Genomic DNA, 72089 nt, shown 5'->3' with positions numbered 1-72089 from the left:
GGTAGCCGTCTACTTTCCTCAAGAAGGATGTGTGGAATATTTCGATTCGTACGGATTGCCCCCTTTGGAAGACGATATCATTGACTTTATGAGAAGAAATGCTCAGACCACCCGATTCAATAATGTGAAATTACAAGGCACAGATTCCTTGGTGTGTGGACAGTACTGTGTGTATTTTCTGCATCATCGCAGCCTGGGCTATTCCTTAGAACATTTAGTGACTCATTTTGATCCTCGTACTTCTTCTAGAAATGATGTGAAAGTAGATCGATGGTTTTGTGACCATTATGCTTATCTTTTGTCTCAAGCTAGGAAACGTAGTGTCCATCAATGGCCTAATGATTTCCAACAGTGGAAATCACAATTTCATTCACAACGTTGTCAGCCCTGTTTAAAGTAGACTGTATTTGAAGAAAAATGTTTGATGTTATAATGTTGGATTATTGTTTAAAATATGTTAGAGTTGTTGTTGGTTAGTGTTAAGTGATTTTTGAATAAAAAATGTTGTGTTTTGAAAAAAATGCCTTTGTGGTTTGTTTAGCTATAAGAATGTTTGATTGATGCTCTTTCATTTCTTACTATCCCTCTCATGACACTCATTGAACGTTGCGACTCGAAAACCGTGAAGGGGATGTTTTCCTTCACGTCCGCGCTTTGACTTTAAGAACCGGGTTGTTTCCAGTCTAACCATCCATTGTCGACTCATCCTCCTACGAAGATGTGCTCCAAACTAGCTAAGCTCAACGAAGCCTACGTGAATTTGCATAGGGTCAGACATAGTCTGATACCGAAGCCAGAAGAAATAGAGAATGTGAGAATGCTAAAAGTCACTGAAGACCTGACAGAAGAGCTCTTCAGAGAAGAAATGAACAGGGAAAAAGAAGAATGGACAGAGAAGTACAGACTTCAGAGACAGCAGCAGCAACAGCAGCAGCAACAACAACAACAACAACAACAGCAACAGCAGCAGCAACCTGAACCTGACAGAGGCTTTGTCGATTGTCGTATCGACACCAAAGAGTTCTTCTTCTCTTTCCGAAGAAGCAGACCTATCGCCAGAAAGTCCATCCTCAGAGGACATCGCATTCTTAGAAACTAAAAAAGATTGCCATAGCAAAAAAAAAAAAACAGCCCTTTTCAGGGCTACCCCAATACTCTAGAAAAGAAATAACGATCCATTTGCCAATGTGTTTAGGTAGAGTAGTGTGAATATAAACACTAACTCTTTTTTAAATAGTGTGAGGGTATGTGTTTGTGTGTTTGTGTGTTTGTAAGTGCTCACGTACGTTGGTATGGATAGTAGATTAAGATGATGTTTGTTTTTTTTGGCTGTTTGAGGTGTGGGGAGAGTAGATTTGGAGGGTTTGATTGGATTGCTTTGCGTATGTGAATAGTATATTGGAGTGATTAATGAAAAAATTTTTTAGAATAGGAATGGGTAGTATAAAAAAGTGAGCGAGTGTTTCTTTTAGGTCCGCGCGTTGTTTTTTGGTCATGATCTAGGTAAGATCAATTTTATGTTTTTTAGGGGGATGTTTTCCTTCACGTCCGCAGTTTTAGTATAAATTGAAACTCGTTCGGCAGTCCAGCTACCCTTGTTGATTGATCAACACCAGAATGAACACGAGACTGGCGAAACTGTTGGAACTTCATGTGCATCTGGAATATGCCAGGCGCCTGTTGAACGAACTGGCCGCGGAGGCCATTGTGGAAGAAGGAAGGATGAGAGAGGACGAGGAAAGAAGAAATAAAGAAGAGGAGGAGAGAAGATACAAAGAAGAGGAGGAAAGAAGATACAAAGAAGAGGAGGAGAGAAGATACAAAGAAGAGGAGGAGGAAAAGGAGAAAAGAAGAAGAAATTTCAGAATCCCAGAAACCGAAAATTGGGATTCTGAAGCCACATATCCTGCCTCTGCTCTCTCCCCCAAAAAAGTAAAAAGCAACTGGGGAACAAGATGTGCATGTGGCGCCAGGCCTGGAAAGTGCCACAATTAACCAGGTGTCCATGAAGTTCCAAAAAAAAAAACAGCCCTTTTCAGGGCTACCCAATACTCTAGAAAAGAAATAACCATCAATTTGCCAATGTGTGTGTGTGTGTGTGTGTGTGTGTGTGTCTGTGTGTGTGTGTGTGTGTGTGTGTAGGTAGAGTAGTGTGAATATAAACACTAACTCTGTTTTCATAGTGCGAGTGTATGTGTTTGTGTGTTTGTGTTTGTAACTGCTCACGTAAGTTTGTGTGAATGGTAGATTATGGGTTTCTTTATTGTTTCTTAGCGTATGTGGAGAGTATAGTTTGGGTTTTGTAACCGCTCACGTACGATTGTGTGGATAGTAGATTATGGATTTTGTTTATTGTTTCTTAGCGTATGTGGAGAGTATAGTTAGGGTTTTGTAACAGCTCACGTACGATTGTGTGGATAGTAGATTTGGGTTTGTTTTAATGATTTGCGTGTGTAAATAGTAGATATGGGGTTAGTTTATTGTTGCTTCACTTATGTGGATAGTATATTACATGAAATGAGAAAAGTAGGGGGATGTTTTCTTTCACGTCCGCGCGATGTTAGGTCATGATCTAGGTAAGATCTATTTTATGTTTTTAGGGGGATGTTTTCCATCACGTCCGCGCTTTCACTATAAGAACCCAAAAAGTTTGATGTTGGAACCATTCTAAGGAATAACTGAGACAAAATGACTCAAGTATCAGTTCTATTTAATCTATTGAGAGACATCTATTTCTGGATAATGGATGTAGAATATGTTGTAGGAAGAATAGAAGAGGAATGGAGGCATGGAGATATGAAAGACTTTGTAACCAGTCAAGTTCAAGGCCTAAAGACAGCAAGAGATATCATAGCAGGGATGATTGAAGAAGAAGTCAATAAGTCAAGAGGCTTCATTAACCCACCTTACTTCAGAGTGGGAAGTTTGAAGGAAACACTGGATAATGTCATCAAAGTCCGGTGCTTCCTAGAAAAAATATTGTACTGGACAGAGTGGAGGAATGTAAAATGGGGATTAGAAAAGGTGAAGAAAGGGGAAGATCTGATGAGAAAAGTAATGGAGGAAGAAGTAGAGAAGATTAAAGAGAAATGGAGGGAAGAAAGAAAAGATGTGGAAAACAAAAAGAAACAGGCAGAGTTTGAGAGGTTGAATCAGAATTGGATAAAAGTTCAGGAAAAGTTTAGAGTTCTAGGTCATCCTGACTGGATGCCAGAAAAGGAGAAAAAGAAGACAGGAATAGTGACAAAAGTGAGAAGATGGTTGAAGAAGTGGAAGTGTTAGAAGAAGAAGAAGAAACCCAAAGGCCCTTTTCAGGGCCACCCACATTTCTCGAAAAGAGATAGCCTTTCGATTGCCTACCCCTTTATAAAAAATTTAAAAAAAAAAAATCCCATGTTCAATTCCCCTTGTCCCTAAAGTAGTCTTTTTTTTCTAACATGTTCAATTCCCCTTTGTCCCTAGACAAACCCAAACTCTATTCCCATGTTCAATTCCCCTTGTCCCTAGACAGACCCAAACTCTATTCCCCATGTTCAATTGCCTTTGTCCCTAGAATCGATATTTTTTTTTTCCATTGTTCGAATGCCTTTGACGCTAATCTCAATATTTCCTTTTGTTTCCTTTCTCCAATGTTAAATTCCATTGACGCTAATCTTACCCAGGGTTTTTTGCCCATGTTAAATTTCCATTGACGCTAATCTCGCCCAGGGTGGTTAATGTTAAATTTCCATTGACGCTAATCTCGCCCAGGGGGTGTTTTTAATGCTAATTCCCATTGACGCTAATCTCACCCCTTTCACTACTATTACCTATTAAAATTGAAAACAAAGCAGGTGGCTCCTAGTTATTTGAAGGATATGAGATCAAAAATGCATTAAATGAATTTACCGTAGCTCAGTTACTCAAGTGCCTAAGTACAATTATAGACGTTTATGTCTGTTTATCACTATCACGACAGATGTATCGAGTTCTATTGTGTTTCATTTGATTATTTTACAAAGGACCTATTTCACTTTGTACGCTGAAGTTGAATGTGCTGTAAAAACCAATCTTATTAAAGATATAATGTCAACATATAATTCTTATTCTAGAACTAACTTTGCTGTTACAACCGATCAGTCGATTTTGTTAACTAAGAGCTTACGATGATTATGAAAGAATTACAGCAAAAACTGAAACTAATTTGTTTTAGTTTCAGGAGTCAGTGTGTCCTTGGTAAATGAGTGTTTGAACAGCTTTTATCAATAACAACGAAACTTTCGACTGCTACGAGTCCATGCTCTTAAAATATGTAAAAGAAAAGAGTAAAGACAACAAGCTATGTACAAATTTAACAAATAATGTATTTTCCTAGACTACAAAGTAGAAAAGAATAAAACAGAACTTACCGATTACAAATTAAATTCAAACTGTAATCCAATAATTTAAACACAAGTCGCATAAATGAAACGTTTTAAATTAATCACTGTTCAAATCCCAATGAAAATCCAAAATGGAAGGAGATGACGTATGCAATAGTTAGCGTTGTACTGATGAGTCAACAGTCTCTTGTTGAATCACATAAATATTATTCCAGTTTTTGAAGTCCGAATAAATTCAAATATCTTTTTCCAGGAATGTTCAGAGCATCTTTGTATTTCATGAGATTTGAAGAAATTGAAAATTCAACCCTAATCTAGTCACAACATAAAAGAACTTTACGTCTCAAATGTTAAGGCACGACTGATATAAATTTATCATAACATCATATATAAGACTCACTGAAACGCAAAACAGATTCACGGATGGGGTCAAGATTCTAGAAACAATATACGTTTAACGAATTAACACGTGCTTCACGTCACGTAGTCAAGGTATGGCCTTGACTCATGGTATGGCCTTGACTGAACTCAATGACTCTTACTCTGTGACCGATAAAGAAATGGTTGTCTACCAACACTGTCACTGATTATTGAAGAAGGTCAGCAACAAGATACAATGTTTTAATTGTGGACAATATAGCATCACGTAAACAATGTTACATTATTATAGCATGTAACGGAATAAAAAATATTTTAAAACTACCAGACAAATAAATAATTAAATATACATAAAAACACTTAACGAAGCAAGAAAGTGATAACTATGGACGTAAATAAATGCACATGATTACGGTTAATATTACTGAGAAACAACTCCACCATTAATATTAGAAGGGGAGGTCAGAAACAGAATATGTCTTACTACATGATATTCCGATATATCCTGAAATGCAATATGATGATCTGTTTATAATGTTCAGTGTAGAAAATGCAATAAAACTCCTTGATAACGTGAAACTAATATTTGAGCTCTTTCAATGCAACTTCAGCACTTCCTACAACCAAACACGCATTGTTGATTCATTTTGTGATTTATAACGGATAGCACAAACTTGCCTAGATTTCATTCAGATGTTTAGAAATGATACGCATAATATATGTATCATTCTTGTTACCTCACAGAGGTTTATCGAGGGTATTGGCGAATGGTGCAGAATATTGTTTCTGAAGGTTCTGCGTATATGTAGACAAACGTCACATGATGTACACTACAGTGTGAACTGTTTCACCCTAATGTCGTTATGACCAGCTTAGTAATTTCCTTAAATATTATATATAGAGTACAAGTGCTACATATGTTTCTCACATACATTTTGAAAGAAGTGAGTATTTACTTTTACAGAGATGAATTTTAGCCAAAGTAATTGAATTAAACAAATAAATCATAGGATAATTCTAACCAATCTCTGTCGTAAATATTTAAAATGTTAAATTTGGGTTTATATATCTATAACCCCTAAGCTAATGAAAATTTGAGCTCAGATTAACATTATCCGGGTCACATATATAAAGTATTGTAAAAGTCAGCCTGATATATGTACAATAATAAAAGGTCACAACTTTCCGAACAGCCTCCGCTGTCAGCCGATCAATATGCAAAGGAAACATATGCTATGTTCGCCCATTGTCAATTTTTAATATATGCATCAGTAATTGTAAGTTTGTTAACTGACATTTCCATGCTGCCTCATTTACATAGATACAACTGAAACAATTTCATGAAATTCGGAGATTAATTCCGGGTAAGAGCTTTGAATTTTGGGACAATTTGATCTGGAATGACCTTAAGTGATGATTAAGACATATTTGTCTTCAATTCATTTTGAAATGTTTTTCTTCTGATTTTAATGTAAAATTGCAAAAATGATTTTAAAATGATTTTATTTGTAACTCAGGGTTAAAGAACATTGTACCAAACTTACGTCATCTGAATGAAGTTCAAGGTGAAGCTGTACGTGGGACTCAAGTTTGAGACTAAATATAAAAATTCCGCGCTTAAACGAGGAGGTGTGATCCGGTGGCCAGTTACCGAAATTATCGAGTTTGTATATAATCATGATAAATATATTTGCTGCCATTATTTCAGAGTTCACACATAACTTAGTGATTTCACCCCCAAACTATTTTGTGTTTCTCCCTGCTGTCCCAAGCTAGCTCGAATGCTGAACAACATAAGCATATGTTCAACACGACTTGTGGAAACAGTTTCTGCAAATGTTTGCAAATTATTAGGTTCATTTAACGTTGAATATCTGGCCTGTTTCGCATAATATCAATATAAATATTTAAAGAAAGAGAGAGAGAGAGAGAGAGAGAGAGAGAGAGAGAGAGAACATACTCTAATTGACTTATATATCAATCGCGAAATAAGCCTTCCTCTGAAATCGAAAAAACTCTAATTGACTTACTCTCAAATGGCAAAAATATACCTTCCTGAAAATCGCCAAAAAAGATTAAGGCGGTGACTGGGGGTGAGAGACAACACTCTCGCTGCTGCTGTTAATTTAATACAATTATATCAAATAATGGGACCAGCGCTAGAATCTCATACAACTGGATTAGCTCGAGAGCGACTAGAATCAATTAAGAAATATCTTCCGTTGAGAGATGCTGTTAAAGAAAAGTTACAAGCGCGACAGGAATCACAAGCTGAATTTGCAGAAGGTACTGAACAATTAGTTAAGGCTATCACAAAGAATACTGCAGAAATAGTAAGGGCTACAGAAGAGCTTCTTCTGCCAGTAAAAGAAACTGCTGAACAAACCGAAAAAATAGCGGCGAGAACAGAAAAAACAAAATGGATTCTACGAAAACTTCCAACTGATATAGCTGCCACACTATTTCAACCACCTTCTCAACTTGAAGAAGAAGAAACACCTGAAAGGGCTGTTGAAGAACCAAAAAAGAGAAACATTGTAGGTGAAAACTTTAATCAAGGAATTATTGATGAAATCAAATCATTAGACGATATTGAATTAGCTAAATTTGGGATATATTATTATCATTACAGAAAAAAACTTAAAACCCGGTTTTGACACAGATACAAAAAATGGGAAAGATGGGTATATTGAGTGTATAAAGGTAGTAACCAGGCTAGAGATAATTATCCTGAATTTATGAAATAGCAAGTTGATATGGATAAACTTCAAGAAAATATGAATAAATATTCAGTGGAAAAACCAAACCAAATGGCGGTTGAGTTTTAAGTAAATGTTATTACCACCCAGGTCCTTTTAGGAGATTATTTAAACCTGAAGTAATTGAGGAACTTGAAAACCACACTAAATTAATATATATAGCTGCATATGGATATAATGAAAAAGAAAAGTATATAAATCCTCAAAATCTTCAAAGACGAAAACCGGAAAAATGGTTTGGCGAGGTATATACAGCTGCACGCGATTCAGATGAGATTGATTGGAACAACTAGTACAATTTCAAAAATTAGTAAAAGATTATAAAGAAAGGAGAGAAGAACAACGACGACAACAATCAGAAGAGGAATATATTTTTTTTCACTGAATCGATGGAAGAACCTCCAAAAGCCGGAAGTGGTCTTGTTACTTCATGCCCTAATAATCTTCTCAATGACGTGCAACGACTAGAAGTTCTCATAGGAGGAAAACGAGCCGATATTAATTCTCCGGAAATAATCAACGAATCAACTGATATTTGTCGAAGGTTAGTCAAAGGTGGTATCATGGATATTGACATTGACCAGGAACATATCGATGAACTCGTTGATGATTACAGTGATTAGATAAATGAATAACAAATACGATGATCATACACGGTCACTGCAGACCCGTGATGGTCAGAGTAGTAAACTCACTATTACTTGTTTACAGAATGTATTACGGAGATGGATTCGGTAATGTTATTCAGGGATTATTTATAAGGATGGCTCTCAAAGCAAAGCAGCACCAATCGCAAAACAATTATCATGAAAGCCATCGACGTTATTCGTGAAAAACCTCCTCGTGCACTCAACGACGTTGCTGGTAAAGCATTACCGGCAATCAAAAACAGAATAGCACGAATAATACGCCGACCGCAAGTGGTCCGACCACATCCACCAGTAAAATTATCCAGCACCGAAGTTATGCCCGTAAATCAGGCCTCATTCCAAAAACTAAAAGAATTGGCTGGTGACCTTCCGCTAAAGAAATAGAAAATAATATACCTGCTAGTGTGATAGTAGGAAGTGATCTTCGTCTTAGACGATAACAACTATAATAAAAATGTTCAAGTGCATATCCGACATAGCATTGACGTAGATGCACCAGTTCTCAAAGACGAGTGTGTACGTGATTATCAGTATTATTCTTATGATGCACCCATACGAAACGCAAGGGAAGAATTGAATTACAAGTTCAGGACACAGGCAGATATTTACTACCTTCTGAAGCATTTATCGAAGTTGAAGGCAGACTTACAAAAGCAGATGTAAATAATACAGCATACGGAATTGGTGATCGAGTCTGTTTTGTTAATAATGTCATAATGGCGTTACTTAACAGAGCTACATATTCTGTTGATGGAAAGGATATTGAATCGTGTCTTGAAAATGTCGATGTTGCCACGACAATACTTGGTCTTGTTAGAAACTCAGATGATTACACACAAGATCGGCTGTTTCAACAATGAGGTTTGTAAAAGACACAAATGATCATCCAGAAAACAGAATGAATGCAGCTGGAACCGAATTTGCATCAATGAATGAAGATAACAATCTGGATTTTGCTACACGCCGAGGAATGTTAAGCGACAATGAAGAGTTTTCATGCACGATTCCACTGACCCAGATTTTTGGATTTTGCAGAGCTGTTAGAAAGGTTATATTTTGCACCAAGCACACAGTAGTACTTGTTAGAAACCCTACTGAACATGATGCAATATGGCATTCTGCTGGAGTTGATGATGGCAAAGTAACACTAACAAAACTGTCACTTTGGATGCCAGTAATGACTCCATCGATTACTGAGGAACAGCGATTGCTTTCTTTCATGAACACAGGCGGTAAATCGTTGATGTCATGGCATACAATGTCCACAGATAATACCTCCGTTAACGCCGCTGGTTTGTTCACGTGACACAAACATCACAACAGGGAGTGTCAGCACCACGACATATATTTGCTACGCTTCAGGCAAACCACAGAGTAAACAGACAAGAAGAAAATCCAATGGCATTTGACCCATTTGGAGTTTCTGAAGTTGCATTGAGGATAAACGGACATCAAGAACCATCTGAAGAAATATTGTTGGATTTTGAACACAATCATGTTGCACATGCATATCATCGATTAATGTTGTATATGGGATGTGTTCAAAACGTAGACAATGGTTTACAGATATCTCAGCGCGATTTTACAACACTGTATCCGATTTATTACTTCTCGTTGGAACATCTTGATTTATTCAGGCAATCTGTCGTTGATATACACTTTTGAGCTAGCATAGCTCGAGTACTACCAGGAGCAGCTGGTCCACCGGTTATTCCTGCTGCTGTTAGAGCCGTCGAGGTTACACTCAGCGACAAGGCAATGCTGCCTGAAGGTGTTGGTGGTCGAATGAGACTCATTGATGCACCAGTAGAAAATATATGTCATAAAAATACGAGTATTTGATAAATGTCATCATATCATCATGTTAGTGTCAGTCTGACTCCTGGTCAGATTAAAAAACAAACTGCAATCCGTATCAGCAAATAAATGTGGGACATCGATAACGTAAAGCACAATCAAATTACAGGCGGTGAAAACAAACTGTCGTTGACAGAACGCCAGCGTAAACATTTTAATCAAGCCAAACAATCTAAAACTGGAATACAACTTGAACGTTCCGCCGGAGCCATCAAAGATACTACTAAGACAAGTGGTATATTTCCAGCGCTGATATCTGCTGCAGCTCCAGCCGTTGAAAAAGCGGCCACGTTAGAACTGCTGACACTGCTGCTGGAATGACATTACAAAAAGCAACGGGAAATGGTTTAAGACTACCAGGAAAACATCGAGGAAAGGGTCTGAGACTTCCAGGAAGGCCTTGTTTAAAATCAGCATCTTACGCTCATGTCAAATTTTGATGTACTTGATGCTGCTAAGCAATTAAAAATAAAAAAAAAAAACTTTAGAGATGTTTGTATGCGAGATCAATTACCACAATGACCAAACAATATTGAAACTGGTATTGTTAATCTCGATAACAGCACTGGACCTGGAACTCGTTGGGTAGCATACGCAATTGACCCCCTTGAATTATTTACTTCGATTCGTATGGGCTAGCTCCACCGCAGGAATTTATGCACTATGTCAAGCAGTCAAGAATCCAGGCTTGGTACTCAACGATGCCAACACAAACATTAACCAATCTGTCGATATGCGGCCGTGAGGTAATTGCTATACTCGATGCTATATCAAAGACACCATTGTTGTCACCGCACTATGTCGTGCACAATTATACATGTGGAAGTTATAATGAATAATGGTAGATATTTACCTGTGATCCAGCGGTGATAACACTGCGAGTGTAAAAAAATCCAACATAGATCTGTCAAATTACGCGACAATGGATGAACTCGCTGTTATTATGAACCTCTCTGGAGTTGACCGAGATGAAGTTGTTGTTTTTCAGCATAAATACGGCGTTTTAAAACAAGTAACATCAAATGGAATGATATAACTCGTAGATCTCTCGGTGATACCGCGGATAACATTCCAATATTTACTGACGGGGGTATAATCAGATATTCAAATATATCGTTTACAACCATTAGAGATGAAATTACAAGAAGCGCTGATAATCGTTTGAAGAATACTGGCGACACAATGACAGGTGAACTCAGCATGAACGGAAATAAAATAGTCGTGCTAAGAGATTCAACATCCGACGAAGATGCGGCAACAAAAATATATGTAGACGTTAGCTACAGCGCCGTAGATGGTAGATTATCCATGATAATGACGTTCAGGTAAATATGTTCATGAACACACGTAGAAATTGTAGAAAACGTAATGAAATGGCAGAGGAATTCTTTATCACTCTGCTGACTATTGACGTGAAACTCTCTAATATTAACACAAATATTGAAACGATTAGCAAAAAAACTAGAAGATGTCATTTTTTTTATTTTTTTTTTTAGCAAAAAAACTAGAAGATGTCATGGGCCCCGAGTGGCCGAGTGGTCTAAAGCGCTCTCCGTTACGGATCACTGCCATCTCACCTCTGTCTGCGGCGGTTCGAGTCTAGGATTCAGCCAATGTGGGTATGTGAGAAAGCTTGCCAGTAGCTTCTCGTGGGTCGGTGGTTCTTTCAGGGGTTTTCCCGGGTTCTTCCTCCACCATTAATACTGGCCGCCATGTATAGCCTATCGTGTGCTGAAAAATGGCGTTAAGCCCCAAAACAACAACAACAACAACAGAAGATGTCATAAGTGAGATTCATGAGATCGTTAAAAAATTTCATCTGATTAAAATTCCTCACAAGCAGATAACCAATATTAGTATACACAGTGTCATCGGGATTCTCGACCTGGTCACAGCAAAATAATACTATCAAACATATCGCAGAAGTCACTGGTGTATACAGGTTGTCTGTGTTCAGCGCTGAAAAATTTAGTATATACAGTACATATCCCTGGCATCATTCAACCGATAAGTTTTCCGGAGTCGTGTCTGTTGTGTTAAATAGCGGAGATGAAGAAACGTGTATACTCAATCAATTATCCACGTTGCGGGCCGATTATGACGTTTATGTAAATATGTTCACGAATCTTCGTAGACATTTTAGAAATATTAATGAAACCGCAGATGAATTCTTTGGCACTCCGTTGACTGTTGACGCGAAACTCTCTGATATCAAGGAGAGTATTGCTACAATTAACAAAATACAAGAAGATTTCGTAAGTGGAATTCCTGATAACGTTAAAAATGGTCACATCAAAATAATACTATCAAACATACCTCGGAGGTCGCTGGTGTGTTCAGATTGTCTGTGTTCAGCACTGCAAAATTTAATATATACACTACATATCCCTGGCGGCATTCAACCGATGAGTTTTCCGGGGTTGTGTCTATTGTGCTAAATAGCGGAGACAAAGAAACATTTATATTGGAAGCAGCTGATAAGAAACTAACCGCAACATCTTACTGGTGATGTTTGGAATTTGTTGCTGAAACACCTCAATTGGTTACTGCGTAGAGTATAAAGGCCTTAACATAGTTAAGCATTCAAAAAATTAGATATGATCAAGTACGTGATTGCCAAATAACTTTGAATACTATTATTGATAAATATACAACGAAAGTTAAAAATGTATCAGAGGCGTGCAGTTCTCATTGATGTTATTGTGCATTCGGTATCACATCCACACTTGTTTCATCCACCGGTGTGGTATTATCAGTGCTACCACCAGTGACAACAGTAGTAGCAGTGACAATATGTGTTTCCTCATCGGCGACCATCGCTGAAGTTTTTGATATTATCGCAGAAAAGATATCCACGTGCCCGAGCACAAAAGTGCATGATTATAATGTAAAATAACACACGGTAACAGCAGCATATTCTAATTTGTAGTCGCTGATATCATTAATGCTTAACGATACTACGATATCAGATTCTGAACTTGATGTGATGCTCAGGATATACAATGAAGTCATCGATTTGGAAAATGGAAATTTAAATAATGACATAACTACTTCAGCAGATAGTCTCAAATACAACCCCGATGATTGTGCAAGAACCAATTAACCCGGTCTATCTACGATGTCATAATCCGCTATTGTCAAGAATAAATTTCAAACTAACTGACCAGTCTGGAAACTTGCTTGACCTACGAAATAAAATGCTGAGGCTGAATTTATATGCGAAATCGTAGAGTATTGTCTCCCCTTACAAGGACAAAAAGAAAAACACATTCTTTAAAAATACCACTGACGCGTGATACACTGTATAAACAATTCTCCTCCTTGATTTTATCCTTGACTCTGTGGATATTTTTTTACTGACAAATGGACTAAAATCAGAAAAAGACTAAAATCTGAATCACACTTTCACTTTCATTTCCATGAATGATTCTAACTTCCATTTCTACTAACAGTTGCTGACATTATTCTTCTTAATTGTCTTATGCGAGTATTGATTGTCTTTTTGCCTCATATTCACGAGACGGTTCTGTTCTAATTTTTTTTTCTAATGCGAGTGAGAGAGAGAGAGAGAGAGAGAGAGAGGATTTCCCTCACTTCATTTTCTTTTACTGTGGACAGCGATTGAAACATCGCCGTTTGAATTGTTTTTACGAATCTGTATTCTGATGGTACCGTGTATACCCCCTCCTCCTTACGTTCTTGAATGTTTCAAAATCAGACATAATTTTTTTCAGGATTTATTTCATCAGATATATTTATGCCATCTTTGTCTAATTTTTGAATTGCAGAAATAATATCATTGATATTTTCGTAATTCATTATATACTACATATACATTTAAAAGAAAATATTGTACAACTTATGTGAACGCCAAGATTGCCATATGATATTCTAGCAAGTCAAGAAGGGTGTTCTTTTTACACCGATGATGACAAAACCCCCTGTGAAACCCTAGCTTGGCATATGACAGTGAAGCAGGCTGGAGGGGGGGACGAAACACAACCTCCCATATGAGGCTCTAGATTGTCAAACAACAGTCTAGCAGGCTCAGGAGGGCGTGTTTAGTGGAGGACGGTACAGTACATAAATCTTAATTCTAAATCTTAATTCTAACGACGACACAACCCCCATGTGAATCCCTAGATTGTCAGACAACAGTCTAGCAGGCTCAGGAGGGTGTGTTTCCAGTAAGGAGATGACACACTCTCCATGTGAAATTCCTAGATTGCCATATGACAGTCTAGCAGGCTCATGAAGATATATTTACAGTAAACATTAATTCTAAGGACGGCACAGTACATACCTTTTAATTCTAAGGACGGCACAATCTCCATGTGAAAACCCCAGATTGCCATATGACAGTCTAGCAGGCTCAGGAAGATGTATTTACAGTAAACCTTAATTCTAAGGACGACACAGTATGTATAGTATTTACAGTATTTACAGTAAGGACGGTACAATACATGTAGTATTTACAGTATTTTCAGTAACGACTGCACAGTACATATAGTATTTACAATACATTAATGACGGTACAACATACACGGAGGCCATTCTCTACGCTCAATATATTTTTGCACACCCTACCCCAAAATCGACACCGGGAGAGTGAAAAAGGGCACCCACCACGTGGTGACATGGTGGGATGATGTGTTTTCTATTGAGTTTCGAGCAATCGGGAGAGAACCCCAATAATAAAACGGGTTCTATGACATAGAAACTAACTGATACTCAGAAATACAACAGAAGCTCACGCGATGGGCGTGGCTTTTTGTTGTTTCTATTCTCGGTTTTTTCTTAATTATAATCGCAAAAATATAGATGAAACAGGAAATCCGATGGATTCAGTAAAACGAGAATATTGTTCCTGAAAATAAAACATTATTTATCCTTAATAAAAGGTTACACATGCCAGGTAGTCCTTGATATAAATCAACGGATATAACTGATACTTCCCTGAAATACAATGCCGACCATGCTCTTAAGATTGTAGTCATTTACTTCCGTGTTTGTCGAATTAACATTATAGTAATGGGTTTGTCTTTTATGTAGAAACAATTCCTTCAAAAATCGATTTGATTTTTTCTAACCATTACTTTCTATGACCTTCAGGAAAACATGACCCCCAAGAAACGCCCGAAGATAGAATTAACCAAAAACGATATTTATTTACAAGTCAATATTATTGTGCAATCTATCCCCGTTGATTTTTTCAAGAGACAACGTCAAGGGGGGGTAACCCTTTCAAAGGCGTTACATGTCCGCGGCAGAGTTAAATCCGTCGATTTTTATCAAAGATGTTGTCCGTATCTAATTCGATTGGGATATAACAAAATGAAATTCATTGTTCATACTTGTGTGAAAAAGCTGATTTGGTTATTTTTTCTGCTACACGTTGTAACCCCCGTGGACTGATACCGAAATACTTACCAGCCGCGGTCATTGACTGAAATATTATTTCTTCACCAGTAGCAATATTTATAGATTTGACGGCTCTCTTTGCAATAGTCTTACATCTTCTGGCATTTCCACGTGCATATTTTTCGCTCCGTTTGATAGCTTGCAGGTTGTGTAAAGAGTTATATTTTGGGATCTGAGTCAATAAGATCAATCACAAGATCGTCTTTCAGGACCCCAAAATAACACTCGAATATTATGAACCTGTGACAGTAATAATTTTTCCGCCTTCGTTGAATCTAAGATAACCGGCAGTATCAACAGTGCCAACTGTTGTTTTTAGTCGACAGTGTCTGATTACACCATCACGAGATATTCATAATTCTTGATGATAGGATGTCTGAAAAATTCTTTTTGCCCCATATATATATATATATATATATATATATATATATATATATATATATATATATATATATATATATATATATAACATTATTCGTCTAAAAATTATAATTTGTCTTTAGAAATCTAGATATATAATTTCAGGGTTTCTTATAACCTTACCAAGAACAGAATAGTTGAGAGCGTCGCGGGTGTTATTTTTTAATAATATCGTTTTAGTTCTCTATATCTTTTACCACCATATTACACACACATCACCACACCGTAAACAAGGCGTTGGACCTAGACTCCCCGTTCTCACGCTTTGCAAATGTTGACCGCAGAATTAATTTATACAAGATTTGCTAGTAGGAGTTGAAGACCCTATCATCAACCACCTGCATTGATTCCTTACTGTATATGAAATATTTTTTATTTAAATACTTGTCTGAAATATAATATGGAAGAGTTTGAGAGATTATATACAATCGAGCCCTGGAAATCATCGTCTCCTAATCCAGATTCGATCTTGACACTTGACAGAATAATTCCTGACTTGCAGAGGCGAGCTTTGGTTGATCAGACAAATAATATTATTAATAATATTCGGAATGCTAAAAAAGAATTTCATGATGATGGGGCATCTCACGTATGGTCGACATACGAGGTCATACTTGATAAAGTCATCGATGCTAGAATGAACGATGAGCGGGCGAAAGAGAATATTGATATTTTTTTTTCAGAATAAAGTTTATTGTCCTAGCAGAAACAGATCCCGCTGAGTGGATTATTCATGACAAACGTGATCCTGTTTTTCATAATAAATAACCGCGTTGCTAAGTAAAAATTCCAAGCCAGGAATGTTGGCTGGTATTGATAAACCATATTACGAAAGAGCGTATCCTATAACCGCGATTATTTATGGAATTTATCAGCTAAATGATAAACCCAACATTAATGATCTTGCGCCAATGAGATTTTCAAAGCTGAATTGTGTAGTCGAACGAGTAATCGAACACTTTACAAATATGATGCGTGAAAATGGGTTAACGGATCTACGACGTGAAAAAATAAACAAATGGGCTGAATTAGTTAAGGTTATCGGAGCTACAATAATTGATGTCGGCTTCTCAGGAAGTAAATTATAATTTCCAATACAACCAAATACGATAACCGAAGAGATTTCATATGTTTCAAAGAATAAGTCGAAGGGAGCTCCAACTGAAATTATTGATCATAATGATCACGCTTGGACCAGCGCAGTGAAATATTTCCACGAGATCGAACCGTAAGATTTTATCGCGGAGACATGTTTGATTTTATTCACGAAATGGCTATTAAAGAGTTCCGATGATGAAAAATATGATCAATTTGTACGACCTAACGGAGAAATATATCGTAAAGAATCTCTCCACGAAGAAATGAAAAATCTTGTGCAGATATTTTCAACATAGAATATTAAGCAATTACTAAATAATTGTTTTACATTTCCATCTTTTCTGCTCACTTTGCAAGAGAAAAAAATTCGCAGAAGCCAACACGAGTTGAATTCTTGAAGACGTGCAGCTTAGCTGCTGTGAGTACGGACATGGTGGATTGTGGAATACCAAGTATTGACCACAACGACGATATCTCGGTTGATATGGTCGCGTGTTATCTGGGAATTTTTCTTGGTTACGGAGAGTGTTTTGAATATTTTAGAAGATTTAGACACCCCACAAACGAGATGACTAGAGTATCAATAAACGGACCCCTACCTGATTTTACTCTGATCGGATTAACTCATATTGTATCATTCGAGTTTGCTAAAGGTCTTCATCCAATCTGTTATGTTTGGTTTGGTAGGCACTTTTCAGAAAAACGTTGGGCATCAATAGTCTTATTACGATATATGCTTGATTGTAAAATATTAATATCGTTGATTGTAAGTGAGACAATTATATTATACAGTCCTCAGACCGAAGTTTGGTTACCACCACCTAATGAAAATAAAACTGTAAAAGATCTCGGTAGAAGAATAATCGGTAAATTTACTCAAGGCGGGCATATGATCATAATCGACATTATGCACGATTAATTATGGACGATGTTGAATATGATTTTATAATCGCCGATGCAACAAGGAGAGATATATTTTTAAGTCGAGAAAACGCTTACTTATCTAACGGAACACGATTAGGTGCAATTGTTGATTATATTGATGGTGAGTCACCCCAGTTTCCGCATTTAAGATCCCCAAGGATCATCAAGGATCGTAAGAACAAATTACGTAATTGTGGCAAGTAGAAAGATAGTTGGTGATACACTTCAACAGCGGTTTTTTGAAAACCATAAAGAAAAGTTTTCAGATCTACGTGTACCATTGTGATATAGACCAGCTGATACACGACGACATAATATAGACGTTGATATACCAGGACAGACTGAGAAACATAATCTCGTATTAAATGATGTGGTCGCAGTTGATGTCCGTGTATTTGAGAATGTGCTGAGCGCGGATAAATCCCCGTGGAAACTGGGATACGCAATGACAATTCACTCATCTCAAGTGTTAACCATCACTGATACTCGAGTTTGAATTGTCGATGATCGTGTCGAATGGTCAAATTTAGTTTATCTCGCAGTGTCTCGAGTCAGAATAATATCACAGCTGCGGAGAATTACCATAAATGATGTCCTCGATGATAGTGATATAGTAAGTCATAAATTAGCTGGCTATAAACAAAGTGACAAAAAAAGAGACTTTGATCTCGATGTTGAATTTGTCATACCGCTAAAACAGCAGCAGAACAAGCATTGTGCAAGTTGTAATTGTATAATGATGTGACCGTATTCGAATAAACACACAAAACAACTTATCGTGGATAGAAAAGATAGCAGTCTTGGTCATACACCCGAAAATATGATGCAAACCTGTCTTGAGTGTAATCGACTTAGAGGTGCTAGTTAAATGATCGCGGTGGTAATTGTCTGTCTTCGGGAATTACTTGTAATTGTTCACTTGTAAATCCACGTTGAGGAGCAGTTTAATCTAATCTGTAGATTGTAGGTCTACCCGTGGATTCTTACCAGGCTTGAAATTTTGTGTGTGGTAATACTCCGGATAGGATCAGTCGCTCTTTTTACCACCTTCAAGTTCACCAGGTTCATAAAAATATCTTACAGTAACACTACCTAATATTGGTTAATTTGAAAAATCACGTCGTTGTTTTGGCATATGTTTTGTGTGATCGCCCTAATATGTTTCCTGGCAGTTGTTCGAGCAATTTCGTTATTTAATGCAGCTATCACACTTGGTAATCCACTTGGTAATCTTGCAACCCACTCGCGAGATCTTTTGTCTTGAATTATTTCCTTCGCGTATTGGTATCTAAATAACCGCTCAGCAAGCATTCGATTAAATCATTCAACAATTGCCTGATCACAATGAATTGCAGTATGTCCTCGTCTGATTTTGACGTTATGTCGCTTCATCAACGATGATACTACACCTTGAAATTCTTTGCCAGGATCAACTTGTAACAGCTGTGGCCATTGCAAGGGTCCACGTTGATAAATTCGTTCAAACGCAGAATCTACTTCAGTTGCTGTCTTTGTTGATAACGGCTCTGCTTCCTTGCATTTACTCGTAACATCAACGACAGTTAGCGCGTATTTGTATGTTAATTGACGTCTTCCTATTTTAATAGTATCATGTGGTAAAAATAAAATAGCAGGGACACTAACATCAAAATGTGCATACTGAATTGTTTTAGGCGGTGGTAGTTAATTTTCAATATTGCCTGTCGTGCTAACCATTTTTCAGCAGTAGAGCGTACGACACCTGCTGCTTCCACACGTTTACTAATCGTTGCTTTACCCCTTCAGTATCCTCTTGCTCTATAATAAATCGACTCCATTATAATAATAATCGGTGATTAATTACCGGCTCCTATTGCTAGTTTACCCTTCATTGCAGCTAATGATTCTTTGAAAGATTTTTTTATGGAATTTAACGCATGAATTAATTTTACATCTGCAATATGTCTATCTTGCAGTTTTTTACTTTTATAAGATGCATCATGAGCGTGACACTCTTTATCAATAGCGTTTATTGGATACTCAACGGGTTTTGGTTGATCTTGGTTACCAAGTCGGATATCAAGTCGAGTACCAGGACCGCAATATTTATATCCTGGATGATGTTTTTCTCTTGGGTAGTTAGCCCATGTTGTTCCTGGGAGTTTTGCTACCCGAGCGGCAACATCACCTTTTTTTTATATGGTTTGGATTATAAATAAATTTAAATTTATTTGTACCACATTGTTCACACTTACCTGTAACTGCGGATCTGTTATGTTTTATTGTAATAGTTGTTAATCTACATGTGGGAGTACGCGCCCTGCATTTCGCACAATATAAATCCATATTATTTATTATATTTCTACATCATGGATGTAATTGATTTTTCGGCGACAAAAAAGCGAGAACCGGTCAAGCATAATAAAGCATTACAAAATTCTATCCGAATGAGTATAATTGGGCCATCTGGGTCTGGTAAAACGCAACAATTTATTGATGAGATGGCTCAAGTGGGACAATCTGTATTTAGTAGCTCCGTCTGTTGATGACGAGATATGTTACAAAGTGTTGAAAGACATTAATAAAAACGCAAAATTGTTAAACGAAGACGTTATTGAATTTATTACTGATATTAATGAAGCGCCATCTGTAGATGATATTGATGGATTTATTAATAATTTAGTTGTGTACGATGATGTAATGCTGGAAAAACAATCAAATCCTTCTGGAATATTTTCACAGATGTAATTTATGTAACCCAGCGGTATACACAAATACCCAAAGTAATTAGGGATAACTGTAATATGTTAGCTGTATTTAATGGTGTTGATACGCACACATTGCGAAATATTCATCAGACTTGGTGTAGCAGAGATATAGATATAATTAAGTTTAAAAATGTATTTAGCCTGGCGCAGTCAACCCCGCATGGATTTATAACAATAAACTTACATGACCTACGGTCGAGATACCGGGTCGGTCTTGACACAATATTTGGATAGTAGCAACAACGATGGTGGTGTCTCTCACCCCCCCACCCTCCTTTTTTGCGATTTCAGAGGAAGGCTTATTTTGCGACTGACAGATAAGTCAATTCGAGTCTGCCCACCCTCTGTCTCTTTCTCTCTCTGGCATTATTTGTTATAATTTTATTTAACTATAGCAGCAGAGAGGGTGAATGCCTCAGATGTGTCATGGTGCCGCCGCAAACCCTTTTTGCGATGTTTTTGGGACAATATCCAGGAAGGCTTATTTTTACGATTCGAGAGAGAATCATTCAGAGGCTGTTCACCTCCTCTACTACTAAAGGACAGACGCGCGCACACACACACACACACACATATATATATATATATATATATATATATATATATATATATATATATATATATATATATATATATATATATATATATATATATATATAGTTAGATAGACAGAGAGAAAGACAGACAGACATACATACAGACAGATAGATAGATAGGTAGATATATAAATATATAGATAGGTGTATATATATATATATATATATATATATATATATATATATATATATATATATATATATATATATATATATATATATATATATTGAAAGAGAAAGATATATATATATATATATATATATATATATATATATATATATAATGAGAGAGATAGATAGACAGACAGACAGGTAGGTAGATGGATGGAGGGAGGGAGGGAGGGAGGGAGGGAGATAGATAGATAGATAGATAGATAGATACAATTTGCGGGCCAGAATGAGGTTCAAATATTAATTTCCAGAACATTCTAAGTTGTACTACTACGTCATCTTAATGGAAATTGCGATCAACCTGCAAACATAATTCATTTCTAGAAAATTCTTAGATCAGAATGAAGGCTATATCTAGAACTCACACTTAGTATACATGTTTACCCTACATGATATTAGACATGTAGACGTACCCACAAGTTTAGTCACAAAACGCAAATATGCAGACTATTCATGCATTGGACAAACCCTTTAGCAGAACATTGGTAGATTGTGTCAGTCCCTTACCTAGGACCAAGTCAGGAAACCAATAGTTCTTAAAATAATGTGAGCATCTACAAGATTGCCAGAGGCTATTCCTTTGAGGAATCTTAAAACTAAAACAAAAGTAAAAGCTTTGACAAAGTCTTTTTAAAACTCAGTTTGGAATTCCCAAATCTGTTTAATCTGATCAAGGGTCAAGTTTTTGGTCTGGAATTTTCCAGCAAGTTATGTACGAATTAGGCATCCAATACACTCTGAGGGCCAAGGGGCTCTAGAAAGTTTTCATGAAACGTTTGAAAAATATGATTCAGTCATATTGCTTTTATACGGGTATAGATTGGGATGAAGGTCTTCATTTACTATTGTTTACTGTTAGCAATCAGTTCAAGAATCTAAAGGATTCAGTCCCTTTGAACTAGATTTTTGACATTACTGTGCGTGGACCATTGAAGTTGTTGAAAGAGAAACTTCTTTTTAATGAAGATACCAAAATTTATCTTCTTACTTATGTCTCCAATTTTAAGTATAAGTTGTCAAAGGCTTGTGAGGTTGTAAGAACTAATCTGCACTCTACTCAGTCAAAAATTAAATTAAGCTATGACAACGATACAAAGTAAAGGAGTTTTCAATCAGATGATAGAGTTCTGGCTCTCTTGTCCGTTACACACAATCTTCTTCGGGTCAAGTATTATGGTCCTTACACATTTGAAAGGAAAGTAAATGATTTAAATTATATAATACATACTATTGGCAGGCACAAACAAAATCGCCATATAAATATTTCACAGGAGTATGAGGATAGACATAGCCAGGTTAATCATGCAATTATATTTAGTTGTTCATTTCCCATACACTGAGGAATTAAGCGATGGGATGCAATGGACTGTATTGACTTTGGAGTAACAAGTCTTCGTAATTCAGAAATTATGAATAATCTGAACCATAAACTTACACGTTTGCAGCAACAAGAAAAGAATGAACTAAAAATGTTATTACTTGAATATGAGCACTTATTTCCAAATGTTCCTACAAGAATAAATACAATTTAACTTGACGCTGAAATTGTAAATTCTACACCTGTTAAACAACACCCGTATAGGATGAACCCTCTCAAAGAGGATTGTTTACAAAATTAAATTCGCTTTTGCTGGAGATTTGTTTCATTGAGCCTAGAAACAATGAATGGATTTTGCCATGTATACTTGTTCTGAAACCAGATAATACATTCCACATGTGCACTGATTATAGAAAGGTGAACAGGGTGACTAAACCAGGTTCATTCCCATTACCAAGAATTGATGACTGCATCGATAAAATTGGAAATGCAAAGTATCTCACTAAATTTGACTTTTTGAAAGGATTTTGGCATATGCCGCTGACGGAAAGGGCAAAGAAAATTTTGGCATTCGTGACTCCAGATGGACTTTATCAATATATAAAGTGATGCCGTTTGGGAAGAAAGGTTCTCCTAGTACTTTTCAACATTTAATAAACACGATTACGTCTGGTCTAGATAATTGTGATGCTTATACATTGATGATGACATCATCTAAAAGGACACCCGAAAAGATCATTTAGCGACAATTCGTCAATTGTTTGACAGACTCACATATGCAAATTTGATAGTTAATTTATCCAAAAGTGAGTTTTTGTCGTGCTTGTGTAACACTTCTAGGACATATCGTGGGATATGGGCAAGTTATTTTTATATGTGCTAAAGGCAAAGCTATCTCTGAATTCCCTATGCCGATCAATAAAAAGAAACTGATGCGGTTTTCTGGTATGGCTGGATACTATCGGAGATTTTGTTCGAATTTTTCTATAATTACTGAACCCCTGACAAATTTATTGAGCACGAAAACCAAGTTTCTTTGGTCTGAAAAATGTCAGGAGGCTTTTGATATGTTAAAAGCCATACTTAAGAGTGCACCAGTTCATTCAGCTTCAAATTTCAGTCAATCATTTAAAATGTCTGTTGATGCAAGTGATGTTGGGGTTGGAGCAGTACTGATTCAAGAAAACAAAAATGGTGTGAAACATCCAGTGTACTTTTTTCTAAGATATTAAAAAAGCACCAGAGAAATTATTCCACAATCGCGAAGGAATGTTTGACTTTGATATTGGCATTACAACACTTTGAAGTCTTTATCAGTTCAGCTGCTCCAATTAGTGTGTTTAGTGATCACAACCCCTTTATTTTCATCGTCAAAATGAAAACAAAAGTCAGAGATTATGGTCGAGTTTGATGTTGCAGGAATTCGATATTGACATCAGGCACATTAAGGGAATATAATATCTAATAGCAGATGCACTTTCACGGGTACATAAATATATTTTTGTCACTTATACTTTGTCATTCACAAGATTTCATCTTATGTATTTTGTTTACCACGTATATATGACTTACAGTAAAAAGAAAGCTTTATTGCGTTAAATCTGTATTTTTCTGTATGAGGGAAACTGTTATGTATATTTAATTTACTTTGTTAGTTTTATTTTATTTTATTATATGATATTGCAATGTAACTATGTTGGACTTCACCTTGTCCAAAATTGAGTTCATTTCTGCTTGACCCAAATTGACCTTTTTCTATTTTATTTATTATAAACAATTATTACACAGCTAAAGTATTATCTAAATTTATAGATTTACAATCAGTATTTGCATTAATAGAGAAGTAAATATGTTTATTTATTTCAATGTTTTGGAATTTCATAAGTGAATTATATATAATTCAGGATATTGTTTTGGATATGGGTCATTCTAGAAAGTTATTTTCCAGTAGGTAATTTTGTTGTTGGGAAAATGCTAATTGTGACATGAGGTCTAGTAAAAAAGTATATAATCTTACAGCTGTGGTGACTTGGTAATTCGTATTTTAAGATCTAGCACCTTTAAATTAGTTATACCGTATGTTGTGACCAGTAATTTTGGGCTGGATTCTATTTTCTTCAAATTATTGAATTCAAGTGATTATTTTCTCTGGAAATACAAAAAGAAAAAAAAAAAAGCTCTGATACAACTCTTGGATAAAAACGTTCACTGGAATTTATTTTGAATTGAAATCAAGAACTATATTAATGTGATTTACCAAAAGACTGTTGGCATATCAGCACTCTATAAGCTTTAACATACACGTGATCGCCTTCAGTTTTTATATTTCTTCAGGACTTTACTGAGTTTTTTCAGGACTTTAAATTATTAGGACTTGTGTCTGTAATTCTTGGAATATTTTGGGATTTAATTTGCCAGACTGTAAGTTTTTTTTCCTTGTAATTCTCGCTTTTTACTCAAGGGAAATAATACATTCCCCGTTGATCGGGAAGCCCTATATATTACCCGTACCATCTTATCGGTTTACTTTTAACTGTTTTTATTTTTTTAAATTGCTGGTCGATAAGAAACCTTTCATCACTTTTAAATGACCCAACACATAACATTTTTTATGGCGCTAAATAGCCTAAGAGTGCTGGTGCACCATAAAAATACAATCAATCAGTCGTTAAATATTATGACATCGCGTAAAGAGAAATTGCGTCGCCATGTACATAAACCAAGCAGGGGAAAAAAATCCCAATGAGAACTTATAAGGCCAAACAATAATGCCGAATCATTGAACAACATTAAAATACAACATTAGATTGAATGTAAGCCACGGCTAAATTGATTGTAAGCTACGGCATACCCCTGAACTGGTTCAGATATCATTTCAAAAAGTCGACATCCAGTTCGTAGATTTCAGATGTGCACTGCATGATGGAAGCGATTACCGTGTGCACCAAAATTATGCCGCATACTGCCTTAACAGCGTAATATATCGTTGCAAAACTGTTTAGAAACACAATGAAATTTTCCAGAAATTCCTTAATAATTCGAAAATCACAAAGCAGGACATAACAGAAATGGTTTTAATTAATGGAAAAGTTTCTGTTTCAAATGGTGCTAAAAACATTGCTCGAAGTAAAACCAACATAAAAGAACGAGAAGTAAAAAAGCAAAAGTAATTTGAATGAATTGATAAGGTTAGGGTTGACTTTGACTAGATATAAAGTATATTTATTATGTAATATGTTCCTTAATTCGAATTTCTTGCTTTAATATTTTAAACGGGGAGGGCTAATGAAATATGTATATAAAGGACGTTTTATTAATTTTTTTTCTTCTCAGTCGAGTGACAGGCAATATAGTTGTAGCAACTTCTTAAACCATTCGTAGTGATTCATTTATCATACTTCATTTATTTTGTTTATAAGCTTATAAGTAAGGCAGTGTATATGTTTTTTTGCGTCAGTATACACTTCGACATGTTCTTATTCTGTGCTTTTTTGTGGGTAAAGATTTTAATGTTTTGTAAATACTAATTATGACAAACATGTCTTGTTAAAAATATTGTTTACTGTGGTTTTTCCATCAAATAAAAGTAACATACAATTTCTGGGCGGGTGATCTGAAATGGCAGATTGAGATGGTAGAGACAAGGATGCAGTTCCCTTTTAACATTTTTGCAGTACTATACAAATATACATAATGCAAAACTGAAACTAAAATTCATTTTGAATTAAACATAGATTTCAAGATGAAAATTACTTCTAACTGGCCTTTTGAGAATGCATAAATTGAGGAAGTCTATCATATGACGAATTGTAATCAATATCTCGGTCTCAAACACTTTATATAGAATGAACATGTCCACATAATTTAAATTTCGTTACTAAATTTGAAGGGAAGGGGACACGCTTTTTTTAAACTCTTAAAATTTGTATTACATCTGTTAAAAAACAGCAAATGTTATATGTTGTGAAATACTGTTTAAATAACCTCTCCTTTCTAAACATGCCATCAATGTATGCAATTTCTAAGGAGAATTTTAGACACTATTTCAGAAGAATCAAATTTTTGGGGAATAAAAATAATAATAATTATGAAAAAAGAAATGCACATCTAGTTACTAAATAGAACGAATATTAGCACCCCAACTTCGTGGACATTGATGGTACGACATCGCAGCTAATTACTAAAATGCACTGAAATATACTAAAGTACACTCAAACATATTCAAATAAAGTTACTTATTTCAATTGTCTAATGATGTAATGGAAGTTTAATGATTATGAAAAAAAAATGCACATATGATAACTCCACTGTACAGCTGTAAATCGGACTCCGTGTCAAATTAACAGCCTCATTTAAAAATATCTTCACATATTATATGATAGGTTTCACATTTTGTTTTACTTCCAACATATTTTCAGTGATAAACTAGCATTAAATGCAGGAGATTTGTGGTGGTTTGCGGTAAATACATGGACCAAATAAATGACATTTTTAGCAGGGTATTTCCGAGTGGCATATTTATATTTGACTTGAGGAGGCAATATTTAGATGTTATAAACTTGAAATGTGTGCGGGTATTGTCGTGACATGATTTTCGGAGCATCAGGTATTTCGGAGCTGCCATTTTATTTCGTTGATATCACGTTAAAATATGTAATAGTTGAGGCAATTTTCGGAAGTTTACTTGTCATGCGTTGCTAAAAGTAAACAAAATGCTTCAAACTTGTCTAAATCCCCCTAATTATACACATTATGCATAACAATGACACACCAAAAAAGGAAAACAAAATTCATATTGCCTAATACACTTTTATACCCACTGAAAATACCTTTAGTTTTCGATGTCAATGAATTGAAACCCTTGATGCAATTTTGTTGTTGTCAACTGTCTAATGAATAAAATCAGGTGACTTCTTATCTCCGCCCACATCGCATTTTGTTTTCCCTATATAAGCCCATTAATGAAATAATTATTTATTTCGCTGCAGAATTTTTAATGACATTTTGGTTTTTCGTTCTTTATTTATTTCCATTATTGAATAAATACAACAATCTAATATATTAAAGTTTATTTTTTAACACTATAAATATTTATTATTTATTTTGGTACATTAACACTTACGTAACGAACAAACAGTATTAACGTTTCTAACCCTGTCATAAATACATTATACACCGTCTGCACGATTTTCGGAATGGTTTATGTATACAGTAAATTTAGAGCGACAAGATGTTGCATTTTAATTTTTTATGTAATAAATCTGAAATAAAAATAAATAAAAAAAACATAGGCCTTCTCTATGCCTACAAATTGACCCTGACCATGCTGAAAGGGACATCACTCGTACAAAGAGGCAGTATGCCTTTCGCTCTTAAAAGTTATTTTTCCATCATGACATACCACTCTTGATAGTGTGTACCTAGATAAGATATATTTACAGCATAAAACGAGCATTTTGTGATGTATAATAAACATTAAAACTGCATTGCCTTTCAAGAAGAGACATAAATTTTCACGACACTGACCGACGCCATTCGAGACTGTACGAAGTTATTACCTTTATCCTACCGTAACAACAATGTCAACAAAAATAGCTATTTTGAATATTTCCGTGACAAGGCAGCTAAAAGAATCAGTTTGTGCCATATGCATGAATAAAGTTCACTAGTACTATAACAAATTAGCATACTTTTAATCACCCCTCAACCATCTAGCGTTTTAGATATTTACCTCTCTAGCAGAGACATAAATACGTAAGCCAAGTCGGCAGCTCATTTTGCAGCCAAAGTTACGCATTTGATCTCCATTGCTCATCTAACTGTGACAGGCTGTCACCAAAAAGCCAACCTATTTCCAAGCCTAACTCGAAGTAAATCTAAACCACATTACAGATTTAGTCAATGATGGCTTGATGGATAGAAAAATATCTCAGAAGTAAAACAAGCCATATAGAATGGTCGCATGCCTTTAAAGACGGAAATAGCAGAAGGAAATCGAGGGTTATGGGTGGAGCGAAGTATTTGGAAGTTCCGTACCTTCTCTCTTATATATTATGATAGAGATGGTCCTATGTCACAACGGGTCATGGGGGTAATCTAAGATATTTTTGTCACTCTGTATGATTTTTTTCCTTTAGATTATTTTTTTTTTAAACATCAAGCTCGCGTCGAGCACCAGTGTTTTTGATTGGCTGAAACTGAAACCTCCATCTCAGATGTGTATGATTTTCAGACATTAACTTATATTTTGAATTTTTTAAGGAAGTTAGCAGTTATTACAAAATTTAACTTATGTTCAATCGTTTTAATGAACATTCATAGTGTGAATCACTCATATTAATTTGTTATTATCTTTTTATAATTTACAACGAACATTTACATCCCCATTGATCGGGAACTATCATATATTTCCACCATATTATAGTAGTTTTTTTAGGTGTCCTAAGTGGTTAGAGCATAAGCTTAAGGTGTGGGAGGTGGCAGGTTCAAACCCCGGCCAAGTCATACTGAAGTCTTATAAAAATGGTACTAGCAGCTGCCTCGCTTGGTGCTCAGCATTAAGAGGTTAGAGTTAGGACTGGTTGGCCTGGTGTCAGGATAATGTGACTGAGTGGGACATGATGCTACATGTCTGCAGTATGATGACTAACATGTTTTATAAAAACTATGTTAGAAGTCTAAATCACATACACATGCTTTTATGACTCTTTTATAATAAACCTTTCTGACAATTCTTTTTGCTACAACTTGTTAGTGGTGCTATATATATATCCTCAAAGTGCTGGTCTGCAATACAATTCACAATCAATCAATCAATCAGACTTGGCACAATGACCAGTCTAAGGACTTACAACTTATAAATTTAGCAGCAATACTTAATATGTTAGAGACGAAACTGGTTTTCAAATTGAGTAAACAGTTAGTTGGATAAACTTCATCAGGAAGTAATGAAGATCAAGGACATATTTCAAGTACTCCATGAATTATACAACAAAGGCAGAGAAAATTACAATCAAGTTGTGTTATGTTGTGAAATAATAGTATTAGTCTTTGACTCAGCATCACCAGTATATTTACTTGTTTATTTTTCCGATCTATTTTTTAAGGCTGAGTGATGTATAAAGAGCACCTTGGGATTGTCTTAACATCATATACCAGAAGATGATGAGTGCACTTCACTAGAAGGATACTGTCTATAGATAACTTGATATCCCAGCATTTCTGTCTGCTGTGCATATACCTAATGACAATCAAGGTAAGGCTGTCTTGAATGCGGAACATTACACTGAAACTCATTTTCATTTCTGTTTTTAGCTCTAGAGGTCATGATCTTTGGTCGGTTATAAATTAATAAGGTGCCATCTGATGTTCAATATGGCCAACAGAGCAACCATCATCAAGGTATTGTTATCGCTTCTCCTCCTGATGGAAAGGTGGCATTGGCATTAGGTTTTCACTAAAAGACTTCTCATGTTGTGTATCAAAATGTTACTGCTCACACATCAAGTATGTATGCTGCCGCCACCTTCTTGAGAATCTTGTTATTGCTATTTATCCTGAATGGATGGTCATATCAACATGGGTTTCATTTACTAAATGACTTACGGTGTCTGGTTGATCCTATATACCTGTGGTTTTCACTAATATTCTATTTGTAGTGTCTGATTGGTCTGATAAACAAGTGGTATCGATGTAGAAAATGGTCAGCTTGAAATTGTGTTATTGATACATGCCCTGAATGGATGGTTATGTTAACATTTATTTTTGACTGAAAGACATCTTGGGAGGTCTAGTTGATCCTAAATTAAAATACTCCCGAACTGACATCCAATTTCTTAAAAGTAATGTTACCGTGCCTTTTAAACGAAGAATCATTACAACATAGGGTTTTCACCAGAAATGTTATTTAGGTGTCTGGGTGGTCCTAACTGCAAGCTTGCGCAAGCTAGTAATAGGTAAGCTTGTGCGAGCTTGTCATGTAAGCTTGCATGAACTTGTCATGTAAACTTACCAGCTTGCATCAAAGCTGACCTAGTACTAATATTAGTACCCTTACTCGTACCTCATGGACAGGGTACTAACATGAGCATATACGTGTTAATGGAGCAAGCCGGGTGTGATTCACACCCGGCGCTCTTTTAGCCCAATAATAACACTTTAAACATATTCCTTGAATATAATCCAATAAATTGAGTAGTCCTCTTATTTAGTACTGGAAGTATCGAAAATCATTGTAGAAATAGTTGTAAAATCTCGTTTAACTTTTTTTGCCGATATTTTCGTTTAGATCATGCGCCATATTATTTCAAATAATGATTACTTCCGTTCTCAGCCTCGTTTGTTTGTGTGCCATATAAGGACATTGACGCCTTATTTGGAAATGTAAACAAATTGTAGTAAAAATTTGGCGCCGTTTGGGTCAGAAATTTTGCGCATTAAAAGTAAATACGCTTTATCGGCAACTTTGAAATTCCACCAAGAAGCAATTATTCGCCACTTGATTGATAATAATATATCGTAGAATATCCAAAATATTGTCTGGCAAGCCTTATGTAGAAAAGCGGTCACTGCGAGAGTCTCGCGTTATCTGTCATGGCGGACAGGATAAGGTTAGAGCAACCATGCCAATTTATTTTATTATGTAAGGGCTTAATAAATTCAAAATAAGCCAAACTGCTTTCACAACATGATTATACTTACGTAGTTGATTTCTACACTGTTTGTTTTTCTGACTTTAGTGATGAATTTTTTTGCTCCATTGCATGATATGGGATCGGTTCGTAGCCTCAACCACACCAATTCAAGTTGAGGCTATGACATCGTAGCTGAAGCTGACCTAGCTAGTTGCTTCAGAAGAACTGATATGGCATTGATTAAATTATTCTATACATAGCCACATACCTCCATTTTTCTAGCCCTTGATGTGTGAAAAGTATGTAATATTAAATATTAAAATGAAAATGTTAATATATGGTGAACATTAATTAGCATGAGATCTTACTGTCACAATAAAAGAAAAGAATGAAGTCATCAAATCATTTAATATTTAATCAGATAAATATATAAGAGCATATGAATATGTGTGAGTAAACTCTTTATACTTTTGTTCTGTATGGCTTTAGAAATGTTCTACTAATTTACTTCCATGAAGAAATCCATATCGGGAAGGCTGGTGTAAAATGGTTAGGTTCCTGCTCTCATCTGTCAAAATGATACACTATTAGGTGAAAACAAGAATGTTTGCCATTTGGAATACTCTGAACCTCTTCTAAACAAAATCCTCAGAATAAAATTCTACATCCTCCTCTGCTTCTGGTGTGATTCAGGTATTATCCACTGAAATGGATTACAGCAACATGTACTATGTAGCCAGCATTTAAAAAAAAAAACAGTATTTACCTCTTTGGCAAAAGCATCTAATTTTTAGTTCCAAAATCACTTATCAAGTCCAAAAAGTATCAGGAAATGTTATATTTCAAGATCATCCTTTAATGAGCTCCTAAATTTTAGTTTTAACATCCATTTTGAAAGGCAATGTGAAACGAATGGCCCTTCAGAGCTTTAAACAAAACAAAAAAAATCCGATGGAACTGATTAGGTACCTTATGAAATTTTGAAATAAAATAACTGCCATATTCTTTGAGAATGAAAAGAATTAAATGTAACAACCTCTGAACAATTGTTGAATCTGATATGCAAGAGGAACGAAAGACCTAAGAATAACGGAAGTGAAATTCACAAGCATGTGTTTAATTTTATATCATAACCCTATTGTCGATAATTGACAGCACTGCATCGATTACTGCAGTTTGGCAAGCGCAGCAATCAATAATAATGATCTTCAGTGTTGTCATCTCAATGATTGGATGAAACAACATTACAAAGCCATTTTTGGCCTATTTAAATCGTAAAAGTGAAACAGTACCGCCAATCTACAGCCCTGAAAACTGACAAAATACAACACACTCTTGAGTTTACTCACCAACATGATAACTCTGTGACTTCAAATTATCTCTCGGGTTATAGGATCGGTTACTGCACAAATATTGCTTCAGCAGGCAATGAAATTTACAGAATTAATGTGCTAAATTGTAACGGTGCAAGTTTGAAAATTGTGCCTAATTTTTTTACGTGACACTACAATGGTTGTTTTATGTTCTTGCAACTGAAATATGTTGTGTGTATATTTAGAGTTCGTAAATCAGTCTGCTGATCATAAACAGGGGAAATAACCGCATTTAATGACTCAATACCGCATTAAGTCCTTGTTGCGGAAAACCACATTTCATCCATCATGGTTTGATTTGATTTCTTTTTAAAAAAGCAAAATTCACAAAGCTCAATTCTTTATCGAATGTGTGCAGAATGGGATGCATCTCTCTCTCAAAGAAAAAACAAAGATTGTATTATATGTTAAAAAAAATTTTTAGTAAGTAAATAACTGACAAGTGTTTTTCTTCTTCTGGCAGCAGATTGTCATTGAAACAAATATATGACAATTATTTCAAAGAACTCAAAGCCAGAAGTTAATATTACAAGAGTTACTGAGACTATTTTTGATGGTGCATTTGGTAAATATCATTTACAAGTACTTGACATAAGTTATCTTGCTGTATTAAGTTAGTTTGTAAATAACTTTACAATCAGCAATTATAACTATCTATTTTACAGGATTTTACTAAATGGAATTCTTTATTCCGTCTTCCATATGTGTTCTACGTTAAAGTTATCCACTGTGCTGCTGCTTGATGAATGACTGCAGATGCACTCCTTCATTCTTTGCAGTTGTAAATAAATTCAAGATGAAAGATGAAAAATATGCATTTGTAGATGAAACCACATTGGTTCATGCATGTTTGCTTCACATTTATACTGGGAAATTGTCTGATCATTTTGTAGACATACCTCTTGGAAACATTGATAGTCAGGGTTTATTTATTAATTTTTTAAAAGATAAGAGCTATATCATACTAAGTCCTAATACTGTGAAAAGTGATTAAATTAGTTCTATAGTAAGCATTATATGGGATTATGGGTTTGATAATATACTGGTTATGTGTATTTGTAAGGACAAGTTTTTGTATAAAACTTTAAAACTGTTTTACCTGTAGATTGAAATATTTGTATTTTTAGGAACATTAACAGATTAATGACAACCAATATTTATTTTATAATTATAATCCATGTCACTCACTGACAAAATAGCCAATTCAGTGTACAGTCACTTAAAGAATTTGTTTTATGCACAAAGCTCAATCGTTTATCTAACCTGGCTGATATTTTAAACAAGATATATCATTAAATTGAAAAAAATATGTTTGTAGAAATAAATTACATTTTAGATTAAACAAGGACAAGAAATCAGTTTAATTTGAAATATATATTAATATTGTTCCTATTTAAGTTCAGACAAAGAAACGTTGGAATAATACATCTTATGTATGTAGCAGCTAAGAACAACTGTTTAGCATTTCTGCAAGAATTGAAAATATACATATATTTAATTAGAGTGCATTATCAGATGCTATGAATCAAAAACAAAATAACATTTAAATTTGCCTTGTTTCTTACTGCACATGATATATAGTCAAAATGTATATTCAACATTTCAACAGGTACTGCATGATCTCATGCAGGAGCTATAGCTAGCTGCCAGATTTCATCTTTTATGACTGATTAAATTATACTGCAAGCTTAATGCGTGTAGGCTATAGGTAGAATTTTAGATTTTGCAATCTTGCAGACGTAATGAGAAAAATTCCTTTCGCAAGCTTGAATTTTAGATTTTCCAAGCTTGCCAACTTGGACAATTTCCTTCTGCAAGCTTGAATGTTTGATTTTGCAAGCTTGTAGACTTGGAGAAATTTCTTTTGCAAGCTTGCGCAATTAGCTTGAACATCAGACTTTGCAGCTTGCTGCATTTAAGCTTCCATGCTTGCAGACTTGGAAAAATTCCTTTCGCAAACTTGCACAAGCTTGTACGAGTTCCCTTACTAGCTTGTGCAGCTTGAACTAGCTTGTCACAAGCTTGCTGCAAGCTTGTGGTAAGCATGCATTTTGGTTTGGAAGTGACCCTCTATATGGCCATTGCAGTCACCATCTTCTAAAGACTGTTTACCCAAATGGATGGCTATATTAGTATTAGGTTTTCACCAGTAGACTCTTTACTACCTAATTGGTCCTAAATAAAAATGGTACCAATGGTACATTCAGTGGTTGGTATGGCTTGAAAATCTTGCTGTCACTATTCTTCCTGAATGGATTGTCTTATTGAAATGGGGATTTTCACTAACTGATTTTCTACTTAGTAATAGACGAGCATGTCCACCATAGCAACTAACATGACGGTCTTGTTATCACTGAAGACTATCAGAAATAGTTTAAAAATGCAGAGTTAAAAGGAAGAAAAGGTCTTATCTTGAATTTCTGGAAATTATGGCAGCTCAGTAAAGTGTCAGTCCCTTTGAGGGACTTTTAATAATGACTACCAGTGACAGCTTTCATCACAATTGGCAATAAGACCAAGCAAGCTTATTGTATGGTCCTATATCTGTTATTCATTGTCCATCATGTATTCATCCACTGTTGTTATTTTCAACCCATTCTGCATAACCTCGGGATACATTTCAAGTGAATTTGGCAAGAGAATCCTTAGTGCACTAACAGCTGTAAACAATTTTTTACAAATCATATCCCTCAGAATTTTTTTATAGAATACGGTGAAGTGCACATTAACTAGAATTACAAATTGTGTGTGTGTGTTTTTAAAAAAGAACAGAAACGAACAAAACAGCAAATGAATAAATATGTGCATTGTCATTATAAAACCTCAAATATAAATAAAACGTATAAAGTACATGAATGTACATCATAATCTTTATTTTTCTATGTTGTATGTATCATGTTTTGATGCTGAAGCTATCATTTAAAGATAGGAAAGAATTTAAATGACCCTTTTAGTCTGTCGAATTTAACTGAACTTGTCAGTGAGCATCCTCATTGCAGGAAGCAGTATTGTGGGAATTGTGCAGTATTGAAACCATGTCCCACAAAAAGAGATTTAAGGCTTCAAAAGGAAACAAAAATATGAAAGAAGCAAATTGTTTTACCTTACCTTTATTCTGATACAGATGCAGCAATCATTAAATGTCCAAGATGCTCAATGAAAATGAACCAAATCCATCAAGTGCTTTCTCTGAGGCTTGGATTATCAGAGTTAGATATGGAATGATGAATAACTGATATCTATATCCCAGTATCATACAGTGAAAAAAATACAAATAACCATGTGTTAGTATATGAACACATACTGTAACTTACAAGCAGCTAAAGAGCTGAAACATAAGTCAAATAGAAATAGATTTTCCAAAGAAGAAAAGTTATAACACCATTCAAGAAATCCCTTGAAAGAAAATTTTTGATGGACTGATATCTGTAATGTTGGAGGAGTACACAACTGTAACAAAGTGTATATCCACAACTAAGGCATGGCATTGATTACATGTGCAAAATTTTCGATTACAGGTTGTTTGGCAGTACTGAAGATAAAGTACAGCAAATCCTGTGCAGGTTATTTTCTTTGCCATTATGCTGAATGGTGTTTATTTTATTGAATGAGCATTCTGTCGAATCAAACTACATTACCACAGGCTATTCCTTTGACTGATTCTTTAAGAAAAAAATTCAGTGATAGAAAAATGAACTTGTCACCTAATGAATACAGTTAATGTAAAATTTGTGCATTAATGGTTTGTTGTTTTGCATTCCTTGGATCAATCAGATCATGTAAATAAATATTATTTGTTAATGAGAGAGAGAAATAAGATTACTTGCTCTAAACTAAGTTGAAAGAAAAAAATGTAATTTGACCTCTTGTTATGAACAAAGCGACTTACATTACTTTGAATTTAGAATTACCCTTTAAAGAAACCTTCCTTTTGCAACTCCTCAGTGGAACATATTACCAGCAGAACTTATGAGTAACGTTTCCATCTATGCAAACTTTTTGAACTGATTACTCCTGACTGTATTGTGTCCACTGATGATCAGATAGACAAAGTATAGCATAATCCACTGGGAACTAAACGTGGTAGCTGAAATAATAATTTATTCTTTAATCAAGTTTCCAATTAGGCCTGGTCCAGCATATTTTTTCTCTGCTGGGATCTTAGCTAAATGTGGAAGAATTAATTCCTGCACATGTGTTTTTTTTATTAGAATCTATTTGCTCACGTGAGTTCTACCTAATTTGCATGTTAAATTGCACATGAGACTAACCTGAGTTAGATCTCATGTGAGAATCTCATGTGCAGAAGGGTAGGCAGTTTTGGTGTGGGTTGAAATAAGGTTGTGTAAAATTAAAATCTCTGAACATCTGAGATTTGATAATTTTCATCTTTTTTGTTCATTTCAGCAATAAATTTAGTTCAGATTCATTATGGACAATCATCAGACTTCTGTTGTTAATTGCAGGACCATAACTGGGGCTGTTAAATACAACACATCAAGTCAGATGACATCATGTAAAAAAACACCTTTCCCAAACTGAAATTTACATCATTTGATGCTAGGCCATGTCATTGTTTTAGAACAGTGTTGGCAATGGTCACTGTCTAGATTTTTGTGGAACATTCCTTAAATTCACATATTTATTAGGGAGAGGTCATGTAATTTTCTAAAGAGGGAGTGTAAATGCTTGAAAACAATTGTATTGCACAAATTTGTAGTTTAACAAGACCTTATTCCATTACTTCTTTTTCTTGAAACAAATTTATCTTGTGATGATAGAAGAAAAGAAAATCCTGGTTGGAAAGAATGTTCTGACCTCATGATTTAAGGTCAGTTCCAAGACAGCACACATGCAGTCAGAACTGAACTAGTTCAGAGTACATGTATATGTGTAATTATATTCAGCCTTGTGACTTTGTCAGACTCATTACTGACAGTGCTTAAGGAATAAGCAATTGGATCACATTCCAGTGTAAATTCAGTGCTTGGTGTTTTAAACAAAAGCAGCTGTTAGTTGGAACTGAACTGTCCATTTGTCAGAGGATTATAACAATAGGATTAGTTTATGCTGTTCAAGAGAAGCTGAACAAGATGTGCCTTCTGTCATTAAGTCAGGATATGTTTGTTTAGATTTCTTTGAATAAAGTAAAAGCATTGGATTATTGCAATAAAAGTCGACCAGTCTTTTTTAAATATACGTGTACTTAATATACAGAACATTTAAGATGATATTTTTTAGGTATGTCAGACTCCAGTATCTGTGATATAGTGCAAATTAGAAATTGCATTTCTTTGTTAATAGATCCAAAAATTCCTTTAAGTTTGGGTAAGCGACAAACTGTGTAACATTTGTTACTAAAGTTATTGGTGAAATAATTTACTTTTATTTTCTATAGGAATTACATTGATATGCTTACTTAAAGTTGATGCATAATGATCTTGAATTCCATATGACTTTTATGATGATATGTTTAATTATGTCAGGCAAATATTGTTTTCATGAGTGCTAGTTTTCCACAGATTTGTTAGTATTTGACCCAATTATCCTTTTCAGTTATTGGATATGATGCATGATAGTTAAGACTCTTTTGTCATCAGAAAAGGAAATAAAGGAATTCACAATGTCTGGTAGCTCAAAGTACATTAAAATGATTTCTTATATTAGGCTTAAAATCTCTTACAGATATCAGTATGATGATCATAAAAATGATGATGATGATGATGATGATGATTGAAATGCAACTGAAATACTTACTAATCAGTTGGGGGGGGGGCCCCGAGTGGCCGAGTGGTCTAAAGCGCTCGCTGTTACGGATCACTGCCATCTCGCCTCTGTCTGCGTGGGTTCGAGTCTAGGATTCGACCAATGTGGGTATGTGAGAAAGCTTGCCAGTAGCTTATCGTGGGTCGGTGGTTCTTCCCGGGGATTTCCCGGGTTCTTCCTCCACCATTAATACTGGCTGCCATACATAGCCTGTCATGTGCTGAAAAATGGCGTTAAACCCTACAACAACAACAACAACAACTAATCAGTTGGGCAAAGTTAACTGTAAAATGACTTTCTTTGATCTATATTCTTGTATTTTCTATAAAACAGTCATTTTTTTTGCACATTGGGAAAACAGAGCTTGAACATTTCACTCATTCATTCATATTCAAGTAGATTTGAATCACTGTATTTACCTCAGCATGCATCACTCAGGTGTGGAACCTCAGATTTATCAGGTTAAAGATCATTAAAATTACTGTCTGTCTCAAACTGGATTATTTATTCAATAAATATGGGTAAAATGGTACAGCTTGAGGATGGTGTTCAGCAAAGACAGATGTACCAAGCACTGCATAGATATATAATGCCATGCTTATGGGTAAAATGGTACATCTTGAGGATGGTGTTCAAAAGCAAAGACACATGTACCAATTTAGCACTGCATGGACATTACTGCCATGCTTATGGGTAAAATGGTACAGCTTGAGGATGGTGTTCAAAAGCAGACAGATGTACCAAGCACTGCATAGATATATAATGCCATGCTTATGGGTAAAATGGTACAGCTTGAGGATGGTGTTCAAAAGCAAAGACAGATGTTCCAAATGTACACCACTAACCTTTGTGCACAACAGCAAGAAAAAGAAAATGAAGCCACTAAACACCTTAAAACTGTAGTGCCGTATTAAAATTCCAGAATGCTGTTTTTATGTTGTCTAATATACATGCATTATTTTTATTGCATTGCAATTGCCATTAGACACAATATTTTAAATTTAAGTTCTATATTTTTTAGTTTTGAATTATCAAAATACAGTGATCCATTAAAGCTTTATCTTGGACCGCTTCCAAATTACCATCGTTGGGCTCATATGGTTGCTGTAATTTTCCAGCTGCCAATCCCTGAAAGGTTCTGACCATTATAAATAATTATTTTTAAAATAATGACAAATAAATAAAATCATATTTTATGACTGTTCAGTAACCAGATGACTTAATTTATAAAGCTTATTTCACAAAGCTTATTTATGTCAGTTACCCATGTATGTGATATCAGGCTCATTTGAACCTCATGATAATGTTTATAGATGGGCTTTAATCACTCATTACATTCATCTAGTTGTCTACACTAGCATTGTCTTTTGAGTTCTGATACCTTTATTTCTTATATATTTAAAAAAAACTTCAAGTATGTATGTTGGTTTCAGTCTGTGATGACAGTATTTGACAAATCTTTGTTCCAATTATATACTTTAAATTCCATGTTTGTAGCCTCCTCTGGAGGAGAACTGATCTACTTGAGGTGAGTTATGATCAATATGGGAACAGTCAGTTTAATATGGTTTTTCTGTTTTGCCGTGCTTTGCAAAATGGACATTGTTACATATATTTGATTTAATTTATATTTGATTTAATTTGTGTTTGATTTGTTTGATTGTGTATGGGTGTTTTAATTTTATTTTCTTTACATGTCAATGTAATGTAATTTTGTTTACTATGAATTTGATAATTTTCCAGAAAATTAAGTTTTTCGTAGATGCCTAATAATATAAACACTTATTTCTATTTTTGACTTAGTTTCTGGCCTTGATTGAGGATCAAGTAAACAACTTTTTCCAGGAGTAAAATGACTGGTTATTATCAAGGACATACAGGAGCTATTTGACTTTTAGATGTAAACATGATCACGTCATCCTCTTTTTCGCAATTAATCATTTCCGAAATTGCAAAATACTTAGTATTAATAGTGATGTTTAGAGAGAGAGAGAGATCTCATAGTCAGGGCTTTTAAACACTTGATGTAAAGTTGTTTTCTTCTGTAGTGATCAGTATTGAAGTATTGAAATTTTGGAGTTTTTGAGTTATATGCTATTTTTATTCAGTCTTTGGACTCTAGAAGATGAATTCGTTTCTCTGGAAATATTGTATTCATACAGAACTCTTGAACAAGGACTTTTCTTGAAAATTTTATTTGGATTTCCATGACCAGAGGATCAGTTATTATGTTTCTACAAGGAACTGTAGATGTCAACACAGTAGAGGCTACAGTATACGTCATCACCATCCATCTTGGATTCTTTGTCGGACTCAAACTTGGAATCATTAGAACATTTGAATATTAGGACTTAACACATTTTTATTCATGGATTATTCTTGTATTATTTTTGGATTTGAGTCAGGAAACTGTAAGTTCTCATATTTTTATTTATTTTTACAGTATTTTTCCAGGGAAAAAAATATTTATTATATTTTTAAAAGCTTGTTGTTTTCACTTTTTCTTGTGTTACTGTTTATTTGAGCCTAAACACATAACAACATGCATAACATTGTCTCCACCTTCGAATAGCTTATACACATTATGGATACCATATATTAAATTCTTATCATCCATGTTTTTTTGCTTGAAACAAGTGAATAATGTATATATTTCACGAGCTGGGTGAGAAACTCAATACAGGTATAGGCAAGTAATGGAATCTTATATATTTGATAGAGTGGGTGAAAAATATCTAGATTTTCACCCACTCAATGACATAAATATATCCGTTATTGAATATCAGTCAGATTTGTTTTGATTTTATACTGAAACATATTGGCTTGTAAGATGTACTGCATAGCAGATTGAAAAAGATAGATTTATTACTGGATCCAGGATGAGTTTACTGTTAAAAGACTACACCCCATTCACAAGCAGTCATGTAAGACTTAAGCTGCTATCTCAAAATTTGATGATAAATAAAATATGGCGTTCCCTGTTTGTAAGAATAATGGACTATTTTGCCAGTAAGATTCAAATTAATAACAGTTAGAAACTTAATACATCAGATTTATTGACCTATTGATGAAAATGATACTCAAGTCTAGGTATAATAATGGTTTCTTTTCTTTTCATGTGTGTTAGTTTCCATGATACAAAATTTACATTTTCAAATCTGCATACATTTTTGGATGTGCAGTGGTATATCCTTCTATCTTGACAAAGGATAAGTGTTTGTTGGGCCATAAAATTCCTGGTTTGTAGCTTAACCACAAGATCCACAAATCTGTGTAGCCCATTGAAAATTCGAATTACCATAACAGTAACATGTCATGGGTACTACATACATGTACAAGGAAAGTAACTGCCATCATATCTTTTAATCATTTCCAGTATTTGAGAGATGCACCACTTATGAAGACTCCAGGCTGGTTCACCATACTTATCTGTGAAGGATATGAAGACTCCAGGCTGGTTCACCATACTTATCTGTGAATAATGATCCAAGCATGGAATAAGGAGCTGCATTTGACTACCTTCCAGAGACCTTATATTAAAAAATCCTGTCGTGAAAGATATTGTGACTTGGAGTAAAGTAAAGTGATTCCTACCAAGGAACTGAAAAATGAAATCTTGCAGTTTGAAAGTTGAAACTGCATGTTCCAATCTGGGTCATGAATATATGTATATGGCACTGCATATATAATCGCAATGGGAACAAGTCCTAAACAACAAGTCTGGCAAGTTCTAGGGTATCTTGATTGATCCATTTAAGATTCTGCTGTCACAGTCTCAATTACATGTAAATTATTTAGGACTACTTATTATTTTTGGTATGCAGGTTGCAGGTAATGTTTAATTGACAGAATGTATAGTGTAATGCTTAATCCATATTTGATGAACCAAGTCAGATTAAATGCTTTTGAATCATCAAGAAATAAATGTGAATGAATGGAGAAATGCAGGGTTAAGTGATTATATAGTGTCGATATGTATTTTGCAAGTACAATAAAACTTACTTTGTCATCTCTTGGAACTTAAGTTGTGTACTAGAAATGGCATCAGGTTCAAGGGGGGTTGACCAACAACATAAATCTCTTCTGATCAAACTGTGTGATATGATGGACCCAGATGATCCAACATACAGCAATTTCATTCTTTACTTGGAGGCTTGTCTTCCAATGGGAAGGTTGCACACGGTACAGCACAATCCGACGGCTGTGCTTTCTTTGATGGAAGAGAGAGGAGTCTTGAAACTAGGGAAATATCAAGTTCTGGAGGATGCATTAAAGATTAGTGGGTATATAAACATATTGGATGTTTTAAAGGATGAGGAAAAAAACATAATTCGGCAATTGAGAAAACGCAAATGCAGTGATGGTTCCAGTGATGATTCATCTAATATAGGTAGCTCTCTCCTTTTTCTCTCTGTGCCCCTCTTATCCAATAAAAACATAATACATTCATCAACCAAGTATTTAGTCTCGTGAAAGAAAGCAAAGCATTGTACAGGGAATGCATAAGCACGAGTTAGACAAGAAAAATAGCTAAGAAAAATATACTTAAAAATATAGATGAATACATTGTACAATATTTACATTTACATACGGGGCCCCGAGTGACCAAATGGTCTCAAGCGCTGTCCATTACAGATCACTGCCATCTCACCTCAGTTTGCGTGGGTTTGAGTCTCGGATTTGGCTAATGTGGTATGTGAGAAAGCTTGCCAGTAGCTTTTCATGGGTCAGTGGTTCTTTCCGGGGTTTTCCTGGGTTCTTCCTCCACCATTAATACTGGCCACCATGCATAGCCTATCGTGTGCTGAAAAATGCCACTAAACCCTACAACAACAACAACAACAACAACATTTACATACAAAGCTCACACTTATTAAATTGAACCATTCTGCATATCTGTATTGAGCTCAATTCAGAACTAAATGGACTTCTTACAGCATAGGACATTTTAAATATCGTTAATATTCACTATAATTACATGTACATGTAGATAACAATGGTGCTTTTTAAATATGGAATCTCACTTTTCCTATATGATAGTATAAACTCTTAAAATACACACTAACTCTGTTTCAGACCATTGTACATGTAGTAATAAAAGACTCACTTAAATAACTAAACACATATAATTCTTGATTTCAGAAGCTGAGACTGTGCCATCCATTGGATCAGAAGGTATGGTACATCATGATGATTTCATTGGTATTAAGGAAAAGTATACTCTATTAGATCCGACTCTGAAGATTAAATCAGTGAAAGTTAGCAACATATTCAAGTGAATTCTAAAGCTAAAGTTTTCTTTGGCTTTCATGGTATTCTGTACTGAGCAAGCCAAGAGTGAGAGAGATAGATAGAGTGGTCTTCATGGTTGTTCATTTATCCCATTGCAAAATTGGAGTAATAAAATTGTGTATGTTCTAGTAGATGTTCACTTAAGGCAATACACTTGAAGGCAGAACTACAATATACACTACATAAATCTTGTGTTATTCATTGTTTTGTGTGTGTGTGTATATATATATATATATATATATATATATATATATATATATATATATATATATATATATATATATATATAACCCACCGACATATAATAGGATTAAAGAACCAAATAGTAATTAGTGTATTTATAGATAGATTTAAATGCTTACAATGCCTGATAAACTCATAGTTGCAGGAAGAAAGATGGATTAGAAAGCGGCCTTGAGTTAAGGCTGTGATAATAATATCCCAAATTTGTTTCTGCAGGCCATTTTCATGGTTTCCAACAAAGAATTCATACTGATATAAAACGTAATTAAATAGCTATAAGATAGTGCAGTAGAGACATTACAAAAAGAAAACCAGAATGATGCAAAGCGTATAGAATATTTATGCTACAAGTATGAGGCAGTTAATACTAGTTTTAAAGCTAGTACATTGGAGTCATTAACTAACCACTTTTATATTAATATCACCCAAATACAAAAGAATCACCTCATAATGTAAAGTGCCAAGATTGAACATGTCCAACCTCATTGATTCTTCTAATGGCCTCTTGGCACCATGAAATACAATAGAAGTGATGTTTGTTAAATAGAAGTCAAGGGCAAGATGATTATCAGTGCTAGTGATGAGAAGCTTTGACAAACACTGAGAGATGGAACGGCTTGTAGTTAGAGTGAGAGCCATTTAAGAGAATTGATTAAGGATCAAATAGAGACATTAAATACATAGTAAAAGCAGAATTGTTTAAATTCAAGGTTCCAAGGATGCAGAGAAAAATAGAAACATTGTAGTGAAGCCAAAATATTAAACTAGATACAAATTTATTCTTTTCTGTGCCTTTTAGGTTCATTTGAGAGCAATGATTCTTAATATTCAGTTGTGTACAACTACAAATCCCAAAAGCAAATGGTCAGTAAAGTCCATGTGACCACTAATAAGCATCTATTTGACCTTTTTGAGCAAAATTCATTATCGTAGCTGTATAATACTTAAATTAGTTTGAATCTAAAATATACTTACACAAGCATAAGTAGTTTTAAGATGTGCAGTGCAGTGCCATACAATACACTCTCTTGTGTACTCTGTTTGCTTTTATGAGGGATGAAGAATACAAATAAATATATTAAATTGATGAACAAATACATTATTTACATTAATTGCATATCTGGTTTACAATGGCACAAGTATTGTAGACACAAACCTATTAATTCCAAGTATATCGAGTAACAGTTATGTCATGAAGTGAGACATATAAATCATGTAATTATATAAGTAAATGATAATAATTCATTGTAAATATTTTTAACATAATACTTGTATTAAGACCAGTGAATTGAAAAGTAAAGATGAGCTATCGAATTTAATTTTACAATAATAAGTATAATTAGTTTTTTGTCTGGGAATTAAACAATTACAATTGATCACTGAACTTTAAAGTATTTGACCATCTAAAGTAATGTTTCTTGCATATATATATATATATATATATATATATATATATATATATATATATATATATATATATATATATATATATTGTTTGAAGTAGCAACAGTTAGATAATGGAATGAATTGCCAAGATAATTTTCCTGTCTAGTTATGCCTATCTATCTGTATTGGTAATTTAAAATGAGTCGCAAGTTACAAATTAAAGTAAATGTGCATGTACTATTCAAAGACTAGTCCATTAAAATGGATTTACATGTGATAGATCCATACATATTTCTGAGGAAAGAATCTTGCAGTCATCTTGAAAAACTTGTTATTGCAACTCCTCTTGAAGGAAAAGCTATATTGCATGGTATACTCACTAGAAGTCTCTTTGTGATGTCTAGTTGGTCCACAATGAAAATGGTGTTCCTCACACATCCTATATAACTACAACTATGGCCATCTTGATAATCCACCAGGATGGATGGTCATATTAACTGGGTTTTCCTGGGTTCTTTCTCCACATTTATACTGGCTGCCATGTATAGCCTATCTTGTTCAGAAAACTGGTGTTAAACCCTACAACAGCAACAACAACAACAACTGTGTATGATGTATTGTTGGTCATGAATGAAAATAATGGTGATCATTCCTCCAGTATGTCCATATTACAGCCACCCTGACAATTTTGTTACTTCTACTTCTCCTGAACTGAACGTAAGATTTCACAAGAGGACTTCTTGTGCTACGTTGTTGGCCATAAATGAATATGGCGTCAATCTGATGTTATATGTGGAAGTCACAATGTCTACCTTGAAAAATGAATTATCAATATTTCTGAATAAATGGTCTTGTCAACATGGTTTTACTAAATTACTTATTATAATGTCTTGTTGGTCTTAAATGAAAACTGCTCATCTTTCATCCAATATGGCCATTATTGTTGACTTGCATGAACATCATGCTATCGTTACTCATCTTAAGTGGAAAATCATTTTGCTATGGAGTTTTCATTTGAAGATGCTCTTGATGTCTAGTTGGTCCTAAATGAAAATGACTGACCCTCAATATGGCCATCATGGAAATATTGTTATCTCTTCTTCAAAATGGGTGGCTATATTAACATAATTTTTTTAAAACAATAAACTTTTTATGGTACACAGTTTGTGATAGATAAAATATGGTGCTAATCATCATCATCCGATATGACGGCATCAGTGGTTGTCTTGAAAATCATGCAGTCATTCCTATCACCTGATCATATTGAGGTTTGCACCAAATAGACTTTCAATAATGTTTGTTTGATGATACATCATGTCTAGTATGGCCAGCACAACATCGGTTGCACACGTAATATTAAATGCATATACATGTATAATCAAACGTTGGAAAAATATGATTGTAATCGAAATGTTTTTATATTTCACCTTTATCCTCCTCCAGGATGAGATGGTTATTGTAGATAAGTACCACACAGTGCAGCATAACTGCAGCATTTTTTGAATTTCTTCTTAGTGGTTTAGGAAATTTGGTTCTTGGACATATGGATGGATAGACTGGGGTGCTGATAGAAAAGTAATTTTTAACCTATATAACATCTATATTAAATCCAGATTGGACTATGGTTGTGTTATTTATGGTTCAGCCAAAATGTTGTACTTAAAGATGCTCGACCTAATGCACCACCAAGCAATATGGCTTTCTCTGGGAGTGCTTAGGACATCCCCATGTGAAAGAATTTTGGCTGAAGCAAATGAGTCACCTCTATCATTATAGAGAAACATTATCTATACAATATGCCTTAAAGCAAAGATCTATCCTTTTGGCATTTAGGTAGAGTAATCTTGATGTGCCATCTTGGGCTGATATGGATCTCTTTCTTGCATTTTGTCCTTTATTTTTCAGGCTAAAACCCCTTGAAAATTTGAACATGTTCGAAAATGTTTACTTCAAATGCTTGCATTGCGTATTTTTCACCCAGTTTGGTGTGCTTTTTGGGAGTTGAGTTGATTAGAGTTAGGTGAATTGATCAGTTGTGGATCTGAATCAATCAACAATTATGTGATCATGTTTTCTTTTCAAAATTATTATCATCATCAACTGTAAGGGTAAGTGAAACAACCAATCTTCTAAGGTTGGAACTAATTGTACAATTTTGTGAAAAAGTATTTATTTGTTGATCAGTCCATTTATTTTGTGTATCCTGCCCATGACCCTGCAAGCTTTGACAACATTTTGATGCCACGTATAGTAGCATGACTACACTGAGCGTTACTTACTATAATCAGGTCCTAAGTTAGAAATCATATACATATCAGGCAAAAATACAGCTGTTTTTGTGATCTCAGGTTCCATATCCCAACTAACTTTTGAACGACTGGAAATATTTTAACACACTTTATTTAGTTATATACCATGAGCAGATGGTGTGTTGATTGCCATATTCAAGCACCTGTTTCAGAGTTCAAGGTCTCAGTAAGGAGAAATTTTATAATATTTGGCCTTTTTTTGTGTCATGACTAACTTTTGAACTGGTGAAATATATGTATAAGCTCTACCACAACAAGGATTTTCACTTTATAATCACATCCTTAAATCAGAGGTTCAGATTAATTTAGAATGGGAAATTGTAACATTGTCACCTGTTTTTGTAGGATCTAATTCAACGAGTGACATTTCAGTTTTGAACTACTCAAGATGTTTAATGAGACCATCAGATACCTTGTATAATGTCATCATGAGACGTCTGTATTAAAGGCCAAAGTCACAGCAAGGGAAAATTAACTTTGTGATCTTTTTTAATTGGGGTGTATTTCTGGGTCAGGTTTGTCCCCGTTAATTGATAAAGATGTTGTGATGAAACTTTATTTATTCATGACATATATGTACGTCTTGACCTTGTTCCTTTGATCACATGTCTGATCAGCACAAAAATAGTGTTGCAACAGATATATCAGTATCGTGCTATTTCTTCAAATCTTGTTGTAGTAGTTTTATTGGATATAAAGAAAACTAGAGGGTGTAAATGATTGTGATTGTAAAGTACATGTAGTTGCTTTCAGTTTAGTTTGTTTCATATAGATTACCAACATGTACTCAGCATTATGTTCGCACAAGTTTAAGTTTTACATTGTTGAAATTATAAGCATATTATAAATTTAAATAGTTGTCATCTTTTTGTTTTATTACAGAAATCAGAAAGCTTCGAGATGATTTCATTAAAGCATACAGAAGTTTGAGGTATGTCCAGGTGTCACCAATATTTGAAAAGATGAGATTTGATATTGATAGTGTCTGTGTTGATGTAATCATTGAAGAGAAAGAAGACAGCAGAGATAAGGGAGTCATCAGTTATAAACAAATATTCCAGGATGAGAGAGGTTCAAACTTTAAACGTATTTATTTGCGTGGAAAAGGAGGGTTAGGGAAAACTACTTTTTGTAGGAAAGTTCTCCATGCATGGTGCAATGTTCATGAAGGTAGAGCCGTTGCCCATGCTGGTTATTTTCAGGATGAAGCTGTTCTTCAAATATTTGACCTTCTGTTTTATTTGAATCTTCGAGAGATCTCAGTTGAGGAAAATTTGATTGAGGTCATATGTTCTCAGTTTCCGCTGAAGGAGGTACCCAGTAAAACCACTCTGTGTACTCTGTTGAATCATAATGGAAATAAAGTATTGTTTATTCTAGATGGCCTTGATGAGTTGGTTGTAAAAGCTGGGTTCATTGAAAACATTCTCACCCGTAGAGTCTACCCAGAATGTTGTTTTCTTGTTTCTTCTAGACCATGGAAAATTTCCCAGATGGAGTTACATAAAGGGCCTGAAATAGACCTGCTATTGGATATTCAAGGTTTTAGTAAGAGAAATGCCAAAATATTTGCCAAGAACATTTTTGAGAATTGCTACAAAGATGGGAATGCCATTAAACAATTTAAAAAGGATATGGCATACAACAAGTTAGCTACACAGTTAATTCATGTGCCACTTCTCCTTCTTTTCATGGCACATATATGGTATGAACAAAAGTCATTGCCAAGTAAGCTCCATGAACTTTATATCTTATTCCTAAACTTGATGTCAGATAGGATGAAAGAAAAGTACAAGAAAAATCCAAATCATAGGAATATGTTTACACCACATGAAATCCATTCTCCATTTCCTAGTAAATTATCTGAAACTTCTCTGGTTGTGAATTTTGGAGAAGGTTTTCTGCTTTCGCTTTGTGAAGTTGCTTATCGATTTTTGCTCAGCAGTCCAAAGGAAAACTCACTGGTGTTTGAAGAGAAACAATTGTTGAATGCCCTTGGGGATAGGGGTAAGGAAAAACTGGATCTGGCCTTGGACCTTTGTATTTTATCAGTAACAGATTCTGTGTCGTATCTTAAAAGAAAAACTAGTGTTAGTTTCATTCATAAAACAGTGCAAGAGTTCCTCACTGCAGTTTACTTCATTTTCAGTCAAGACAAATTAGAAAAGTTTATTTCTTCAATAGCAGATGTAAATGAAGTGCAGCAGAATGAAAATGTCATTTTATTCCTTGTTGGCCTGATGCCGAAGCTCATTAACAGTGTGCTAGAAAAAGTGAATGAAATTTGCAGTAATGATTGGGAGGCATGCTGGAATGGAACAGAACTATTTAACCATTTTGAAAAGCCATTTCCTGCTATCAGCAAAATGTACTTGCAATGTAAGGAAGAAACTGATGGGGAAGATGTGCTCCTGAATGTATCAGGTTTGGAAATGAGTACTGAACTAGAAACTGACCTTTATCTCCGATCTTGGAATCAATCCTTTCTACGGTGCTTGAAACTGTCGTGGGAAGAAGATACAGGTAACCAAGAATGTGTGGCAGTTGATTTGAGAAGATTTACAGAACTGAAATGTCTCAGTCTGTCAGATTTAAACTGTGAGTTGAATCTACCCAATACAGATTCTTTGTCTGTCTTAATTATAAATAGAATGAAACTGTCCAGTAGTTGTTGCGATGTTTTGGGTAGTACACTGTCACACTACACCAAGCTAATTAAACTTGAAGTGTGGTTAACAGACCTCCATGACTGTCCTCTAGATCTCTCCAATATGAGAGACCTAACTGTGCTGAAATTGTGGGGAGTAACCCTTACAAGTAGCTGTTGGGATGTTCTCTTTAAGTCTCTGACAATGTGCCATCGATTGGAGAGACTAGATCTTATTAAAAGTAACTTCCCCCTCAGCTGTCATTTGGATCTTTCTAAGTTGAAATTACTGTCACAACTGGTACTTTGTTTTGAATATACATCAAATTATTGTTGTGATATTCTTGACTGGCACCTGACATATTGTACTCAGCTAAAGAAACTTTATCTGCATAATGCACTGGGACCAGGTATGTTTCATGGACAGGCAGTAGCAGGAACAGGTTGCTGGATTGAGCTAGTAACACGTGGGCAATGGAATATGCACCCCAAAGTCAGTAAGTTAGATCAGTCTGTTATGACACAACTAATTGAACTGTCAGTGGAAGATGTAACACTGTCCAATTGTTGTAATGACGTACTAGTTAATACTCTAAAGCACTGTACACAGCTGAAGAGACTTTGTCTAAATCACACAGACCTCCAGAACTGTCTATTAGATCTGTCTAACATAACAGGATTGTGTGAACTGTATCTGGATGCAATAATATTGTCAAGTAGCTGTTGTGATGAACTGGGTAGAACTCTGAAACACTGTACTAAGCTGCAGACACTCACTCTAAAGAATATAGATCTCAACCACTGTCAGTTAGATCTGATGAATATGACAGAATTAAGTAATGTGGAGCTAGATAGTGTAGTACTGTCAAGTTGCTGCTGTGATGTATTAGGTAGGACTCTGACACACTGCACCAAGCTTACGGATCTCAATCTGCAAAACACACACCTGTACAACTGTGAATTAAATCTGTCTAACATGGCAACACTATCATGCCTAACTATGGAAGATGTACTTCTATCAAATAGTGCCTGTCAGGTACTTGAACAATCATTTGATCAATTGAAATCAGTAAATAAGGATTTATGCAAATACACACTGTCAGTTGAATCTTATATGTCTTATAGTGATTCATCTGGTACGGATGCTATAGATCCCAATTATAATTCAGTATCAGTAGAATCTGATGATCGTTATGATTTTCATTTTGACTATAACTCTGATTCAGAATCAGAACAGTGACTTCATGTGACTTGCTTACTCATTACAACTAAAAATCATAAATAAAAACTGATGCAAGATTGAGTAATGCTATTCAGTAGTACATGTAATGTACCTGGCAGAATTCTTATACAGTTTACTTACACAGACATCCATACTGAGTGCTTTCAGTAAACAATCACAAGCAGAAGCACAGGTCTCCACGAGTGCATTACCGTAAATACAAGATGGATGAACCCAGACTTCCACAAGTACAACACAGTAAGTACTTGTATGCAGGAACACAGATGTTCACAAGTATGCTTACAATAAATAGTCACATGGAGGAGCACAGACATTCACAAGTGTGCTTACAATAAATAGTCACATGGAGGAGCACAGACATTCACAAGTATGCTTACAATAAATAGTCACATGGAGGAGCACAGACATTCACAAGTGCATTACAGTATATACTCACATGCTGGAACACATACGTCCACAAGTGTTGGATCTAATAGTGCACTTACATTTTTAAGTGTCATATTGACTTAAATAATAAATAAATAATTTAAATAAATAAATAAATAATAAATAATAAAATAAATAAAATAAAATAAATAAAATAAATTAAAAAAATAAATTAAAATAAATAAAATAAATTAAATAAATGATAAATAAATAATTTAATAATTTAAATAATTTCGTGATCATTTGAAATTAGTTCACAGTCATTTGTACAGTCAGGAAAAGAGTTTTACTTATCCAGGAACATTGAGATTATGGTTTACATGTATTCAATAGCAGACACTTATTCTTTTATTTCATTTATTTATAGTTGGTCACTATATTGAGAAAAATACTTCAGATATGGAAAAGATCTGTTTGATATTTTTCCTGTGGTTGAGAACACATTATCATTTGGATATTATTGTCTGACATTTTCCTAAATGATCCATACTATAAAGAAAATTACCATGGACTCAATTAAAACAAAAGGTTCATTTTGATAATGGTCAATAATTTTCTTTAATATTTTTACACATGTGCAATGATGTTCCACAATTAAACTTTTATTCAGCTACCTGTATTCTGGTTGAAGAATGAGTTGAAATATATTGAATCAATAGATAGCTATAGTAAGACCATGATTATGGCAAAAATACCAGTACACATCATTTATATCTATGATTTTAGGATATCCATGTTCATTTATACCTTGATTCATGAGTGGTGATAACTATGTCCAGGACAGTTTAGATATAGAATAGTATGAACTGATTGACTACCTGTCATTTAGTATTTTAAAAAAGCTGTCAAATAAGATATTTAAGTGTTGATGTATTTGAACATCTATGTTCTCTGTGAATCTTCATTAGTTATCAGAGATATATAGAGACAATGCTACTCTGATATGATATAGAGACAACAATACTTTCATATGATATAGAGACTATAATACTTTGATATGATAAGGAGACAAATATACTTTAATATGATATAGATACAGTAATACTGTCATATGATACAGACAATAATTATGTCATATTATATAGAGACAATAATACTGTCATATGACAAAGAGACAATAATTATGTCATATTATATAGAGACAATACTACTTTGATATGATATAGAGACAATACATTTGTCATATGATATAGAGACAATAATACTTTCATATGATATAGTGACACTAATACTGTCACATGATAGAGACAATAAATTTGTCATATGATATAGAGATAAAAAAATAGTTTCATATGATATAGAGACACTAATACTGCTACATGATATAGATACAATAATCATCTCATGTCCCAAATCAGTATTTCTGTCTAGCCCCAAAGGCATTTGTAAAAAATATATAGTGATACAGAATCAACAATACTGCCATGTCCAACATCTACATGTCTAACTAAAAGAAAATATATTCGAACACTTACACTATGTGCAAAGCTTTGTTATCAAATATATTATGATAAAGAGACAATACACTGTTTTCGTGCAGATGTTTTACAGAGCATGTAGGAATATTGTGAGTTTTATAGTTTAAAGTCATTACTCTACAAATGTTTCCAAACAGTCTAGTGTTCATATATATTGTCCATCCACCAAAACCTGGCCTGATCTAAGAATGAAACTTTACCAATTTATCTCATTGCTAGATCGTAAGAGTGTGCCTCATCCCATATATGAGTGCTCATATTAAAGGTCACGGATTCCAGAGAGTAGAAGTGACTTTGTAGAGTCTGTGATCTAAATATATAGTAACATTTCAGACAGCAGTGTATGAGTTTACAAGTAGAGCGTGATCTAAGTATATAGTAATATTTCAAACAGCAGAGTTGTGCCAAAACTTTATTTAATGGTAATGCAGTCTGCAAGTATGTATAGCTGTACAAGATCTGTACATGTGCATATATAATGCTTTTTAAAAACATGAATGTTCTTGCATGATATTTTATAATCATTGATGTATTTTATATCTCATAGGTCAATGAGAGATGATATAGTTCAATTTATCGTGGCCATATATGTCACATTACGAAAATGTGTAATTGTGTTGGCTTATTACCGTTTACTTTGTGTATATGTGTAATTTAGTGGCTCATCAGAGCACTTTTGACCATATATTACAGAGTGAAATTTAGATAGTAGGAAAAATCGTAAGTTAAAACACCTTGCTTAAATCCTCTGGAGTCAAACCCCTTCAGCCAAAGTAAATATTCAACATGAGACAAAAGATAGAGGGTGAAAATCGTCATTATGTATTGCATATGTTATTTGTATTATTATGAAATGTATATGCTATTTGCATTATTATGTAGTGCATTTGTTTTTTGCAGCACAAAGAAAAGTCTTTGGTGTGATGTACATATGACCTGTGCACATGTGCATGCTTTGTGTTACATACACGTGGAAATGTATTGACATTTGCACACTTAGATAAATTTTGCAATGTGAACTTAGTAGTGCATATGTGTAAATTTTGCTCCATCTCTGGAGATAGTGCCTAAGTAAATTTCTGTATATGTAAATATGTATGGTGTGATATGTACACATGCTTTAATGAATGCATATAAAACAACATGCAATTCTTTATAAATATAGCCTGAACAATTATTGTAATCTTTCATTAAATTTTTTCATTGTTCGTTATGGACATTATGTATGTGGCTCTGTATTTCAGGTAGCATTCCCTTTTAGACATGCACATGTTTTGTTTGTCTGTCTGATGAAGTAATTTGTCAGTCTGTAATATTGGATAAATAAACAAAACCATCAACTTTTGAGAACCAAACTGTTATCAGTCTCAGATAATGAACCATGTGGTGTGGAGTCATTCCCTTGCTTCATGGCCATTAATTCCAAAGCAGCAGGACAACTGATTGCCGCAACTTATAAAATTGTTGTAAAAATAACTATGTTTGGGCTGGACTGCACACCAAAAGGCATGAAAAAACTAGAATATGTTAGTTTATTTTTGGAATGTGAGTGTAAAAGTCAGACGAAACACACCTAAACAATTATAAATTATTTCATGTACCAGTTACCTCTTTCGCTCATGCACCACTAAATACATCCAAATGCGTGAATCACTGCCTTGGCTTAGTGGGAATCAGTGACACAGAAATCATTGAAGGAATATAGATACAAGGTGTCACTGCCACTCATCGAATCTATATAAAATGTGACAGAAATTTGCAGGACGCAAATACCAACATACTTACCTTCAACACACCAATGCTCCTAAGGTAGAAAACGTTCGATTTTTGCTCATCAGGGTTGACGTATACATACCAAATCTACGTCGATATATCAAGTGTCAAAAGTTATGTCACAATGCTCCAAAAGCCCCATGTATGTCTGATGTGGTGACGCTTCCCACTGTGAACTAGAGTTCAAAGCAGCCCCACATTATATGATGTGTGGAATAGAGCATAACATGAACGCAAAAGACAGTTAAGCCTGTAAATGGGAAAACGATATTTAAAGGGTAAAAACTACCTAAAATACCCCCTTTCCATTGTCCAAAAAGGTGGTAGCATCTAGAACCTCTCTGCATGGCCCAACGTTCTCAACTATGACCCTTCCAAAGATACAGAGACCCAAACATATCCACTGATGCAACACCACTTTCAAATATTCCAATTACAATCTGCAGAAAAACAATATCCACACAGAAAACATTCCATAAAGCCCCAACACCAAAATCACAAAACAAAAAGAAACAAAACTGTACCAGACAGCACAAAGGGTATGATGACCCTATAGTGCTGCATAATATGTTTGGCGACTTGGAGGACATGTATACCAAAGAATATGCTCCATGTACTCAAGGTGGCTTCAGACCTTTCTTCTGATATATAAGCATATGGAAGATTTCCCTCGCGAAGATTCTAACGCAAATACCACACATCTTTGCGTTTAGTTAATAATGAAGAATATCATCGTACAATAGAATGTTCGAGGACTTAAAACCAGCTAAAATGATGTTCATTTGCTTTTAAGTGAACATGATCTTGAAGTGCTGTTGTCTGTGGGAGACCCCGTTCTAAAAGATACAATCATCCTTAAAAATCTATTCCTTTTTTAACACCCACTCAAACAATGTTTACAGAGTTATGGAAGTCTGAGCTTCCGTTGTTGTGGCAGTCAATAAGGCCAATCATAATGCCATTCCTTTAAACACGGGTTTACAAGCCGTTGATGTAATCATTGCTCTCCATCACTCAACTGAGTGATTACAATTGTTCCTTTGATATACCTCCAAAAACCAACTTACTACCAAATAAATTAGACAACCTCGTTAAACGGATGCCTATCACATTTGTTCTATTCAGGGATTTCAATGCCGTTAATGTTTTATGGGGATCAAAGTGAATAAATGACGGTTGAGGCTAAATGGTAGATGATTTCATTTACAGACATAATTTGTGTCTAAATAACACCACATTGCTGACATATTTAAATATAGAAATGTATACATATACATGCACAGATCTTACAGTTTGTTCGGGACCCCTAGTGGCCGAGTGGTCTAAAGCGCTCTCCGTTACGAATCACTGCCATCTCACCTCTGTCTGCGTGGGTTCGAGTCTCGGATTCAGCCAATGTGGGTATGTGAGAAAGCTTGCCAGTAGCTTCTCGTGGGTCGGTGGTTTTTTCCTGGGTTTTCCCAGGTTCTTCCTCCACCATTAATACTGGCCGCCATGTATAGCCTATCGTATGCTTAAAAATGGCGTTAAACCCTACAACAACAACAACAACAACAACTTACAGTTTGTTCTCATTGTCAGTTTTGTGGGCTATTATTGGAATGTCACTGATGACCTTCACATCAGTGATTATTTCTCATTATCTCTAAAGAACATTAACTCTACCATGAACGAGCCAATTCCACACTGGAAGGGTCTAAACAGATTCCATTCCTAAGATCTTACCAAAAATAAAAATAAAAACCATGGATCAAAAAAGATATTTGTGAGTAATCCGCATACAACACTGAGCATTGAAAAAATGTAAGAATCGTCTGACGCCTGAAAATTGAAGTAGGTAGAGCATATTCTGGGCTAAAATTCATGGCACAATTTAAGAATGTAAGGGAGCATCATTAAAAAAAAAGATTTGTATTTTAAGCTGTCATTTCTCTAAAAAGAAAGTATGGGACATGATCCGCAAAATAAATGGTAACGGAAACAACAACTCATTCTGATATACAATTAAACAATAATAACTTCAACTCCAAACTTGACATCGCAAATGTACTTGCTGATATTTTGTTTTCCAAAACAAAATCATCAAGATCCAATTATTCACCAGATTTTCAAAAGAGGAAAACTTAAAGAGTACCGGTAGATACACCTAAAGTTAAGTAATCCATTTTTCTTTTGTAACTTATGGAAGCTTTTGTCAAGTACTATGATAGATACATCTTCAGCACCGGATGAGATACATTACCAGTTTTTGAAACAACTACTACAACCCACATTAATTGCTCTTTTGTAAATTTTCAATTATAAATGGGCCATTGGTAATATACCCAAATTTTGGAAAGAGGCTATGGTAACACCTGTTCCCAAACCAACTAAGGATCGCACATATCCTATCAACTACTGTGCTATTGCCATAGCGAGCTGTGTCCTTATTACAATGGAATGAAACGTAAATGCAAGGCTTGTTTGGTATATGAAGACTAACAATTTACAATCCCATTTCAAAAGTGGTTTTTGATATGGCCTTATTACCAATGATTATCTCCTTAGACTTGCAACATTTGTCGCTTTTATCAGGAAAGAACATTTTGTAGTTGTTGTCTTCAGTTTGGAAAAGGAATATGATATATGATGTAAGTATGGAATAATTACTAACCTGCACGATCTGGGTCTAAAAGGCCGTTTAACCAATTTTGTATATAACTTAATCTCAAATAAAGAATTCAAGGTACGAGTGGTTCCTCTCTCAATAATTTTATGAGCAAGCGATTGGTGTGCCTCAAGGCAATGTTTTACATCCTACTATATTTAACATCAAAAACTGATGGCATTAACAAGTATTTGGCTCATGGTGTGTATTGGTCCTTTAATGTTGATGATTTTCTAATTGCTATCGATCGTAACAGATGCATATAACTGAAAAACAGTTGCAGCAAAATATAAACAAGATTGTAATTGGGCCGCAGCCAACGGTTTCGAAATCTCAAAATAGAAAAGTGTATACATGCATTTCTGACAGCTATGAAGACGATGTGATGATCCTAAACTTGCGTAAGACAGAAAACATAAACCAGTTTTTTGAGGAAATAAGGATCTTAGGTATTGCTTTCTACAGAAACCTCTCCTTTGTTCCACACATAAGAAAGCTCTCGATTTACTCAAAGTAGTAGTGTACACTGCATGAGGTGCTGATGGAAAGGTCATTCTTAACCTGTTTTAAACCTATATTAAATCCAAATTGGACTACAGTTGTGTTGTTTGTGGTTCAGCCAAAATGCTATAAAGATACTCGACCCAATGCACCACCAACATATTTGACTTTCTCTGGGAGTGCTTAGGATATCTCATGTAAAAGCAATTAGGCTGAAGCACATGGGCCAACTGTATCAAGTTGTGGAGAAACATTATCTATACAATTTGCCTTGAAGCAAAGATCCAACTAGTTCAAAATAGGTTTTTGACTGTGTTCCAATCCAAATACAAACATAATACCAAAACAAACCAAATGCTATACATACCTTTGGCATAAGAATATCTTCCAATATTGACAGTACAACAATTGACATTTAAATATCTTTGATATTGCAACTATCAATTTATATAATGCTGATTGAGCCAATTAACTCCATGACATTTTTGTGCACTATTTTCTTTAGTGATTGGATGCGATCTTGGGAAGTTTACCTTACCTCGCCTTCCGAAACTTTTTTGCTTTTACTATTGCTATCAACATTTTGGCGGCCATTCTTTGACTCGATTGCGCAAAGGGAATAAAAAAAGAAATGGTCACATCTGTCTGAATCAAACCAATTTACCCCACATGGGCTCATTACGTCATGTATAGCATATAATGTGCTTAAAAATGGCGTAAACCTCCAAAACAAAAACAAACAACAAAATATATAACTCGGGATATTGGTCAATTGATAGCGGGCGTGTGAGGAGTGGATGACTGTATATATGTAACAAGGAATCCACCCTTTATACAAACGTATTTTTATTTTTTAAACATACAGGAGAAAATATAGTCACCTCTGCTCACAGAAGAATTTGGACATAAATCAGTCTCCCAACTGACAGAAATTGTATCCAATAACAGCACTTTTACCCAGGAAAATAGCTTAAACGAGTAGCAGCAGGGGGGTGGGTGGGTGAACAGACTATTTTGCAGAAGCGTCCAAATACCGAAATAAGCCTTCCTAAAAAAAAGGGATTAATTTTAAAAATTGAAATAACTAACTACACTGAGGGTTCTCTCCGAGAGATCCTTAAAGACTATCCCTCTTGGGGGTTAGTCCATGTTATTTCTAACTGAAAAACTCTTCGCCAGCAATTACATTACAAAAACGAAACTTGAGGTCGCACCACCCCCCCCACTGCTGTAATAAATCATTATGTTGTAATAAGTAATGGTACATCCGGAATCTCATGCTGCTCGGTTAGCCCGAGAACGATTAGAAACAATCAAAAAAATTCTTCCTGTTGGAGATTCTTTTAGAGAAAACCTACAAGCGCAGCAGCAAGCACAAGTTGAATACGAAGAAGACACTAAAAAACTATTTAAACCCGTAACTGCAGCAACTGAAAAAGTTACAACTGTCTTCAAGGAAGATCTTCTTCCAGTATCAAAACAAACCGCAGAACAAACTGAAAAAATAGCGAGAACTAAAAAAAACAAAAACGATTTTACGAGATCTTCCACTTGATATAGCTGCAGCTCAACCTCCACCTGTCGATGAAGAAATACTTGAAGGTATTAGAAAAATTCGTACTGAAGTCGCCGACGTGAGAAAAGAACTTGCACCTAAACCTAAAACAAGAGAAAATGTTGAACTGATAAAAAAATTTAACGAAGGTGTTGTTGAGGAACTTAAAGAAAAAGTTAAAAAGGAGGATTTTTCTCGTTTTGTATTTGATAATTTTCCTCAAAGGTCTGAAATTTTTAAACCCGAGTAAACTGGCGTAGGGTTTGAAAATTATACTAAATGGTTATATCGCGTGTATTATAACAAACCCCAGGCTAGAATCGGTGATAAAGTATACGATGAATATATTAAAGATATAAATAAATTTGATCATTGGGAGTCGCAACAACGATCACAACCTTCCCAGGAGGAACCTTCATATCAACTTCCTCCACCGCAGCAAAAACCTTCACCCCTGCAGCGATTATACACCCGACAACGTACTAAATTGAGGGAACCAATTGAGGAGTTTAAAAGAAAAAAGGGGACAGATGTTGGCAGGATAGGATGATGATGATCCTCCGAGCGCTGTAGAAGTGGTTTCCTGATTACATAAGGAGAAAATAATTTTGTTTGTCCTGATAATATCCTCAATGACGTGTCACGGTTAGAAGTTCTTATAGGGGGAAAACGTGCCGGAAATAACTCACCAGAAATAACCAATGAAACAGCTGATATTTGTCGGCGATTATTCCAAGGTGGTATCATGGATATCAGTGTTTACCCAGAACTTATTGATGAACTCGTTGATGATTATAGTGACTAGTTGTCACCATGATTAGATAAATGGTAAATAAAATAAGATGATCGTACACAATAATCATCGTAAATCCGTACCGGTCAGTGCAGTAAACTCACGATTACCAGTCTACAGAGCAACTTACGGAGATGGACTTGGTGATGTTGTTCAGGGATTATTTAGAAGGTTAGCTCCAAAAGTAGCGCCTGTTGCAAAACAATTATCGATGAAAGTTAATGATGTTGTTCGTGAAAAAGCTCCTGGTGCAATTATCAATAAGGCGTTCTCGGCGATCAAAGATAGGCTAGCACGATTAATGCGACGAAAATCACAACCACCAGTAAAACTACCAAGTACTGAAATTATGTCCGCAGACGTCAGTAAAATAATAAATCTACCTGCAAATCGAAAACTGGCGGCATTAGCATATCAAGGACTCGGTGAACCAGGGAATAATATTTCAAGTTTAATATCAGGAAGCGGAATTTCCCGAACGTGGTAATCAACGTGTTAGACGAAAATAATTATAATAAGATGTTCAAGCGCATGTCCGACACAGCATTTGACATGGAAGCACCTGTCCTTAAAGATGAGTCTGTACGTGATTATCAGTTTTATTCTTATGACGCACGATTACCAGATCAACGTGGAAGAATTGAACCACAAGTTCATGACACAAGTAGATATTTTCTACCCGCTCAGGCTTTTATTGAGGTAGAAGGTACAATTGTAAGAACAAACGATGCTAATTACGCAGATTCAGTACAAGTTGGTTTTGTCAACAATGGTATTATGGCATAATTTGGTAGCTCCACATATATAATTGATGGAAAAAATGCTGAATCAGTTCAGAAAGATGTCGACGTTGCTACAACAATAATAGGATTGGCAAGATATTCTGATGATTATACAAGATCAGCAGGTCCCAAAATGATGTTTGTAAAAGATAATACTGGTCACCCCGATGAGAATCCGTATAATATAAGACGACCAAGAAATTTTGCAGGAAACGTTGACGCTGATGTGGCGCCACTAGATCATGTTTCTAATCCAAATTTCAACTTGGGATTTACAACGCGTAAAAATATGTTACTAGGAGGTAATATAAGTTTTTCATGTACAATTCCACTATCGCATATTTTTGGATTTTGTAGGAATGTTAGGAAAGTTATATTTGGAGCTAGACAGACGGTTGTTTTTGTAAGAAAGGGTGATGATAACGATGCAGTCTGGAGACCTACTGGTGATGCTGGTAAAGTAGTATTAAAAACATTTCCTTGTGGATGCCGGTGATGACTCCAACGATCGCAGAAGAACAAAAATTACTTTCTTTCATGGACACAGGTGGTAAATCTTTGTTGTCATGGTTGACAACAAGTACGGATAGTATACAAAGTGATACTGACCGTCAGTTTTCATGGCATATAGCATCACAACAAGGTGTTTTTGCACCGCGGCATATTTTTATTGCGTTTCAGAACTGTGCTCGTTTAAATAATCAAGAACGTACTCATATGATATTTGATAAACTAGGTATCAGATATATTTCTTTGCGAATAAACGGAAAACAAGAACCAACAGAAAATATACAACTTAGTTATGAACAAAATAGTATTGGACGTGTATATCATCGTTTGATGTCATTCATGGGACGTGATCAAAATGTGGATACCGGTTTGCAAATATCACAACATAATTTCAGAACTTTGTATCCGATTTATTACTTTTCCCTGGAGCATCTTGATTTATCCAAACAATCTGTTGTTGATATACATCTCAAAGCAACATTAAATACAGGTGGTTATGTTAATTACAGAGTAATCGCGGTTATACTCAGTGACAAAGCAATGTTACTTGAAGGTGGTAGCGGTTGAATGAGAGTTGTTGATGCACCAGTAGAAAATCTGTAATCATGTTATTTAGAAACACAAGTATTTATCATAAAATGTCGTACAGTCATGTTAACGTAACTCTGACTCCCGGTCAGGTCAAGAAACTTCAATAAAATTCAACAAAAAACTGTGGAACAAAAATAACGTTAAAACAAGATCAGATTTCTAGTGGTGGTTCAAATAAACGGTCACTAACCAAGAATAAGATTAAACACTTCAATAAAGCACTGAAATCAAAACTGGAGTTCAACTTGTTCTTTCTCCGAGTGCCATTAAAGATATGGTTAAAACAGGTGGTATTTTCCCACTTCTTGCAGCAATACCAGCGTTAATAGCTGCTGCTGCTCCAGCCATAGCAAAAGCAGATGCATTAGGTGCTGTTGGAACAGTTGCTGGAATGGCATTAAAGAAAGCAACAGGAAAAGGATATAAAAAAGGGATCTGGTCTAAGATTACCGGGAACTCCGCCTTCGTGGTACGGAAAGTGTCTAATACTACCAGGAACTGCACCCTCATGGTACCCCAAACGTCGTTGAAAACAGAGTGTTTTACCGATGTCAAATTTTGATTTACTCGCTGCCGTAAACAATTAAATATAAAAACTTTCAGAGGTGTTTTTTTATGAGAGATCAGTTACCGAGTGAACCGAATAATCCAGAAACTGGAATTATTAATCTCGATAACAGCGATGGTCCAGGGACTCCCTGGGTTGCTTACGCGATACATCCACGTGGAAGTATTTATTTCGATTCGTATGGGTTAGCACCGCTAGTTGAATTTCTAAAATACGTATATAGAGTACGAAGTACTCCTCAAATTCCAGTCTGGTACTCAACGCTACCAACACAAACATTAACCGATCCACCAATATGCGGCCGTGAAGTAATTCATATACTTGACGCGTTATCAAAATCAACCAAACCACCTCACAAAGTCATCCACGAGTTTACCATGGATAAATTAAACAAATCCTTGAAGAATAATGGTTGATATTTACGAGTAAAAGTAAAAAACGCGACGATGTGGATTTATCAAAATATGCGACTAAAGATGAGATTGATAATCTTTTAACCCTCTCCGGGATAGACCCAGATGAGGTTGTTATTTTTCAAGACCGATACGGAAAACTAAAATCCAGTGATATCAGAAGGTATGAAAGAGTTCGTAGGGTTATTGGAGCTATTCCGGGTAACATCCCTGTGTTCACTGACAGCGGAAAAATCAAAGACTCAAGTATATCGTTTACAACCATCAGAGATGAAATTGCAAAAAGTGTTGCTAATCACTTAAAAAATACCGGTGACAGAATGACAGATGAACTCAAAATGAACGGAAACAAGATAGTGGTTTTAAGAGATCAAACATCCGACGAAGACGCAGCAACAAAAAGTATGTTAAGTACAACACCGTAGATGGTAAACTATCCACGTTGCGGAACGAGTATGACGTTCACGTAAACGCGTTTACAAATCTCCGTAGAAATTTTAGAAAACTTAATAAAGTCGCAGGTGAATTCTTTGGTACTCCGCTCACCGTTGACACAAAACTCTCCGATATCAAGACAAATATTGATACGATCAAACAAACACAGCAAGATATCATAAGTACAATTCCCGAGATAGTTAATAAAATTAGTTTGATTAAAATTCCACCCGGAATAACTCCCGGGCATATTACCAACATCGTATACTCAGTATCATCGGGATTCGCTACATGGTCACAGCAAAATAAAACTATCAAATATACCGCAACAGTTACTGGTGTGTACAGGCTGTCTGTGTTCAGTGCTGCAAAATTTGAAATATTTACAAAGTATCCATGGCGACATTCCACCGACAATTTTTCCGGGGTTGTGACTATCATATTAAATAAAGGAACCGAAGAAGAATTTATGTTGGAAGCAGCTTATAAGACATTAAACGCAATATCTTACTGGTGGTGTTTGGAATTTGTAGCTGAAACACCTCAATTGTTTACTGCGTAAATTATAATGAGTACCTCAATCGACGTTCAAAATGATGTTGCATCGCAACATTACAGGTACAATCAAGCACGTGAATGGCAAACATCGCTGAAAAATATCATCGAAAAATACACGATAAAAATAAAGAAATATCGACGACGACTAGTTATCGTTCACGTAATTGTTTATTCAGCATCCGCTGTTGTTGCTAGAACCGGTGTGTTATTATCAGCAATGACAATGATTGCACCAGTAGCTGTGACTATCTGTATTTCAGCTACAACAACAATTGCTGGTTTTTTCAATATTATTGCCAAAAAATATGTACTTGCACGAATGAAAAATTATCCGATTACATGATAAAATTACATACGGCGACAACAGCATACTCGAAGTTATCTTCGTTGTTATCAGCAAGTCTCAGTGGTGGAATTATATCTGATTTCGAGTTTTCAGAAATATTAAAATATACAACTACGCTGGTATTAAAGGTCCAAATATATTAAATAATGACATCACTGACAATGTCAGGAGAGCTACTTCAACAGGTCGTGACAAATACAACTCCTCCAAAGACTACGATGATAACTGTGAGCTCGACTAATCCTGAATTCAGTATTAATTTTCCAACTGCGATTCCGGTAAGCGAGATCGCACTAGCACAAGTACGAGTATATCATAGTTGGCCAAATATCAGATCAAAATCATTTGGTGGATTACCAGCAAATAATTTGTTTGTGTTTGCAAATAAAAAGAAACAAGATGGTACACCAGACTGGAACATTGTTGGAATACCAACCGGGAGTTATCAAATCGAAGAAATCAATGAGGAATTACAACGGCGAATAAAAAATATCACCGGGAAAGAATCCAAGATAGCAATAACAGCTCATGAACCAACGCTGTCTTCGGTCATCGAGATAAAGTCTCCCGACTACGCCGTGGATTTATGTCAGAGTTCGATCAGAACGGTGTTAGGTTGGCCTGAAATTCAACCACCGACGCCACCACCATTACCAGAACCAAAAAAGTCTGATTATGTCACAGATAAACAATCATTCCACGATGTTAATCCATCATTCGTGCAGTGCTTTTTTCTTTATCAGCAAGGACAATATTCAATGTATTTTTTATGAGCTATTTCCTCTTTTTCCGGGAAGTAGAAGAAGTTCAATTATTTACCTAAATCATATCACTGGATATTTTAAAGAAATTAATCAAGAACATAAAACACAACTACAGCGACTACGACAAAGTTTCCAAGAACATCTTTTTGATTTGTCATCACCACGTAGTGAAATCATCAAACACACTGAAATACTAAGTCAGCTTGTATCCGACATGGAATATATTAAACAGCGATTAATTCAGGGAATAATTAATATTGAAAAGTCAGACCACAAACAACGATTCTTAACTGAATACAAAATAACAGAAGCGTCGCTGTCAAATTATAAATTTCCCGAGTATAACGCACCCGAATTAAGAAAATCAGTCAATGACATCATTGATTTTACTGAAATACTTACGCAGTGGAGAAAAACACTACCACCGGCAACTATTCTCCGGTACAACAATGATCCAGCGGCACAAGGACGACATGTATCTCCGGAAATCGTAAATATAACTTATGTGGTCGCGGTCAATCTTGTATGTGATGTAATCGACGGCAGTTACAACACTGACATAACAAAATCAAATCAAGCCCAGCAAGGATTTATTCATTATTCGTTTACGCCAAAAGAACCACCTGGATTTTTGATTGTACAAGAACCGATCAATCCGGTCTATCTACGATGTAATAACCGTCTATGATCAAGAATAAATTTCAAACTAACAGACCAATTAGGCCACTTATTGGATTTGAGAAATGAAACGATAAATATTAATCTACTTGTAAAATCTTAAGATTTTCATCGTGAAACTGTTAATCGACGATTCAAGAAAAGTAATTTTCCTGACAGTCAAGGTGGATATTTTTTTACACTCAGAATTATTTTTTACTGAAAAATCTGTCGAATTTCACCAAGGGTATTTAGGTAGTCAAATTCATGTAAAACGATCAGTTTCTTAATTCTGATATGTAGTTAGGTAGTCAAAATCATATAAATCGAACAGTTTTGCAAAAAATACCACAAAAAATATCTTATTATTATTCTGATTTTTTTTAATTATTCTGAAATATCTTGTTATTCTGAAATTAACTGGTAGTTAGATACTCAAAATTATACAAATCAATCAGTTTGTCAATTCTGATGGGTATTTAGGTAGTCAAAATTATACAAATCAATCAGATTTTATGATAAAAAATATTTCTGAATAAAAAAATATTTCAGAATAATAATAAAATATTTCAGAATAATAAAATATTACACGCGCTCGGTCTTTTCATGATCTGACAATTTTTCTTATTGTCTTACACGAGCATTAATTGTTTTCTTTGCCTCTTATTCACGAGATAACTCCAATCTAATTTTTTATACTGCGGCAGAGAGAGGGACGAATTCCTTGTCCTGATCATCTTTTACTGCAGCTAGTGACTGGAACATTTCCGCCTGAATTCATTGTATTCAGACGGTAGTGTGTATCCATTATCATTTTTACGTTCTTCTAAAATTCTTCTAACAACAATTACATCATTGATATTTTCGTGATTCATTATACATTAAATATATATATTTAAAAAAATTTTTTAACAAAAATAAAATGTAGCATGATGTGGTATTATCTTTCATAGGGGTCCCTTTAGGGCCTGTGTGTCTCCATGCAGTCCCTTCTTTCAGATCTTTCTTATGGTCTTCTCGGCACCCTATGATCGTTTCTTTTTGGCTACATTCTTTCTGAATGTTTTTGTGGGGTACGCTCAGTGAGATTTAGAGCTTACACATCCACGCTACTGTTTATTTTGGGGGCGTCACAATTTCTTTCATAAACATATCTCCAGCGAATTTTCTAAGCGAAACGAAATGTTAGAATATTTAGAAGATTGTCTATGCTTTTCATTCATGCACACCTCCCCCAGGACAATCTCCGGGGCGAGTGCAAAACGCACTCACCACTTGGCTTGCGTGGTGAGAGATGTACATGAATGCTTTCGGGCTGCTACCGCTCCGGTGGCCTTGTGGTTAGAGCGTCCGCCTCGGATGCGGGAGGTCGTGGGTTCGATCCCCGGCCGAGTCATACCAAAGACATACAAAAATGGTACTAACAGCTGCCTCGCTTGGGGCTCAGGAATAAGAGGTTAGTGTTAGGACTGGTCGGCCTGGTGTCAGGATAATGTGACTGGGTGGGACATCATGCTACATGTCTGCCCCAGTGCAAGGAATCACTATGAACTGTCACACTGCAGACATCGTAGCGATATGACTGAAACATTGTTAAAGCTACGTTAAAAATCCATATCACACACACACACACACACACTTTCGGGCTGCCGGGCCACCCCACTTTATATATGAAAAACCCTATAAATCGGTACCGTCGACAATATGTCCGTTGGAAATTCGAACCGCTGACCCCCAGAACAAGAATCAAATGCTCTACCACTGCCCCATCTGCTTGTACATGTTTCAGAAATTATTATATAGTTTAGTCACCACTGAAGAAATCAGCATTAAGTATTTTTTTCCTAAATACAACTGAATTTTAGTTCTGAACACATGAATTCAGAAGAAATACGGCATTTCTGCTTAACAAGTCAGATTTAAAAAATTAGTTATTTTCGGGACAATATATGTACCCGAAAAAAATTCGAGAAACGTTCTGGCTACTTGTTGTTTGCTTTATTAATTACTATCGCAGAAAGAAATACAGAAGAACCAGGACACCGAACGAATTTAATAAAATAAAAATATTGTTTCTTAAAAATATATTGTTTGTTCTTAAAAAAAGAGATCACATGTGTCATAATGACAGTGATTGACACAAAATAACGGAAACTATAAGGGAGATAACTGATACTCTTCCTGCAAGCCAAAGGAAAATATAGCTCAGGTAACTGATACTGTTCCCGTAAGCCACTCTCGACAAATCGAAATTAAATAAGTACGGTTTGTCGAATTAAGGTTTCTCAACTGATTTTAGAAATACATCACAAACCACAGAAAAATATTATTTACAAGTTTATATTTATGCACAACAATTTTTCGCTTACATTGAGTGCTTGTGATAATATTTATTTGCGAGTGTCTTGGTCAAGGGGAAGTAACTTATTACACGCGTATCCTCAACATAATTATCTCCCTTTGCTCAAGTCGAAAAAATAAGTAGTATGTGAGTGGAATGCTGAGCCCCCAAAAATAAAAAAATAAATAAATAGTTAATAAATATAATTAGAGGTAATTACTTGCTAAAGATGATAGTTTATCTCCCTAACAATAATAGAAGGCAATTTTTTGTTTATATTTTTTTGAGAAAGCGGATTTGATTATATTTTCTGTGACGTATTTTACCACACGTGGATTAATATCAAAATATCTCGCAGCAGCATTCATTGATTGAAACATTTTCCTTTCACCAGTTTCTGTATTTATGGATACAACTGCTCTGGCACTTTTATCATTATAGCCAGTGTTTTCAAATCTACAATTCTGGCTTTATGTGTCAACCCTCAGATTGGATGAATAAGTATGGGTTTTTATACTGTCGATATGATCGATCACAAGACCATTCTTGATTATCCCAAGGAAACATTCGAAAAACATCTATGACACAGATAATTTTTCTTCCCAACAGTAAACATTAGATAACCAGTATTACTAACAAAACCAACTGGATTTTTCAATCGACAATGCCTAATTATATCATCATGATTTGCTTCGTAGTTCGTTATTATAGGATGTTTTACAAAATCCTGGTTTACATTTTGCTCCATATATCTAATATTATTTGCTTAATTCATAATTTGTCCGAAAACTTATTTAGATAGTCCTCTACGGATTTTATAGCTCCGTCCCTGACAGAGTCAGGTTTGTTATATTTTTTATCATAGTATCTTTTAAGTTCGCGATATTTGTTCCACACTAACGCGCACACAACTGTGTTTTACCTCTAACTCCAACACCACATCACATACACGGTATTGGTCCTAAACTTCTACCACGAACGCACTGCGAGTGTTGTCCGCAGAATTCCTTTTTACCGGATTTATTACAAGGAGTCAATGAACCCACGATCAGACATTTGCATTTCTCTCTCGCTTTAGACATTGTATATATAATATTTTAATTTAAATATTTGTTTGACATATAATATGAACGAATTCGATAGATTATCCAGTATCAAGCCATGGAAAGCAGATAAATATAATCTCGACAGAATATCTCCTGATCTACCGATGCGAGATCTGGTTGATCCGAAAAATAAAAGTTTGCTGAATAAAATTCACTACGCCAAGAAAGAATTTCACACAGATGGTGTATCTCATGTCTGGTCAACGTTCAATATTATACGCAACAAAGATATCATCGACGCTACAATGAATGACAAATGAGCGGCAGCTATCATTAACTACCTTGATAATCCAAAATATTTTTTTTCAGAATAAGATATGTCGTGATAACAGAAATAGACAATTGGATTATCCGTGACAAATATGATCCTGTTCATGCTAATAAAAAAACTGTCATACTAAGTAAAGACTCCAAACCAGGAATGTTGACTGGTATTGACAAACCGCATTATTAGCTAGCGTATCCTGTGACCGCGGTTATTTAGGGAATCTATCCGATAAATGAAAAACCCAGGGTTGATAATCTGAAGCCGATGAAATTTTGAAAAATAAACTGTGTAGGTGAACGAGTAACAGAACATTTTTACCGTTTCGTCTCGTGAAAAGGGTTTAACAGATAAAAGACGTAAAATAATAAACGAGTGGGGAGAAATGGTTAAAGATACCGGGGCGTCTATCAAAGCTGTCGCTGAGTTAGGAAAAAAATTAAAATTGCCAATAACCTTAAAAACAATAACTGGAGAAATTTTGTATGAATCAAAATATGTTTCAAAAGGAACTTCGATTGAAATTATTGATCATAACATGCATGTGTGGACTAGTGCAGTAACAGTGTTTCCACGAAATCGAACTGTTAAATACTATCGCGGAGATATGTTTGATTTTATTAACGAAATAAGTAAAAACGATCCTGTGTCAATATGGTTGTTTCAAAGTTCTGAAAATGATGATGAATTAGGAAGTATTTGTACCGAAGAAAAAAGTACATTTGATCAGTTTGTAAGACCGAATGGTGTTATTTATCGAACAGATCTTCTTCACACAAAAATGAAAAATCTTGCACTGCAATATACTGATGATACTGACGAACTACTGAGCGAGCAATGTTTTACTGTTCCGTCAGTTGCGGCTCATTTTGCTAGAAAAAAAAATTCGTGGAAACCAATTAAATTTGATTTTCTTGATGATATAATATCGAGTTGTGTCGAATACGGTCACGGTGGATTATGGAATACTAAATATGATCATAAAGATGTTATTTCGGTTGATATGTTTGCATGTTATCCAGGAAGTTTTCTCGGATACGGAGATTGTTCTGTATACTTCAAGAGATTCGGTCATCCGACACACGAAATGACTAGAGTATCGATAAATGAACCATTACCGGATTTTGATTTAACTGGATTTGCTTGTGTCGAGTCATTCGAGTTTGCTAAAGGACTTCATCCAATTTGTTATGTTTGGTTTGGAAAACATTTTTCAGAAAAACGCTGGGCACCAATAGTATTATTATGATATATGCTTGATTGTAAAATAATAATATCGTTGATTGTAAGTGAAACAATTATATCATACCGGAAACAAAACGAAGTTTGGTTACCACAACAAAAACAGTATTCTGATGACGAAAACCCCGATAAAACTGATTATGAGAATAAAATTACGAAGGATCTTGGTAGAAAAATAATTGACAAGTTCACCCAACTAGGATCATATCATCATAAACGACATTGTGCAAAACTGATTATGGACGATGCTGAGTTAGATTTTATAATCGCTGATACAACGAATATAAACACATTTATAAATCGAGAAATAGACTTTTTGTCAAAAGGAAATAAACAAGGTACATTTGTGAGTTATATGGACGGTGAGTCACCTCAATATACTCATTTAAGATCTTCAATGTTAGCGTACGTTTCGATAAATCTATTATCGATGATACATAAGGTTTCTAAGTTTGCTGTCAGAGTCGCTACGGATTCGTTTTATATCAATAAAAGATATTCAGGACTGTTAGAAAAATTAAATATAGACACTTGTGCATCGTGGGGTTCGTGGAGAATAAAAAAAGAAAGTATACTTTTATTATTCCTAATCCGCTGATGTTGCGGTTAAAAATATTTATTGTAAAAAACATCAAACATTAAAGCTATCGTCTACACCATCGGTATACGATCCAATAACTAGAAATAAAACTGTTTATCTAAACGGACCTGGGGTTCTGGTAAAACCACTCGAGCAATCGAATTGT

General features: G+C 35.0%; 1 protein-coding gene across 2 annotated transcripts; it reads left to right on the top strand.

Annotated features, from left to right (window-relative positions):
* The first annotated feature begins 28437 nt into the window (after positions 1 to 28437).
* Positions 28438 to 54851, top strand: LOC149779242 (NACHT, LRR and PYD domains-containing protein 4C-like). 2 transcript variants are annotated; one of them, XM_089939818.1, is made up of 5 exons: positions 28438 to 28791; positions 29807 to 29955; positions 41849 to 42862; positions 43615 to 43647; positions 48585 to 54851. In XM_089939818.1, the coding sequence occupies exons 3-5, from the start codon at positions 42511 to 42513 to the stop codon at positions 51587 to 51589; spliced, it is 3390 nt and encodes a 1129-aa protein (XP_089795944.1). In that variant the 5' UTR covers positions 28438 to 28791; positions 29807 to 29955; positions 41849 to 42510; the 3' UTR covers positions 51590 to 54851. The 2 variants fall into 2 exon arrangements, with proteins under 2 accessions (XP_089795944.1, XP_089795945.1); XM_089939819.1 differs by lacking the exons at positions 28438 to 28791; positions 29807 to 29955 and having other exon boundaries at positions 41221 to 42862.
* Positions 54852 to 72089: the final 17238 nt, after the last annotated feature.

Source organism: Sinohyriopsis cumingii, chromosome 17 (assembly GCF_028554795.1).
Source record: "Sinohyriopsis cumingii isolate HCF-2022 chromosome 17, ASM2855479v2, whole genome shotgun sequence".
In the NCBI taxonomy this organism is placed as follows: Eukaryota; Metazoa; Mollusca; class Bivalvia; order Unionida; family Unionidae; genus Sinohyriopsis; species Sinohyriopsis cumingii.
The sequence above is the reverse complement of the archived record's forward strand: the minus strand, read 5'-3'. Positions and strand labels throughout refer to the sequence as shown.

Coding starts and splice junctions, on each gene's coding strand:
- LOC149779242 (XM_089939818.1), top strand. CDS start 42,511: ATGGCATCAGGTTCAAGGGGGGTTGACCAACAACATAAATCTCTTCTG. Junction 42,863..43,614: donor TGATGATTCATCTAATATAG/GTAGCTCTCTCC, acceptor TCTTGATTTCAG/AAGCTGAGACTGTGCCATCC. Junction 43,648..48,584: donor GCCATCCATTGGATCAGAAG/GTATGGTACATC, acceptor GTTTTATTACAG/AAATCAGAAAGCTTCGAGAT.